This window comes from Eupeodes corollae, chromosome 1 (assembly GCF_945859685.1).
Source record: "Eupeodes corollae chromosome 1, idEupCoro1.1, whole genome shotgun sequence".
NCBI lineage: Eukaryota > Metazoa > Arthropoda > Insecta > Diptera > Syrphidae > Eupeodes > Eupeodes corollae.
Window position 1 is genome coordinate 56,295,577 of NC_079147.1, and position 72,089 is coordinate 56,367,665.

The 72,089-nt window shown below is 33.0% G+C and overlaps 2 protein-coding genes across 2 annotated transcripts; one reads left to right on the forward strand and one right to left on the reverse strand.

Moving 5' to 3' along the window:
* Nucleotides 1–7,202: 7,202 nt before the first annotated feature.
* LOC129942817 (uncharacterized) lies at nt 7,203–12,601 on the forward strand. Its single transcript, XM_056051898.1, has 3 exons — nt 7,203–7,616; nt 12,023–12,168; nt 12,242–12,601. The coding sequence occupies exons 1-3, from the start codon at nt 7,439–7,441 to the stop codon at nt 12,464–12,466; spliced, it is 549 nt and encodes a 182-aa protein (XP_055907873.1). The 5' UTR covers nt 7,203–7,438; the 3' UTR covers nt 12,467–12,601.
* LOC129942816 (uncharacterized) lies at nt 12,486–30,814 on the reverse strand. Its single transcript, XM_056051897.1, has 6 exons — nt 30,518–30,814; nt 23,711–24,442; nt 23,329–23,458; nt 13,063–13,248; nt 12,865–13,003; nt 12,486–12,802 (listed from the first exon to the last, which is right to left on the reverse strand). Exons 1-6 carry the CDS (start codon nt 30,760–30,762, stop codon nt 12,672–12,674), a joined length of 1,563 nt encoding a protein of 520 aa, XP_055907872.1. The 5' UTR covers nt 30,763–30,814; the 3' UTR covers nt 12,486–12,671.
* Nucleotides 30,815–72,089: the final 41,275 nt, after the last annotated feature.

Sequence of the window (72,089 nt, forward strand, 5' to 3'; positions counted from 1 at the left end):
CAGACATATCTTGAAGATTCTTTGATTTAGATTCTAGGGAACTTCAAAAACTGTCAAACATTTCAATTCATGAAATCGGACCGTTTACAAATTTTTCCTATGGGAATTTGAAAACATTGTCTACAATGTCTTAGTTATTAGTAAGAGTTCTTAACTTTTATATTTTACTTGAATTAATTTTGAATTATTTGTTTACTCGGTTTTATTTTTTCCTCCAATTCTCTATGAAGTCTTAAACTTTGTTTGAAATAATCTATGATACCAATAATTAAGGAAACTTACATTAGCCTTCGATTTTTTTTAAATAATTGTATCGTTAAATATACGCCTTTAAGTTTAAACTTATTAATTTGTAACTTCAAAAATTCAAAATAAATTATTTCTTAGTGTTTCTTCTAATTTTAAAGGTTTTTAATTCAACAATTTTTTTTTAATATACTACTATTTTAAGGTTAACTAAACTACAATATGATAAACAATTTACATGTGGATTTTTTAAGAATCTACATATATAATAATAACTCTATAACTCACAATAACAATTGTGTGGGGATTTGCTTGATCTTGCTTTTGTAATGTAATTAATCTAGTTGCACAAATAACATTTTCCAGTGTCTGCGCAAACATAATAAATGTCAATAATTTGTTATGCAATCCTATACACAATAGCTGTAGCTGAATGTGTATATGATTATATGCGAATAGAGACAATGAGTATAAATATCCAATATCATTTCGAGTACTAATCTTGGTATCTCTATAAAAATGTGTTTAAAGAAAAACTAGAACATGAAAAGATATTAGATACTCGTAGAAAAAATGTATAAATAATACAGTGTATGTGTAAATTTTTTAAATAAAGATTTAATACAAAAAACTATAATGGAAGAACTTTAAATATATTCAACTGTCAGTTTCTAAAACATCGACTTTTGGCAAAGGAACTTACATCTTCCATTGTTAGTCGCTTAATAAATATATCTCAGATAAAATATGAAGATACTGTAACAGTATTAGTATAATATTTTTTAGTAGATAAACTTTTTCATACATTCATTATAACGATTTGTAAATTATGGAAAGCTTTCGTCAGTTAAAACGCATGACAGCGCAATGTCTTATAGGATTGGAGTCCGATTACGTCGTAGTAGCCCTTTAAGGTGTTCACTAAGTAGTTCAAGCTAACTGGAACGCCACCGTTGTTTTCATTTTGGGAATTCTTCCGCTGGCGTCCGGATGAAAGGAGAGGTGACCTATTGGAAACACCTCCAGCCGGGGTACTAAGAACCCGATGTTCACCGCGGGAAGGTAAGAGTAGGAGTTAGTAGACAGCGGTGGGTTTTTGATAAAAAAAGCTATGTGCCCGTCCTCTTGAACGCAAAAGTCTACCATTTTTAATAAGTTCGAATGTACTTAATAGCAAAAGTCGTCCATTAGTGTCACATAACCTTCGGAATCGGATTTTAACCACTCGTGTCCGTTTATTCGAAGGAAATATATTTTGGATATGGATATCTTATTATAAGTGTACCCGACGGATCCGCTCGAATGAGCTGGAAATAACTGCCTTCATACAAAAAGTCAGTCCATAATATTGTTCTGTTTCCAAGTTAAGTATGGACAAACAAATAAACAAACTACATTTTTCATTTATAATATTCATTATAAAATAAGCATCAACAATTTTTAGAAATTCAAATTCGAGTATGCAACTCACACTCATAGTCTCCAGCAGCAGCATTTTCTAACGTTCACCAAAATATCAGTGCATTAACTATTAACTCTAATATCACCAACAGCGGTGAATTGCTCTTCATGGTAGAACTTAATTCTTTCGTAATGGAAATGATTACGAAATTAAGGACATGAGCATATGAAAGTTAGCTACTAAAATTTTTACAAAATGTCGTATAAAGACAAATTACTAAATACAATTAAATGGAATTCTAGGAATGTCGGAAGTAAATATACAGAACTTTCAAATTTCAATTACAGAGACGTGGTAAGACATAAATGGAAAAAATATCAACTCGGATCTAACAAATATATTCCATATTGTTCTTACTTATATTCCCGCTGTTTAAAGAGGGAGTCCTTCAGTGTTAGATCTTTTTGTCACCAACACTGCTGTAGTTTTTGACAAACTTTCTTCTGATTTTAACCCTGTGCTAGTACAAGTTCTTCATCCTTCGCAAGTACTCGTAATAGAGGAATAATATTTTGATTTTTAAAATACTAATGAGGCCAAATTAATAACTGCGCTTAAAAAAAAAACAAATGAGGTCTTTTATACTGATAGTTAAAAAGCGAATTCTTTTGCTTAAGACTTCAGGAAATATTTATCAAGTATCCCAATAGCTAAGTCTTTAGATACTATAAGTTTGGTAGAATTTTATCTTCTATAACAGAAATATCTCAAGATGAATACGATTCTGTAACGTCGGTGTGGCAAATTTTGTGAAAAGATCTTGACCTTCATCCTAACGAGACGCAAGAACTGAAGCCGCTCGACCACCAGAAGCGTCGTATGTTCATGAATTGGTCTGAGGAACAACTTGAAAAAAATTCGGATTTTCATCATCTTCAGATATGAGTCTCATTTCTGGCTGAATGGCTTCGTCAATAAACAAAACATGAGGAAGCAATTCACACGTACTCCATGAGTCATCATTGTATCCCGAAAACATTACGGTTTGATGTGGCTTATGGGCCAGGCGGGGGCGGGGTCATTGGGACGTACTTCTTTCGTGATGATTAAGACGGGCACGTTACTGTGAGTGGGGATCGCTAATTAATATTTTTGGCCCCAATTGGATCATATGGACTTGGAGGACATGCTTTTCCAACAGGACGGTGCCGCGGCGCCACAAGCTACACCGAAAATGTCACAATTAATTTATTGGAAACCATGTTTTGAGAACATGTTATCTCACGAAATGGTCAAGGCGCTTGGCCGCCTCGGTCGTGCGATTTGATGACGTTAGACTATTTCTTATTTTTTGTAGATTGTATTTTATATGGAAAAACGGACTGTTGGATTTTTATATAAAAATTACTGAATATTGAAAACAATATTTTCTGTGAAATAAAATAAGTTTGAAGCCAATATTTGTAATTTTTGAAAAGCTATTTAAATCGAAAGTAAATTTTTACCAAGTTTTCGTATTGTTTTTTTTTTAGAGTTTTATTTTTTTGTAAAAAAACTGTCAATTAGATTTTTTTCAAAATTTGTTCGAATGTTGAAAACAATTTTTTGTTTAAGATAAAATTATTTTGAAGCCAATATTTCAAATTTTTTAAAAAGATATTTAAGTTGAAAATCAATTTTTAAAAACTTTTGTTAATTTTTTTTTAGGTTTTTAATTTTTGTACAAAAACTGTCAATTTGATTTTTTTCAAAATTTTACTAAATGTTGACAACAATATTTTTTGAAAGATAAAAGTAGTTTAAACACAATATATACAATTTTTGAAAAGATATTTGAGCCGAAAATCAATTTTTACCAACTTTTATACATTTTTTTTTAGGTTTTTATTTTTTGTAAAAAAAAACTGTCAATTCGTTTTTTCTCAACATTTTTCAGAATGTTGAAAACAATATTTCTTATAACATAAAATAAGTTTGAAGTCTAAATTTCAAGGTTTTGAAAACATATTTGAATCGATATTCAATTTTTACCAACTTTGAGTAATGTTTTTTTTAGATTTTTATTTTTTATAAAAAAAACTGTCAATTTGATTTTTCTCCAAATTTTATCAGATTTTAAAAACATTATTCTTCGTTGCTCAAAATTGTTTTGGAGATGAAATCATATTTTTGTATTTTTTCAGTTTTTTTGATTTATAAAAAAACCCGTTAGATGTTTTTTTTTTCAAAAAATATATAAAATTTAATTCAAGTCTCTAGCGTTTTTGGTTCGTAAGATATTTAGAGTTAGCCAAAATTTTCACCATTTTTTTAAACTGCTATGGTAAATAAAACCACCCACGCAATTTTCTTGAGAACCCTTTCTGCATCTTTCTGCCTTATTGTCTGTATAACCAAATATATTTGAAATCGATATCTCTTCTGGTTCTTGAGCTATGGACGACGGAAAAAACGTCGCGAACGTACGGACGTACGAACATACGTAGACACGCACGCACATACATCTTTCTAAAAATATTTTATTTCGGCTCTAGTGACTTTGAAACGTGGAGCAAAAACCGGACTCATTACAATAACTTCCTATGGGAAGTTAATAACTAAATGAAAGCTTAAACACTTTTTTCCGAAAAATCTGCACTGTTTTTCAAGTTCTTCATTTTGCTGATAACCCCAAAACTGAGTGGCATACAACTGATTTAGAAGTTGCCTCTGTTTTTTTCTAATTGTTTAAGTTTGAGGTTGTTTTCATTCCTAAACGCTCATACTCCTTAATGATTTCAATACCTTTTCCAGCGAATTTCCATTTATTATTTCTGGCATAACCAGCCTTTCAGCATATCATTATTTTGGACTTACTCAATTTCAATGTGAGATTCCAAATCTCACAATATTTTTCAGGGTTCAAAATCATGCGAATTAGATCTTGGGGGCTTTCCGATAACAAGCATAGGCATACATGAGTATCCACCAAGAAGCACTTCATTTAGGTCATCAACAAACATAATAAATAGCACAAACCCGTTTTACGACCAATGTTGTTGCAAGCCATTCACACAGATGCTTGCCGTTCTATATCGCTAATTTTGTGTCCAAGTACAAGAACATTAAGCATTTTCGTTAAAATTCCCATCAATGAAGGTTTGTAGAATAGTGACCTTCTATCGACGGAATCAAAAGCGGCTTTGAAGCCTACATACAAAAAACATACAGTTTCCTATGTTGACACTGAAATAACTGTGCAATATTTATAAGGGTGAAAATTTGGCCATTTTTTGTATGATTTTGTTTAAAACCAGCCTAAAAATCACTTCGAAGGTTTTCAATATGAACCCATCATGGGAGTCTTGCGTACAGTACTAGTGCGAAAATCTTCAATGAACAATTCAAGAAGGAAATACCTCTATAATTCTCTACTGAATCCAAGTCACCTTTTTTGTGTAGTGGAAAAAGAATCGCATTTCGGAAACCTTGTGGTAAAATGTTTTCATTAAATATTTGATTGAACGAATCCAATATCAACATTATTTTTTTTATAGAACTAAAAATGTATTCGGTTTTTTCCTGATTCTATGTTATATTTAGTTCTAGCAATAGCATCTTTAACTTCCTTCGAATATATGTGATGGTCTAGGTAGGTAATGATTTACAATTAAAGGAGTGGCCTATTAGATTATTAAAAATAAAAATAAATTAAGTGGCGCAACAGTCCTTAAAGAACCAGAGCCTAGTGACTTACAACTCTCAAACTTTCCTGTGTGCGAGTACTGTTGTTAGGGATGGAGGGGACCTACTGTTTAAATGCCGAATCCGAACGGCTACTTTGAGAAAGCACATTTTCATGGCAAGAATTACTGAGAATTTGTCAATTCCTCGCAAGAGGCAATACCCGTGAGTAAAACTTTAGGTCGCACAGGCAGGGATCGAATCCAAGACCTCTCGCATGACATCCAACGAACTAAGCATCATACCACGGGTACTACTTATTGAATTATTAAACCATTGTTAAAAGTTTGCAGAAGTGGTTTTTAAGGATATTAGGATCCCTCATAGTTATCCCTCTTAAAGGTTTTCAAAAACATTTTACATTGCTTGCATTCGAAGCCTTGTGCACTTACTGTCCAAAGTGATTTTTCTTTGAACTCAAACAAATTAGTTTGAAATTTTTGTTTGCTTTCAAGTACATCTTCTTGGGGATATCCGCTTTGAATTTTCGAAACAAAATAAGCAAACCAAATACTATTGTAAGAAAGAAATAAAATACCTATCTATAAGATTTTTCATTGAATGGTTTGATAAAATATTTAAGGTTTCCATGCTACAGTGAAAATTTACCCAATTCCGAAATTATTTTTGGTCCATAGCTGTAAAAACATTTATTATTAAAAAAAATGAAATACAAAACATTTAATTTCAAAACATTCTACTGTATATTTCAAGTTTTATTATTATTATTAAACTCTTCGTAATATTTGTATCTTGCTAATGAACCAATCATTAATATTATTCGACAACTAATGTGACACAAAACAAATTGTCTTTAAATAAGTTTCATTCAAAAGGTACCAACATTTCTCAATGGCTAGTTAATCTCAAAAACTAAAAATGTATACCTATTAATTTATATGTAATTTAACTTGGTTGATAATGAAAACAAAATTAATTAATTGATAATGAAAACAGAATTAATTAAAACGATCTCCATAATTTGAACAATTTACAACAATATTAAAAACATACATACATCTAAAAGTATCAGCTTTATTTGGAGTGCAAAAATTTGCCTCATGGTGTTTGAGTTCTGGATAATGGATGAATGATATTCTTTCTCATCAGTGTAAAACATCTGTTGAACAAGAATCACATTACCATAATTCTTTTAATCAAAAAAATTAAAATTAAAATGAAATAACAGGGTGTTTCTGTTTCATTTAGAACAAAGATTATAATTTCTTGTTATTTGTGAATTGGTATTGCTGTGATAAAAATAAAAACACAACAAAATGAGCAATTTCATTTAAAAATTTCAATTTCTAATTTTCATTTTTAAGAAGGGAATTTAAAATTTCTATAGAACGTGTGTTCCGTTTTGACAGTTGCTAAAACGTCAATTTCATAGTCTTTATATTCTTATCATAGATAGGCTCAAAAATGTCACAATTTTGTAATATTGAAGTTAATAAACGGACATAATGGGGTTACTTAAAAATGCGGACCGTCTTATTTAAGGTCTTAACAAATATTTTAAATAAATTGTGATTACAAATTTAAAAGGCAAAATAGATTTTTCTTTATACCTTGCAATTTAATTTCATTTAGAACACCCAGTGATCTACCCCCAGGCAGGCGAAGCACCCGACCCTCGCTCGTCCGGCATTTTGGATTGGGATGGGATACTGCTCCTCTATTGTTTCTGGTATATTACTTCAGAGATGGATTACGTCGTCTCGTGGTCCATGATCCGATTCAGTGGAGTGGCAGTCGTGTAGCTATTTTTTATTTTTTTATTTTAAAGTTTTATTTTCAAAGTCACACTCTGGGTGAAAACAATTTTCGCCTTCTCGTCGATGGTGTAGTTTAGCCGGAGATGTTTCACGGCAATGTCGCTTCTCAGCTGTTTTCGCGTTCTGATCGCAGCGGTGTTCATATTAATCGTAGTCAATATTTTGATAGCCCCATGATTCAACTTCGGTAGTTAATTAACATCGTTCGTATTGTTATTTTTGGAGAATCCATCAACCAATCCCCCCTTCGCCTTTTCGGTCTGAAACCCTCTCGGCAATTCTCGAAACCATGTGCTGGTGTCTGCGGGTCTATTGGACAGTTTTGCATAATTTATTTGTTCGTTTTCTGGAAAACCTCACAAACGCCTATTACAGTGGATTTTGTTGCGTTAAAAAACGAAAACCAATCGGTGAGACGAAAGACAATGATGATTTGTCACCGAATTTTGATGATTATATCATCGTTAGTGAGTATCTGAATGTTAATTAATTTACAAATTTTATTCATTTTAATATTCAGTGAACTTTGATTAGCAGTATTTAATTTCTAGTAAACAGAAAAGAAAAATAAACAAGTCAGACACACACATTTTTTTATGTTTATCGTTTACAATCGATTAAAATTTTAATGCGGAATGCTGAATGGATGTTGAGAATTGAGTTGTTTTTGATTCGAAATTTTTATTTGCAAATAAAATCGGTGTTGATGTAATGAAAACAATTTCATACAACAATTTCGTGCTTAATGTGGGATCTTTTTCGTTTTCTTTTTCGTGTTCTGATTTTTTTTTGTTTTTTGACAGTATGCCGGATTTCGATTTTTGGAATTTGCAATAATATATTTTCAATGTTTAAAATAGCAGAGATTGAGTTTCCTGTTTTTATTATGAGGGGATAACATTGAGCATTTATGTACATTTTGGCGCCGAGCCGTGAACATATGTATGTAAATTAAACAAACAATCAATGAAGGGATATACGAATTAAAGACGAGGTACTATTACATGCGTTGATTTTCAAATAACATTGGGTATTGAAATGTACTTATTTGATTTTAAGTTAAAGTGATTTTTTTTTATTTTTTACATATGTTCCTTGATTTTTGTCTATTTACGGGATAAACAACATTTTTAATACATTAACGAATTGTAGTCTTTGGTTTTTCAAATATTCAATGGTTTTATTAACTTCCAATAGGAAGTTGGAAGTTTTTGTAATCGGAAAACACAAAAACCTACAAAAAAAAACAGCAAAAACCGAGAAGGAATGGTTTTCGACTCAAGTATTATGCGAACAGAGAAGGATATAGACTTCAAGTTCTTTATCAATATTTTGTTAAAGTGTTTGGAAAATAGGTAGACGTGCAAGGATAGAAATATATACACCTTATCGTTGAAGAGGCCCCAGAAAAAAAAACTTCTATAGGTGTTATTTAAAGATCTCGTTGTCTATTTGTTATCATTTTTTCGAGAATCAACACGAACATGAAACTCTTCATGCTTAGAAGCCAGTTACTATAGAATTACTACTTAGCAAACAAATAGCTGTAAGCTCTGCTTTTTGCCTGAAAGGTTCATCGCATTGGGTTAACAACAACATTGGCTGGCCACTCCGTAATTCTTAAGTATTTAGAATCAAAGCACACAGACTACACAATCGCCCAACTGCAATTCGATATAGAAACTACATGCCAGACTTCTATCCCTTCCAAATCTTTCTGAGAGGATAGGGCATTCCTGGAAGACTAGTCAATCTATTTTTATACAGATGATTCGAAAACGAAAGAAGGGGTTGGTAGAGGTGTGTACTCTAAAGTGAAGTGATAAAGGTTGGTTCATTTCCAACATTACTTACTAAGAGGTTAGCACCAAGGATATATTCAAAAAGAGACTAACTTCTGTCGTTGATATTCGTACTCCCTTATATCGTGTGATGAGGGTTAACTTCGCTCCCAATTATTAGGATACTTTGCCATTCCGCTTCAGTGATGTTTCTCTCAAGTGTTTTACCAAGGTCATGGCCAAGATACGCCGACAATAGCTAGAAACTTCCTCTGGTCGTACAGAACGGCCCGAAAGGTTGAGGTTATTAGAATTCTCTTGTAGCGTGATTACGACAAGATTCAGCAATATTGCGACCACTGTAAACTGAAATAATTGTATAGAAGTCGGAGACAATTCTGTTCCGGACTCCGTTGGCTAGAGCCACGAGGGATACGTGAAGGAATTGGTGCAAGATGGTCATCGTGAATCTTCACGGGCAGCCATTAGCGAGAAAAAGTGTTGTGAAGTACCTCGGTATCTGGTTACATCAGTATTTATATTTCGACAGACATATAAATGCAGAGGAGGAGCCTTGGCTCTGACAAAACGGCTGTTTTAAAGCAGTCGGCTTGACCCCAGAGTGAAAAAAAGGAAAAAAAAAACTAAAAAAAAAAGGCAATAAATATAAAAACAAAAAAGTTATATTTGCTGCTGTGGTTGTTCTTGTTTAAAGTAGTTTATATGTAGAATAGGTAGTTTTAGTTAGCTTTAAGTTTTATGTTTACCTTATTTTAAGTAGTTTTTAGATAAAAATAAAAAAGGATATTGATATTAATTTGTTCTAAATTTTTTAATGAATACAAAAATAAATCAAATGGAATTGAAGTTCAATAGATCTTAGAGCCAAAGGGCATTAGAATAAAGTATTATTGTTAAACTTAGAGTGTCTATATGGGACCAGTAAGTTAGTTGTAAGTTATGGTTAACTTACCTAGTTTTATGAATTTTTGTCTAGCTTTAGATAGGTTTAAGATTGAAGTAATAAAAATGAACTTGAAAAAAAGGTGCTTAGGACATAGGATTATCATCCCAAAGGCCTTGGGTTCAATCCCTGGCGGTGCCATCTAATGATTTTTTCTACGGATACTGCCTCTTGCAAGGATTTGACAGATCAAAATAGTCAATTGGATTCGGCATAAAATTGTAGGTCCCCTCCATCCCTGACAACAAGTACTCGCACACAGGATTGTTTGAGAGTTGTTGGTTGAGGTTCTAAGCGAATTGTTACACCACCTTAATTATTTATTTATTTTTATAGAAACTGTATGGCAAGTATTGCATTCGTGAAAGTATCGAACTCTAAATTTTTGTCAAACATGATGGTAGAAAAGTCGAACAAAATTGGTCCCCCGATTCCGTCCGATTGTCTGTCTGTCGTAGCCCCTACAGCCCAAACCATTTGGTCAATTGAAATTTTCTCAAAAATGCGTTGACCTTTTTTAATTTTTGTTAACACATACAAATTTGTTCTTCAAAAATAAAAAATTTGAATTTTCTCAAAAACGAACCGATAATTTTTTTTTTTAAATTGTATCTTAAATTATTTTTCTTAATCTGACCAAATATAAAAATATTTTTGTACCGCTCCAGAAGGATACTTCCTATAAAAACTTTGCTATGTTTTTAGGTTTTCTCAAGAATTAATCAACCGATTTCAATATTTTTTTCTGCAAAAGCTCTTATACTGTCTTAACATTTTTTTTAACTTGTAAGCGGGTCATCATACTAATAAGCTCTAAATAACTGCATACTAAAAATATTTTAAACTCAAATTGAAAACATGTTTTATAAAAAATTAGTTAAAAATAAACCGCTTTAAGATTTTCAAATACAAATGGCGTTTAAATATTGAACATTTTTAAACCTCAAAATACAAGAAATATTTTTTAAAAGACTCTTTTTATGTAAATATAAGCAAATTCGTGCGACAAAGTCTTACCATTCTTCAATGGTACTTTTACAAGAATCTTAAGATTATGACTGTCGATCGAAGGGGTGCCAAGTAACAGATATTTAAAAATTTTTAACTTCCCACAGAAAGTTATTGTAATCGGTCCGATTTGTTGAAGTGAAAATTTTGACATTTCTCCACGTTTCAAGGTCCTAGGGTCGAGTACGTTCGCGACGTTTTTTCGTTGTCCATAGCTCAAGAACCAGAAGAGATATCGACTTCAAATAAATTTTGTTTTACAGTTAATATGGTTTTTAACATATGGTAAAATTTGGAGAAAAATCAAATTGAAAGTTTTTTTTACAAAAAATAAAATTTTCGACTCAAATATTTCTTCAAAACTTCGAGATATTAGCTTTAAGCTACTTTTATCTTTTTGAAAATATTGTTGTCAACATTCAGAAAAATTTTAAGAAAAATCAAATTGGCAGTTTTTTTTTTACTAAAAAATAAAAAATTGTTTTCGACTAAAAATCTACAAAACTAGATTTCAAGCTGAACTATTGTTGGTAATTTAATTCGCATCCCAGCCTCTTTTTTAAATTACTTTTGACATGAGGTGAACTATATAACCCTATAGCTTTAAATTTGGGTCAATATAAGGCAAAAACCGTATAAAATGGTGCTTATACCAGCTGTCCTAGACGCGAGGGTAGTTTTATTTGGAAATAAGTTTGCTTCTGTCAAAATTTTAGAACAAAAAAATAGAAAACAAATCAAAACGTTGGATTTCCTTTGGATGATTTTTACCAAAATTTTAGAATATTTTCTTTTTTTTCCAATGGCCTTATTAAGTATTATTTAAAAATATGTTTTATTTAAACAGAATTGAAAACAGCGAAATCCGCTGTATTATTTTATTGTTGAAATTGTTTTCAAACGTTAAGGAAGTTACTTATTTTATAATTAATCCTAGTTTTTGACCTCAAGGAATGGACATAGCACGGCAAAAAATGGACAAAATATTAATATTCGGTAGATTTTCCAGTTGTTGGCGCTTTAAACACTGATGGACTTAGTTCTTTATAACAGATTTTCTCTACGAATTGAATTTAACTTAATTAACTTCAATGCAATTTAACTCATTTTCATTTTTCAGGTGATCTAGACTTAGAGTACTATGTAATTCCCACCAAGAAAATAGAAACTGAAGCTTACTATCGTACTGTGGATCGAAAGGCTGCTGAAGAACTACTGACATGTCATGAAGATGGAGCCTGTCTAGTTCGTCCTTACAAAGAACAAGTAGGAAATATTTTATCAATTTTGATTTGTAATTAACTCAAACATGTTATTAAAACAATACATTTTATTTCAGGATATCTCAATCAAATACGTTGTCACAGTTTATGCCCAACAAAACTATTTCCATTTGTACATTCGGAAGATACTCGGTACCGAAATGTATGGCATTGGTCAAGCCAAACCCTGTGAAAAACTTTTTAACGCACCAAGTGATATTATCGACTATTATAGACTTAACCCACTTTTATGTACAAATAAGAAAATTAGTATAAGTCTTAAGCTCATACCAATATCGTAGATACAAATTACAATGAACTAAAAAAAAAGAACTTATTTAATTAATTGTTTATAAATGTAGAATTTCTTTACAACATAAAATTAGATTTAAAATTATTTTGTACAAATTTGTTATACATGTATTGCATTTTATAATTATGTTTTTTTTAAAAAAAGTTTTACTTAATTTAGAACAAAAATATAGAAAAAAATAAAACAAAAATGAATTAAGTTTCTACAATTGCTTTAAAAACACATTGATTGTTTTGCATTAGAGCGGGCCAAAGGAACGCCTTTATAAGATCAGAACGTCGATCGGAGTGTTGATGACGCTCGTGCTTCTCTGGACGAAGGAATCCTTTAAGAAAATGAAAGTTAATTATAAGTTTTTATTCTCCATTAATTCATTAAATATTTTACCCAGATTGAAATCACTATCCAGATAATACGGACATTTTTGATTTACCATCTTCCAAGCTTGTCGGACGCTATCGCTTATAAATTTGGTTAGTGGCAAGCATGTTTCCAAACATGGATATTCGTGCAGCGTCGATAGAACCTAGAAAATTATATCATAATCATAAGACTTCAGCCATATCAAGTCGAGTCAAGTCATACCTGATTAGACACCTGTCGTTCTATGTCTCCCATTGGAAACGTATCAGCGGTAATATGAAGATGTGCACGCACAGAACGATCCAAAGCCAACGAGATCTCATTCACGCTATCCAATGGACAATTCAGAGTTCGACGCACTTCGATTACTTTGCGTTCACGCATTCCATGACATGCTCGGAACGAAAGCTGTCGATTAAAAGAGATGAGAATTTAATGAGAATTTCTTTGATTTTATAGAAAAAGAAAGTTTTTATTTAAAAATTGAGTATCTACGAGATTTTTTATTTAGGAAGGTGGTTTAGATAAATTAATATGGGATGTTGTATAGGGATGGAGAACGAAATTGATGCAATTATTATGATGCTCTTCAATAAATTGGTTTTTATTAAATTGAAATGATATTTGCATTAATTTATTTTATTGGATATTTTCTTAATGTTCGTGTAATCATAATTATAGCAGAAAATGATGCCCAATTTTTTGTTATTTTTGTAAAAACTTTCGCTGCCGGAATTGTTTTGGTACATTAAAAATTATACTTCATTTGATAAGAGGAACCCGTCAGATCTAACAGAAGGCTGGAGGCGTTGAAATATACATATGTATAAAACATTATACGGAAGATAATTTATTTTAATTTAATTTATTGTATAACGAGAGGAAGGTAATAAATATAAAACAAAATTCTAACATTTTTGTTTAAAATGTTCAACATTTCGTAATAATTTATTAAAAAATTAAGTCACAGAAAAACGAAAAATTTATTTTGCACATTGATTATAATAATATTTTATCATTTCTAACGAAATCAAATGACATAAGCTGGAAAGTTAATCTTTTTATTTTATTATAAAGTTTGGAATTTGCCTTTAAGTGCGAAAAATTTCCGCCGGCGTGAGAAAATTTGCCGCATGCGATTCTTTTGACTAAATTTTAATTCACTTTTCGCCACATTTCGGCTGGTGTCTTATAACTATAACGTGAGTGTTGGTATTTTATAATGAGCCAAGAGTTCAAAGATTATTGATATGATGTTTTGAGTAGCCCTTAGGAAAAAAAAACCAACCGTTTCAAAACGTATGACCAATTGATGTCACCAAAAACTTGAAATTATGGGAGCAGAGAACTTTTCCGCAATTAGGTCATACTTAGTAATGTAGCTCACCGTCTTTTTGCACCGATAAATATTCAAATGCATGAACTTCAATCACTGACTTCGTATATGCATATGGAATGTTACGGTCATTATAAGACCACGTACAGCTAAAGAATTATTGGAGACCCTAAACTGATATAAAGAAAATATTATTACTTTCCAGGAAATGTTTTTCGTTGGAACCAGACTTAGGCTACAAGTCTTGAGCTAAAGGTGTGTCAACGAACACCTCATGACCATCCGCATCAAAAGCTACATTCGGCAACATTAGCCAAATATGAGCACATGCACCCGCGGAAGAGAAGGATGACAGCACAAATTATTAAAATTATTCTGGGCGTATTTAATATATCTTTTGGTGAATAATCGGTAAAAACAGCCTGCACGACAACATTTCCGATAACGGATTCAGGCTCATCTATTTTGCTGAGGGGTGAAATTTAATGACAGCTCAACCTTCACAAAGGAACTTAGAGTTCTTTAGATCAATCTACCGTCAACCAGATTGACCAATTGCGATCGACGACGCTAAACATGCTCCCAGCATCATGAATACTCTTAATTTCCGAGGAGCTTAAAAGTTAAAGACCCAAAGCAAAATATGGAAATGCTGGAAGAAGATAAACCGTCGAAGGGCTACAATCGCAATAGATCGCCAAATCCTCCACGTCACGAAATTGTCTGCCGCAAACACAATGGGTCATATGCTAAAAGATGAGAAAGTTCTCAGAGTCAGAGCTGACGAGCTTGAACTCGCATGTGAGATCGATCGATCGGAATCGGACTCAGTATGCAAAAAACAAGTTCACTCTCTTCAGTTCTGACTAAGTGTTATGAGAACGATCCCAAAGTTCTTTATATACACTTGCACTAGTTAAAACAGTAGTTCATGTATGGTCAATCGGGTCAAGAAGGAAAAATTTCTTCTGATAACGAAAGTGTAATTATAAAAAGTATTGCTGGCCATTTTAGTGAATTATAGTGAAAGAGCTGAAACTAAATAAAGTTTCGTTACTTGTTTGTTTAAATGGTGTCATTATATTTATCGCCCAGTAATATTGCTGAAGAATTTTTATCCATATGATTAAATAAGAAACTATTTTTAAAAATATGGTAGTCGTGGACTGATCCTGGCCAGCCAACTTTAATGCTTGTACATTTTTCATCCGCGTTGAAAGTACATTTTAAATTTAGTGAATAGTATCCTTTTCGGTTGACGTACTCCTCGTGGTGATAGGGTGGTTTCCTCATACGCACAACTCTACTTACTGCTCCATAACCTTTGAGCTTTTTCAATTCTTCAGAAGTGTGTGGGAATATGATCCAATGAATTGGACGGCTTGCAATTTTTGTTGAGACTTGCTGTACCAACTTAGATATCGTTGATTGATTGACATTAATGTCTCCACTAACACCGATTTGAAATATAGGATCTCCTACATAAAGTAGAAAAATCTTCATTTACCACCGAGTATTTACAGGGTTGGGCCCAAAAACTCATCTGTCAATAATTGCACACCTCTTTCACTAAATCTATACAATTTTCGAAAATCTTCACCAATTGCACATCTTCTATTTTTATTAACACGATTTATAACAAAATAGTTTCGAAACTCTGCCATTTTTATAGTTGTTTATCAACTGAGTAAGACAAAACCCATTCTCAACAAATTGTGAGATCGATCTCATGTAATCGAGCGTTTGCTCATATTTTTGCATATCTTCTTTCTCATACAGAGCTTTCGCTGAGAGATCGATCTCAACATTTTTAGTTCGAACTCACAGCTTGAGATCAATCTCGGTCACTGATTTTGCATACCACTCTAAGAAAGTTCTCAGAAAAGTGAGTCAAGAGCTTGGACTCATCGTTTTGCATATATGACCAAATGCATTGAGAATCAGTGAAAAGCTGCCTTTAATGTGCTGGGTTTGCAGCCAAACAACAGGCACGTAAGGTGTTGCTGTTTAGAAGGACGAGAGCTACTCGCGAGCTCTATGAAAAGCAGGGAAACACCAACACAGATTTATCAGGACGAAAACGAGAGAGCTTAAGAAGCGTGCGGTCGAAGATACTAAAAGGTTCAAAAGCAGAAGTGAAGCTCGAAAGTTTTATGAGCACGTGAAATGAGATTCACAAGTACATAAATCTTGAACCGAAGTATGCAAAGACGAAAGTAGAAACATCATAGTAGTCAATGCTGATCATGAAGGACGATTCATTCAATATAGACGACGAAAGCCAACAATCCTGTCCTCTCGACTTAGACGAAGTAAAGATTGTCATATCTAAGCTGAAGTCTAACAAAACTTCTGGAGCGGATGGCTTGAACGCCAAGCTCTTCAAAGCAGCTGGAGATAATTTGATTAGGAGCATGCACGAACTTATGTATAAGATATGGTCGGAAGAAAGCATGTCCGATGAAGGAAACCTCAGAATTGTTTGCCTGATACTGAAAAAGGAAACCCTTTAAACTGCACCAACTATAGAGAAATCAGTCTACTTAACATCGCTTTCAAAATCTTCTCTGCCGTAATATACGAACATGTAAAGCCCATCGTCAACAACCTGATAGGTCCTTAACAGTGTGGTTTTAGACAAGGAAAGTCCACAGTCGATCAAATATTCACATTATTGCAGATCCTGGAAAAAACCCAAGGACATCAAATCGACACCTACCATCTCTTCATCGATTTAAAGGCCGCATAAGACCTACAGTGACGGGCTGTATAGAGCCATGTCTAGTTTTTGCATCCCTGTCAAACTCGTTCGTTTGTTCAGGATAACCATCGAGGATTCTCGCTACTTCATAAAGGTTAAAAACAACTTAACAGAACCTTTCGATGCCAATAGAAAGCTAGACAAGGTGATAGGTTGTCAACAATAGAGCCGTTATGTTTCAAAAGTCTGTCAAATTACTAGAATATGCTAGTGACATTGACATATTTGGAAGAACTCGGCGTAATGGGTCTTTTGTGAGTATTGAAGCAGAGGCGGGTTTAACGGTCAATGAGGACAAAACAAAGTACATGTTGTCTTCAAAAAAGGGCCTACAACACCAACGTCTCGGTCAAAGCGTCACCATCGACAAACGTAACTTTGAGGTAGTTACCTAAGCTCCGCCATGAACATAGAAAATAACACCAGCGCTGAGATCAAATGAAGAATTACTCTTGCTAATCGCTATTTCCTTGGGTTAAGAAACCAATTGAGTAGTTAAGTTCTCCCTCGAGCTGTATACTGATATACTGTACAGAAGCAGACTATGATAAAAGCGAATGAAAGCACATGTGGGTTGTTTCGAGAAAGAAAAGTTCTTCGCATGATCTTTGGTCCTGCATACATAGAGTGTGAGTGGAGCAAACTATATAACGGTGATGTGCTCGGGCTGTACAGCGACATAGACTTAGGCAGAAGGGTAAAAGTCTAACAACTAAGATAGCTGGGTCACATAGAGCGCATGGAACCAATGTTCCGGCCCGGAAAGTCTTCGAATCCGCTCCAACAGGATAGCGCAGTAGACTAAGATCGCGAATCATGTGGCGCGCACTAGTTTAAAGTAACCTCTACAATCTTCGCGTGCGTAACTGGAGACATCTAGCTAGGGACTGAGCTAAATGGAAAAGTTTTTTCGGACTGGACAGGACTGTTACCCCACCCTAAGTAAATACGTAAGTATTTTCGTGGTAAAATATTGGAAAAGCTTAAATATTAGAAAGTCTTAAAATACAGTAATAATTTTGTTTCATTGAAATATTTTCAAGTAAACATATTTTCAAAACAGCTTGTTTTGTGTCAGCCAGTATTTTGTTTAATTTTGTTAATTGTTCCAGAAATATAATTTGAATTTGGAAGTAACACCATCATAACATCTTTATATTTCAATGAAATGGTTGTGGTAAGCATTTTTATTTTTATAGAGTCTAATAGTTTCCTTTAAGCTGTTGCATTAAAAAACACAATTTAATTATTCCTGACTGGAAGCAATATACATTTTAAAGCAAAAGAGAATGTATGTAATAAATCTGTTAGGTCTCTTCAAAACAAAAATGCCTTAAAGTTATAAAATAATCAATGGGGCGTTTTCACAGACGAACGACGTTATGATTGTTAACTCAGGTTTTATTTAATTTGTATAGTCTCTAAAATGTAATTAAGGTACATTTACATATGTAAATTTTGATTTATAGTTTAAATAATTGATGTAACAAATTATAAGCACAACTGTCAAAAAAAATCAACTGGAAATTGAGTTAATAAAGGTTTCGAAATTTGATTTGAAAATTCCAAATTGTTTTAGTTACATATATATTTTAATTTGCACACGTTTTTAAAATCAAAAATGTTATAAAATTTTATCTATACAAATAAAATATAATTTAATTATGGAACGAGGTGCTATTAGATGTCTTACTATATTTATATCGAAATTGAAAGTAAGCTAACTTGTTAAAAAGAATGAACATGATATCAAGCAGAAAAAGACCACTTTCTTTGGAGCTCCTGAAATCAAGTCTTATACAGAAGTTAACTGTATGATTATTCTATTTTGCAAATTGGCGTGGTTGATTTAATATCCACTTATTTTTAGTATTAAGAGCCTCCGGGTCGATTGGTGTCGATTGGAGAAGTGCTTCAATTTTGATTCGACTATCATCACGTAATGAAACTAGTTTGTCAATAAAAAAAAAATAAATAAATTATACCGGCTTATGATGATGACTATTTTGCATTTTTTTATTGCAGACGTTTTGATAACGAAGAGAAAATTGAGAGTGAATATTAAGTTGGCAAAATGTAGGCATTATTTCTTATTCATAAAAGAGAGTGAAAATTAAAATGTTGTATACTTCACAGAAAAAGAAAAGATAATGAAATTGAAACTTCTTATGGGCGTCCATGTTTTTTAAATTTTCGCTTAAGTGAAAGGATATTTTAAAATGTTTATTTTTCATCGAAACGGAAAAGTTGTATTTACTTTTAAGCAATTAAAGTATGCTGCAATTTAGATACAAGATTGAAAGTGTTTTCAGAAAAAAAATTTGACGACTTACTGTTGAGGGTTATTAAAAGGAGCAGCCTTAGTATATTTTTCCGGGTTCTAGTCTGGACCCCAACATAGAGCTATAGGTTTTTAATAATGTCAGATTTATGAAGTTTTAATTTTAACTAAAATTTTAATGAATACAAAAACTTAATTTAGAATAATATTTTACAATTGGGGCTGTAAAATAACTAGTTTTAGCTTGAGCTACGTAAGTTAATACAGTGAATCACCTATTATATCATGATTTGAAATCACGTATGGCGCTGCACAGAAGGACCAGAGCTGCTCCCGAGCACTACGAGCAGAAGAGAAGAGAGGAACTCTGGCTTCTGAGATGGAAAAAAGAGAGCGCGCGATCGCGGAGATAGGGAGATGTCACAACAGGAATGTGGTTCGTAAATTTCACAAAAAGGTAAAAAAATGCTCCCAAGGGTGTCAGTCACGAACGGAAGCCTTTAAGGACGATCAGGAAAACATCGTAGTAGAAACGCAGTCTTTGTTGAGAATATGGAAAAACGACTTTTCCAAATTATATAACGGCAATGACGAACCGAATTCCGCTTTAAAGGAAAATAGAATTACTCAACCTAGGTGACGTATAAATCAACAATTCAGCCTACCCGACTTCGACGAAGTGAAGATAGCTATATCTAAACTGAAGTCAAACAAAGCTGCAGGAGCTGACGGCATCGTTTCCGAACTATTTAAGGCAGCAGGCGATATGACTTGGTAGAGAGTATGTACCGCCTCATCTTCAAAATATGGTCGGAAGAAAGCATGCCCGATGAGGGGAATAATTTATAATATAATTTACCCGATACATAAGAAAGGAGACCATTTAAATTGCGCCAACTACAGAGGCATCAGTCTCCTTAACATTGCATATAAGATTATCTCTGCCGTATTATGTGAACGTCTGAATCCGTTTGTCAACAACATGATAGGTCCTTATCAGTGTGGCTACAGACCAGGAAAGTCTAATAACGACAAAATATTCACACTAAGGCATATCTTGGAAAAAACCCAGGAGCTTCAAATCGATACCCACAATCTCTTTATCGATTTTAAAGACGCGTATGACAGCATCCATAGGGAAGAGCTCTACAGAGCAATGTCTAGTTTTGGCATCCCTGTCAAACTTATCCGTTTGTGCAGAATGACGATGGAGAATGAACGCTGCTCTATGAAGGTCAGAGAAAATCTCACCGATGCATTTGATGTCAAAATAGGTTTTAGACAAGGCGATGCGCTGTCATGCGATTTCTTCAACATCGTTCTGGAAAGAATTGTGCAAAACTCAACCGTCAACACTAGAGGCACAATCTTCCAAAGGTCCATCCAATTACTCGGATTCGCAGATGATATTGACATAAGTGGAAGATCAAAGCGTGATGTCATTGGAGCGTTTTTGAGCATTGCGACGGCAGCGAAGAAGATGGGTTTAGTGGTCAATGAGGGCAAGACCAAAAAAGGACACTGAACGACGACGTCTTGGACAAAACGTCACCATGGACAGCTATAACTTTGAGGTACTTAAGGACTTTGTCTACCTAGGCACCCCTGTTAATGCAGACAACGACACCAGCGCTGAAATCAAACGAAGAATAACTCTTGCAAATCGCTGCTTCTTTGGACTTAGAAGGCAGTTGAGAAGTAAAGTCCTCTCTCAAATATGTAAAATCACCATCTACAAGACACTCATTATTCCGGTTCTCATTTATGGTGCTGAGGCCTGGACCCTGTGAAAGAAAGATGAATGCGTCTAAGGATGATTTTTGGTCCCGTTCGCATAGATGGCTGTACAGCGACACTGACCGAGTTAACAGAATTAAAGTACAACGATTTAAATAGCGGATGGTCTTCGAATTTAATCTCGAGGGACGGCCGGCGTAGTAGAGGATTACCAGGATTCAGGGATCGCACGCAGGTTGGTGAAAACCTCAACTAACTTGGCGTGTGAAACTGGAGACAGATAGCTAAGGACCGAGCTGGCTAGAGCCGCATGTTGGTGAAGGCCCAGATTCGCCCCAAACTGTAGCGCCACCTAAAGTAAGTTAGTAAGCATGGTTTATGGTCAGAATCTCGAATCTAGCAAATCTAAATCTATAAACTATATTTTATAAAACCCAAAATCATGAAAATTCAAAAGCCCAAAAAATGGCTTCTTAAAACACAGATTATCTACAATCAATCTTACGGACTTTTAAAATGGACGTTATCACCACAGCCTATAGTAAAACATTTGATAAGATCAGTCAAGCCAAATTATTGATATTTAACTTAAAGCTTTTTTTCCATCGTTTCTTACTTTATGGCTTAGATCATAACCACAGAACTTCCAATATACCGTCGTTTTCAGGTTCTCAATATCATATCCTTTCTTTGCAAACTCAAGATTTCCACAAGGAATCCAGCTTGGTACGTTGTTATTTGTGTTAACTGTCAACAACGTTATTAGCGTCATTATAATCTAGTTGTCTCTATTTGCGCTGTTTATCAATTATTCCCTTGGTTTCATCAAACGTTCGCCTAGCGACTTTTGAAACCCACTATTTAATTAGATCACTGTACACTATCATTTTCAGACTTCTCCTTAAATACGCTAGCCAAGTCAGAAGTCCTACTCTCAAAAAAATAAATCTATACAATTAAAATTTCTTCAATTTGCACTCCCGGGCTTCCTTGAGGTGATTATCTGTTCTTAAAACTTATAAACCGGTAAAACGACGCGAAGTCATTGATATTCCATGTTTACACCAGCTTTTGGCATAGACTATAAGCTCACCATTTCTTATAGAAAAGATTACAAATTAAACTAGTCCGTGGAACGATAGACATGACCCTCTTTTTCGCCTTCCTCATTACCTTTTTAATGACTGGCAATAAGTCCACTGGTGATCTAATGGTTTATCTCACCGAAAAGTGTAACAAATCTTTACATCGTTTCAGAGAAAGTAAGATTATTACACTTGATATTTCGAAGGCTTTTTAAAGAGTTTGGCATCAATCACTCTTATCAGAAATGCGTTTTTGGGTTAAAAATTAAGTTTCGGACCGTTCTTTTCAGATAGTATAGAATAAGGTCAAAGCTGATATCCACAAAATAAATTTTGGTGTGACCCAGGGCTCCGTTTTGTCTCCGACACTCTTCCTTATTTTAAGAAACTTCTTACCCACTTAATTGTTTCACTGTCATAAAGAATAAATTCGGAATGCACTGTTAAGTATAGATATTCTTTCTTTAGCAGCAATACACGAATGTAGAATGCTCAATCAAGTTCAATATTTCCCACGCATTTGAAACCAATATGCATCAGTATTTTCTTTTTATTCCTTTAAGGGTATACATAAATTTAGAACGCGCATAATACCTTTGTTTTACATATCAGTCCGTCCTTCCTTAGACACAATCTTTTAAGATATCTGTTCATCAAAAAACGACTGTTTGGGCTTTCGGGTTCAAAGCTGTATACATTTATAAATGTAAGACTTTTTAATAGCTTGCATTAAGGGTGTGTAATAAAAAAGTAAAGAGGTCCAACTATTGCCTATATAGCTTCGACTTGGATGTAGACGTTGGAATCCAACTTATAAGAAGTGATAACAACGTTTATTAATCTGTATTTTCATGATTTACCGCAAAATTTATGAAGCTTTATATCAAATTATAATCTAAAACAGCCTATTAATATTTATAAGTGTTGTTTCTGAGGAATTTGTAATAATTCAAAGGCAGTTATGTATGATTCGATATACATATTCGTATTTGTTTGGAAAATGCAGTTAGCAGTTCTTTAATCTAAGGCAAAAAAATAATCAATCTAGTAAAAAGTCAATGTACTGCATTGAGAAAGTGCGTTAATAATCCATAAAGCCTATGCATAAAGGTATAGGAAATTTTTTCCCAACCTGTATCTCTACCTTGATAAACAATTATAAATTTCTCCTACAGTGAATTTGAATTCCGCCGCATTGTTTTCCTAAGCACAAAAGTTTAATGCAAAAAAAAAACAACATAATTACAATACGGTACAAAACGATTCACCACCTTGTGTAGGTACTTACCACAATTATCGAAAAAAGTAGTTTCGCTTTCAAGCTATGCACGTGCTTCAGTTGTGGCAAACTATCTAACACCTCGAGCGTTTCTGTCCTATTTTCTTCGTACAGGTATCGATATTGTGATACAATTTCACTGAAAAGGCAAACAAACAAAAACAAAAAGCAATCATGAATCTTTCTCAAATTCCATCATCATTCAAATTCCAAATTGGCGTCTCAAGACTCAATCAAGAGTTGAACAGTTAAATGCTTATTCTTAATACGAAACATTTGTCTGAACTTCGAAAGGTGCCAATTTGAATAATTGATGTCAATTGTTTTCTTTGGCTTCAATGGAAAGTATAATAATAATCTTCTAACACTAAATAAGTTGGTTACAACTAACCTCATCTCATCGACGGCAGCAGAATCATCTGAATGATAACCGTCACTAAAGTTGCTGCCCGCGCTTGGGCTAGGCGGAGCGGATTCTGGTCCCATTAGGCTTAGCACAGCCTCACAACCACGGGTGAAATTCATAAGTAGACCTGCGGCAGGTCTCTTTTCTATGCAGGATTGAGCGTCAAGACGTTTTATCAAGCTGACACATTGTAGCACCTCTTTGTCATTTTGTACCCTTTGGCCGAGATTCTCCACCAAGACGGCCAACTGCTTGAGGGCGGGCTTATCGAGAGTCGTGAGGAGAGTTTTGTTGTCTATGAGACGCTGTTGGATGTCACCATAGTTTATGGCCAGTAATCGTTGATGGGAGGAATGTGCGGGATGTTGATTGACGGTTGTTGTACTCAATTCTTCTAGTTTATGAATGGCCGCCTTATAGATGTCGATGTGACGTTGAAGTTCAGTCTTGAGGGCATTGTGCAGGGATATCAATTGGCCGGTATGATCAGTTGTCAGACCATGAATTCCGAGACCTTGGACTGCCAGGTCGAAGGATTTTCGTCGTTCACGGATATTTTGGCGTATTGATGGCTCAAATTGGCCAATAGCTTGAAGGAGCTTCGAACAGCGCTGTCGGAGACCTGATTCGTGGGGATTTGCAAAGAGGCGTACTAGTTGCCATGTTACTGCTTCAACTGGCACATCTGGCTTTGGTGAAGGGTTTAATGTGAGTAATCTAGAAAAAAACATCAGAAAATCAAATAATAATACAATCAAATAAAGTAATTTACAACGATTGATAAGTTTGGAGAGTTTAAAGTGTTATAAGAAATGGTTTGCATTAAATATAATTTACATTTTATTTATTTTAATTTAAAATAAAGTTTTCAATTATTTTTTTCTAAAAAAATACTAAAAGTAAGCAACAATATTTTGCATATGATAAAATAAGTTTGATTTAAATTTTAATTTCTGTTTTTGTTCAAGAGATTTTTAATCGAAAATCGATTTTTACCAATTATTATAGTAACAATTTTTCAAAGTCGTTAATTTATATAGACAAAAATACAAATTGAATTTTTCTATTTTTCTACGGTAACAACAAAATTTAGTATACAATTAAATTATTTTGAAGTCAATACCTTGAAAAACTAGCAGCTAGTGGATCGGAAAACTCCTTTGAGTTCGCAATTTGAAACCTAACATTGAACTTCCTTTAGCAACTAAAAAATCTTTATGCTTTACAAAGTCAAGTTTTTTGTCAAAAATCACTCCAAGATCTTTTTTAACGGACAATGGCATATGTTTGATTTTATAGATAACATTAATTGGACAACGGTTTCAAGAAAACGTAAGGCTTTGGCATTTGGAAATTATCAAATGTAAACAGTTAGCTAAACACCAGCCCGATAAAAGATCAAGATCTTGTTGCAGAAGAAAACAATCATATTCAGATTTTATACAACGAAATACCTTAAGATCATCTGCGTACATCAAGCACTTTGAATTTAAAAACATACAACGAATGTCGTTTATAAACAACAAAAAAAGAAGAGGACCAAGATGGCTTTCTTGCGGGACATCCGCCGTAGCATATACCGTTGCAGAAATAATGTTATTTATACGAACGTATACTGATTACGATCCCTTAAGTATGAATTTAGCCATTTTAAAAAGTTTGAGTGAAACCTACTTTACAGCTACTACTACTGCTACTAAAGTCAGTATAGACAACATCATACTGATAACCTTTCTCAAGTGTATTGAAGACTAAATTACTAAAAATAGTGAGGCTACAGCTACAAAACCATGTTGGCATGGTAAAATCATTGCTTTAAGAGAAGGAGTTAATTTGTCATAGACTAACTCTTCAAAAAATTTGGGCATCGTATCAATTTTACAAATTGGACGATAGTTTGAAACAGCTTGCCTACCACCTGATTTGTAAATAGATGTGATTGTTTGAACGTTTCCAAGTATTTAGAAACTAGCCATTTGCAAGTGAACGATTAAAAATAATTGTTAAAGGAACAGCCAATTCATTCGCACATATTCGTAAAATGGTTGGTGAAATTCCATCAATATCAAGTCGCTTATCACCCATAAGCTTAGACACGCTAACTCAATCTCAGAAGTGGAAAAACTTAAACTGCCTTTTTTAGTAGGAGTATTTGAAGAGTTTATGTTTGTAGCATTAGGTATATTAGGACAACTGTTTAAATAAACCGACTGAAAATGTTAAGCAAACAAGTAGCATACAACAGAGATGTCAGATGATGTAATGCCGTCAGAGTTAGATATAATCCCACGGTAGCGCCTTTCAATGATGCCACCAACCCATAAACCGAACCAAACTGTGATTTTGTGTGGAAACATTGGTAGCTTTTGCAATGATTGTGGCTGATATTCACTCCAAAATCGACAATTCTGCTTATTTACATACCCATTGAGTCAAAAATGAGCTTCGTCGCTGAACACAATTTTTCGGTAGAAAGTGCGCAATGAACTTTCTTAACAGAGCAAGCATTTTGATAATAAAATTCAATAATTTCCAAGCGTTGTTCGCTTTTAAGACGATTCATGGTTAAATTATAGACCAAACTGAAGATGTTTGACGGTGAAACAAAACACGAAAGGTGCGTTTAAACCAATTTTGCCAAAAGGATAATAGCTTAAAAATCTCCCTTTAGAAGAATTCTCCTAGGTAATTTTAGCGGTTTTGAGCTAGAGCAGACTGTACAGAGGAGATGAAGAAATATTTCCTACTCTTCCTCATCCAAACAGCTTCTGCAAAAATCATTTGAGAATACGCCTGGCCCAGTAGCATGCTTTACTATTAGACAATGCCTTATTATGACACCGATTATCGATCTTATATGCGTTATGCTTAGAGATAGCAAGCGCCTTGAGCGCTTCTAATATAGCTTTTAATATAGTGTAGGTTAGATGTTCTTCGTGACCTTACACGTGATGACGTTATTCCACATGATGTTTGCCCTATGCATAGTGTCTTGAATTATCAATTGTTTACATGCAGCGATTGGTATGTCAGCTTTAGCCAAACGTTGTAGAATGGGTTGTAATGTACCGTTCCTGTTGAGTTCATCTGAATTACAATTTCCTGGAATGTCTCTATGGCCTAGCACCCAGAAAAGGTGAAAATTAAACTGTTGTGCCATCTCCATTAGAGATGACCGAAAGTAATGGACTGTAATAGGGTTTCTTGAGACAGAGTAAATAGATTTGATAGCGGTCTAACTATCTATGAAAATACGGTTATCAGATGTCTTTTTTTATCGCCAAAAGTTCCGCTATATAATAAAATAACATAAATAATTAATGAGGCCAAAATTAAGTTTAGTCGTTTAGAGTACACACTTCCGCCAACCCCTTCATTTCTTTTTGAACCATCTGTATAAAAGTGGATTGACTCGTTTTACAGAAATGCCCTATCCTCCCAGAAATATTTATAGCACGTATAGAAAATTGCAGTTAGAGGTTGGTGTAGTCTGTGTGCTTTGGAATTGATTCTAGGTACTTAAGAATTACAGCGTGGCCAATGTTGTAGTCGACCCACTGCTATGATGCTTCAAGGCGAATAGAAGTTTTGAGTAAAGTTTTCTGCTAGTCAGCATTAAATTAATTTACTTCCCAAGTGAATCCTGTACGTTCAGACTTCAGAGATGTTAGCGAAGATATGTGATTGCAGATGTGTCCACATTGTTAAAAGCACCTTCAATGTCAATTAAAGCAACTCCAATGAATTCTTTATAATGGAGGACGTATTCGATGATGTAAACTAAAGTGTGCAACTCCGTTTCCACCGATTTATCTTCACAGTAGGCATGTTGAGAAAAAGACAGAAGTCTTTCTCGTAGAGAGAATGACTTCTTATATAATTTTGAAAAAAAGAGGCTGGGATGGGACCCACACTGATAACTTCCCATCCCGTCTGTCGATTTGTCTTGCTTAAAAGTTTGTAGGTTTTCGTGTTAGGTTAACAAAGTTGTCAGTTCAATTATTCTTAAAAATTGTTAATTTATAAATAAATTATTAGTTGAAAACAAATTTTTACTAATTTAGTAGCATTTCTTAAATTTTTACAAATTGGATGAATGCAATTAATTTGAGAGATATCAAGATCCAAACATTAATGTTTACCAAATTTGCGTCCTATTTTTTGTAGATTTTATTTTTGTATGAAAAAAATTACTATTGGATTAAAAAAAAAACTACTGAATACCGAAAACAATATTTTGAGTGAAATAAAAAAAAGTTTAAAGACAATGTTTTTTACTTTTGAAAAGCTATTTGAGTTGAAAGTAAATTTTGAGTAATTAACGATCAAAAGACTTGACCGTCAACCCGGAGATCTCTACTATACCCTTTATCGAAAGGATAGGTAGATCCTGGTTGATGCGTTGATCGAATTATCAACGGTAGGTAGCGAAAAAAACAACGAGGACTTTGAATAGCTTTCGAACAAAAACCATCAAAGCGAGCGAGATTTGTTAAAGTAAAAACCAGCGATTTCCCCTAAGGGTTGTACAATTGCAGTCCAAAAGATTTTATTTCGTTAGAAAGTATTTATACAAAAATTTATGTAATTTCGAAAGAGAGATTATACGTTACATTTTCAGTAAAACTTTTAAGGCGAATTTATAAATATCAAAAAAGATGGCGATTGGTATAATATAAGTTACAGATTTGAATTCAAAAATTAAATTTTGTCAGTTACAGAATTGGAATTTAAATCCAATATTTAAGAATTATTTACAAGTTTTAAAAATAAAAGTTTATGATGATCAGTAATGTTATTTTCTGCTTCAACATTTAAGTTTTATTATTGTTTTTTTGTTAGGTTTTTATGTTTTGTAAAAAAAACTGTCAATTGGATTTTTTTTTTCAAAATTGTGCTGAATGCTGACAACAATATTTTTTTAAAGATGAAAGTAATTTAAAGCCAATATCTCAATGTTTTGAAAAGATATTTGAGTCGTTAATAAATTTTTACCAACTTTTATTCATTTTTTTGTTTAGGTTTTTATTTTTTTGTAAAAAAACTATCAATTCGATTTTTCTCAAAATTTGTCAGAATGTTGAAAACTATATTTCCTATAAGTCAAAACTAGTTGGAAGCCATAATACCAAATTTTTGAAAAGATATTTGTGGCGAAAATCAAATCTTACGAACTTTTGTTAAATTTTCTTTTAAGTTTTTATTTTTGTTAAAAACGGTCAATATGATTTTTCTCAAAATTTGTCCGAAGGTTGAAAACAATATTTCTTATAAGATAAAATTAACTGGAAGCCATAATCTCAAGGTTTTGAAAACATATTTGATTTGAAATTCAATTTTTACCATCTTTGAGTAATGTCCTTTCTAGGTTTTTATTTTTTATAAAAAAAACTGTCAATTTGATTTTTCTCAAAGTTTACCAAATGTGAAAAAGGTTATTTTTTGTTGACCAAAATTTTTTTGGAGATGAAATCATTTTTATTCGTAAAATTTTCGAGGTGACAATTCGTAAATGCATTTATTACAATTAATTATTGATGAAATTCTTTTTTACGACACGAAATAACAAAGTTTCCTCAGTTACTATTGAAAAAGTCAGATCACTTTTAAGATGGCCGCCGTATAATCAAAGGGCGCTCTTATTTGATATCATCATTTCGTGAACGGTCATTTCGGGAACTTTCCCGGACATGATTTGACATATTTTATTTGTAGAAGATTTTGTATGTATTGTTTTCATTATTGCTTATTTAATATAGATACCTTAATAATATACCCATGTTATTAAAGAAAGCTTAAATTATGTGCTTTGTTTAGTTTTTGTTCATTTTATCAAACTTAGAAAAACGTTTCCGAATTGATAGTTTCTGGTAGGATATTTACTACTAAGCAATATTACTAACAATGTATAGAATTCTGTGCGCTACTCTGTCAAACTTTATTAATATACAAGTTTTGCAACAGTTTAAACTAAAAGTCCTGATAATAGCTTGCAATTTTTTTTGTCATAAAACCAATTTCGAAATTTACAACTCTTAACAAACAGAACAAAAAGCTTAAGAATTTAAAAAAGTTCCATTGAAAGTTTATATATAAAATATAAAAAGCTAATTCAACAAAATTAAGAGTTCCTAGTTTGTCCACTTGGTCTCTTTAATAAAAAAATAACAAAAACTTGTATCTATAATTTCCAAAATTCTATTTGGATAAAAACCAAATAATGTACATAATTATTTTAATTAATAATACTTTACCTATAAATATTAGCATTTATAATTTTTAATGTTGCTAAAAAATATTGAGAAATAAAATTAAACATTTATGGACAAAAAGCTAAAATACAAAAGTCTACAAACTCGTACCATGTTGTTAGAAATTATGTGTGTAAAAAAATTAAATAATTTTGTAAGAAATTTTGACATAAAAACCTTAAAAGTCCTTATAAACTCCAAAAGTATCATGAACCAATTTTCCAATTTTGGGATCATCATCATTTATTTTACTGTGGTAATTCAAACTAACACAAATGCTTGTTAAGATTTTACCTAAAATTTTCTGTTAATATCTTAAATGGTTGCAGCTAATTTCGTCATTTAAACCCAATTATACATTAAATCATAAAACATTTAATTCTAAAATTGATTTCATTATCGTTGTAAAGTGACAATTGCGGTCAAAACAAGTTAATAGACCACCCTTTGATTTAAAAGCCGACACCGATATGGCTTCAAGCTACGTTTAATTGAATTATTCAACATCCATAGAAAAGCAAAAATATCATAATGTACTCACCTTGAGAAGAATGATTCCAAAAGATACGCACTGTGCGGCAAAGCCTCTAACAACAAGTCAATAGGTAGCTCTGATATAACCGATCGAAGAACTGATGGACCCAATCGACCAACAACGCCAGCTGCTTCTCGATATTGTCTTCCTTCCGACAGAAGCATCAAACGTCGCAATACTTGTCTTGGACTGGTTAGAAATTCTCTGCCATCTTTGGAAGGACCTCGTATTCGTTCTCTACTGTCTGCCATTTTTTGTGTACCTTATTTCGAAAAGAATAATCCTTATAATTGCCTTTTCCTAATCTTTCAAAAACGTTGATTTGATAATCAAGCCATCTTCATCTGAAGACTTTCTGTTCTGACTGCAAATAAATCAAAAATAATGTTGACTTGATTAAATTTAATACTTCTTTTATTCTCTTGGAAACAACAATAAATTTTATTGTTATTTCACAAGGTCGTGGATATTTTGTTATGTTTTGATTGAAGAAGAAGATGAAGAAAAATAACTGGCGTTTAGCCTTCCTTCAAAACATTCACTTAATTTCAACACAGGCAGCTCAGCGTGTGCTTTCTCTAAAGTTATTCAGTGTAAAAATAATTATCAATCTTTCGTATGGTTAAAAGTTAAAAGTGTGGGATTTTGCGACTTTACAGACGGAAGACTTGATAGTTTGGTTGATATTGGTGAATGGGAATGAGTAGATATGCTTTCGTGGGAAGTATTATCGGATTAAGGAAGTATTTTCGAATGCGCTTTTCATCTAATTAAAGACATACAAAAATTTAGAAACACATAGTTAACACCATAAGTAAGCGACAGATATGAAATGTTAATTGTGAGATTCAAGACGTCATTGTCTTGGAAGCAGCGCCGATTAAGTATATCGTGGATGTAGAGCTTCCAGTAGCAGCGAAGTTTTTTAATTTGATGTCATAATTATTATTTAGAGCTATGAAAGTCATCTGAGAAATTAATTTAATGAAAGTTTTAATGAAATGCTTTTGGTCTTTTGATGGGGGTTCAAGCTTTTTGCACAAAAAGGTACACAATTTATTCACTTAACGGCGGCAGTGTAGTTTTAACGCATTCAATGACGTTGCTTCCGTATCTGCTTAAAAGGCTATTAAGATGCGAATTCAAATGTAATTTGGTTTTGTAATAGATTTAAGACATTGTTACAGGAGTTAACTTTGCTGCTATCAGTAGGAATTTGGTGTTGCAATGAGGGCCTACAAATATTACATACCTTCATAATATTAAATCAGACATTGATGGCTGTGAAAGAATACTACTTATTGGTAATTTTAAGACTTCCAATTGTTAAAACTCACTGCGGTAAACTTTTTGCATGGAATTTTTAACTAATTGTATTTTATTTTTCTGTGAGCATTTTGTTGGTTTCTTAATTTCAACATCTACATGAAAGGTAAGAACTTGCTGGGTCAGTAAATCTTTATTAAAAGAGTAATTTTAAACTTATTCATTTTCTTTTACAGTGTGTGACACATTTGGAATAAATACTAAATTTCAAAATGAAACTCTTTATTCTTCTAACTCTTGAACTGTGAACTTTGCCATTATTTGATTAAATTGCACAGTAATTTCTGCAAAATTGGCGTATTACTTTTTTACTAGATAAAAAGCTGTATTCTTTTTCTTTATTGGTATTATCAATTTTCAGTTAATGAAATAAACTAGTTTGAATGATTGGACTCATTACTTAATAAAATCGGTGGTAATAGTACCAACTATAATGAAACCTGCAATTGGTCAATTAATTTTTTAGCAGTTTATTTTGGAGATAGGTAAAGCTTGTATTTTGTTTTCTTTTAAGTGGCAGTAGTGGGAATTTGTATGAGTTTCAGTTTTTGTGATATTATTAAACAGTTTATAATAATGGGATATAAAAAACAGACTTTGAACTGATCCATAAAGTCTGTTTTTTGTTAAGATAACATTCAACTTTACTCTTAATGCCGAAAAAAACCTCACCTGGTTTTGATATAAAAAAAAGATTTAAACGAGGTGATTCATTGTCATGCGACTTCTTTAATATCGTTCTGGAAAGAATTATGCAAAACATAACCGTAAACACTAGAGACACAATCCTCCAAAAGTTCATTGAATTATTTGGATACGCAGATGATATTGGCATAATTGGAAGATCAAAACGTGATGTCAGTTGATCGTTTTTGAGCATTGGCACGGAAACGGAGAAGATGGATTTAGTGATCAATGAGGGCAAGACCAAGTATATACTGTCATCAGAAAAGGACTTATGGAAAGCTATTACTTGGAGGTGGCTAAGGACTGTATTTAACTAGGCACAGCTATAACTCAAGACAACTACAACAGCGCTGAAATCAAACGAAGACTAACTCTTGCAATTCGCTACTTCTTTAGACTTAGAAGGTAATTGAGTAGTAAGGTCCTCTCTCGAGCATCTAAAATCACCATCTAGAAGACGCTTATCATCCGTGTTTTCATTTATGGTTCTTAGGCCTGAACACTGTCAAAGAAAGATGAAAGCGTCTTAGAATGCTTCGAGAGAAAAATTCTTCGGGTCTGTTTTGGTAACGTCTGTATAGAAAGGGAGTGTAGGAGAAGATACAACGATGAACTATACGGGCTGTAGAGCGATACTGCCATCAGGCAAAGTTGGGAAGAAATTTTAAGAGAATGTTGGTGATCATTTTATTCTTCAAACTCTAAGACAAAACATATGAGCAGTGTCCTAGCAACGATATTAAAATTGTCCTGGGCGATTTTAATGACAAGTTAGGAACGCAATACATCTTTGGTGGAATAATCGGGAAAAAGAACCTGCACGATAACGCTTCCGACAACGGATTCAGGCTCATAGATTTTGCTGCGGGGCGAACCGAAGACTGCAAAGACGAATTTGGAAACATCACAGTGGAAGCGCAGTCAATGCATAGAAGGACAACTTCTGTAGACTGTACAACGGCGATAGCGAACCGAATTCCGCTCAACATAGACGACGAAAGCCAACAATCCCATCCTCCCGACTTAGACGAAGTATAATTGCCACAGCTAAGCTATGAAGTTTAATAAAGCCGCTGGAGTGGATGGCTTGAATACCGAGATCTTTTGAGCAGGTGGAGATAAGATGGTAAGGAGCATGCACAAACTTATTTGTAAGATATGGTCGGAAAAAAATATGCCCGATGAGTGAAATTATTTGCCCGCTTCTGAAAAAAGTAGACCTTCTAAACTGCACCAACTATAGAGGAATCAGTCTACTTAACATCGCCTACAAAATCTTCTCTGCCGTAGTATGTGAACGTCTAAAGCTAGGGACGAGTTGTATAGAGCCATGTCTACTTTTGGCAGGATGAGCATGGAGAATTCGCGCTGCTCCATACGGATAAACAAAATGTTCTACTGTTTTCTGTTTGTGCTCGAATTTTATCTTTAAGGCCTTAAATTCCATTTCGAATAGTTTAAATATCTCTTATTTTTCACGTGGGTCCAGAAATAAAGTCGAATGTTGTTATATCACAAGATCTCGGTGGTCAATTCTGATCAGCTAAATTGCGTATATTTCGCTTGTGGGGTACGTCAATTATAACAATATGCTTGATGACAACTTCAAATGTGTGAGCTGCTTAATAGCTATTTTTGTAATTTAGATTCACGAGAATTTCTCCTCTTCACGCTTCACAGTTTTAAGACCAATTTTCGGGATTTTGACAATAGGACTGAGTTTTTGTTAACAACTGTAGCGAAAAAAGAATATAAATTGTAAAGGTAACCAGTTTTAGAGCTGGGCAAGGGCATGTTCAAATGAGGTGAAGAACTGTTTCTTCCTCTTCCTCATTCAAACAACTCCTCCAAAAGTCATTTAAGAAAACGCCACATGGCGGGCTTTTCTATTAAACAGTTCCTGGTTATGACACAGATTATCGTATAGTATTAGCAATAGTTTCCATGGAGCGATTGGTATGAAATCATTAGCCAAACGTGGTAGGCTGTGTTGTACTGTAACATTTTTGGTGCACCAAGCAAAGGTGAATGTTAAATTGTTGTACTATATTCATTAGAGATGATCGACAAGTATGGACAGTAATAGAGTTTCTAAAGACAGAGTCCAGAGATTTGATACCGGCCTGATTATTTGATGAAATACGGATATAAGATGTTGATATCACGATTTCTTTTAGCCAGAAAAGAAATGCTTTTATCCTCCTGAAAAACGCTACAATATGATTGGCAAGTCGGAATGAGACTTGAGAATTAGACAAACACCTCCACAAACCCCTTGATATGTTTTTGATCCATCTGTGTAAAAGTGGATTAATTCGCCTTCCAGAAATGCCCTATCCTCTCAGAAAGATCTGAAAGTTAAAGAAATCTGGAAGCTTCTGTCGAATTGCAGTTGGGGATGGTGTAGTTTGTCTGATTTGGAATTGATTCTAAATACTTAAGAATTAAGGATTGACCAATGTTGTTGGTAACCCACTGCGATGAAGGATGTTAAAATTCTTTCGGTAGATCGCTCTGAAACCCTCCATATATCGATCCATGAACAGTTATTATAACTTTGTCACACTCATGTTTAATTTATCTATTTTATTAAAGTTTTTCGTTACTTTTTAATGATTGTAATCTTATTTCATGTTTCCTATAGGTCAGTTCAGAAACTTCCATCAAATTGTTGTAACGATAACTTACAAGTTGCTTGCATTTTCAATGTTGATCAATATTTACTTACTTTATTCCTTAAAGGAAAAAAGTAAACAAACGTGGTCTATATTCTAGAAGCTACACTTATTAATATTAAAATGCTTCAAAAAGTAAGTATTTGTGTTCCTGTTGGAATGGGAACCTTAAATATAGAACAAATAACATTCTAACATTCTAACATTCATCTTCCAATTACATTCTACAAGAATCATTTCCGTTCCATTATTTCAAAAACCAAAACAAACAACTAACAAAAAAACAAAAATACCAGTGTACCTTTGCCAGACAAACCGTTTCATTCTTACAAAAAAAAATACACTTTTGACTTAATGATTATAAGAAAAGGTTCTTGCACCTATTAAAATGAATGTCTTTGGTAAGTCGTCAGTAAATAGCAACCTTTTGAAGTTTTATTACACCCGAAAACTATGCGCGCATACTTAACGTCGGCGAAGGTTAACGATGAAAATAAACTGAAAAAAGGTGAAAAAGGGGACAACAATAAACACTCTGATAGTTTGTTGAACCCTAGTTAAATGCGACATTAAATTGTTCAGGTGAACTTCTTGTGTACTTGAGAGGGATAAGTCTGTAGGGTTTTTGGTTGATACAGGTGCACTTTGGAATTCCTTGAAAGCAAATTGCTGCATTTCCAAAGAACCATTTGTAACAACATACATTTTTGTTTTAACGCAAACAAACTGTCAAGTCAATGATTTCGAAATTGAATGCTAGAATAAATAGTAGAGTTGATGAAGAAGAAGAAGACTAAGAACTTTTGTAAGACTGTTTCGGGTAATTAGTGATTCATAAATTCCCCTCATTTGAAGTCAGTATACAGGAGGAGGAAACCTTCTTATGTCTACAATTTCACAGAAGTGAACTCATAAAATGTCATTATAGGGTGTTGCACATGCGCAGCACACAAAACACAAAGACCTGTTATTCAGTATAGTCTTTATCTTGTCTATCTATCTATCTGTCTCCCTAGAAGAAGTCTAAGTCTAAGTAAGCACGGAATATTCTAATCAGTGGTTCGTTTTTGGTCGTTTGTTGTGATGATCCAACAGAATGGATCATTAGAACTCTTTTGACTTGTCTTTTATAAGCTCGAGAACTCGAGAATTCCTTATTAGCAATTTAGTTGCCTACATATAGGATGTATCTAGTGGGATATTTTAATAGCAGGGAACATGGTACTTTGCGTGATGAAAAAATGTACAAACTTCTGTTTTAGTTTGTTTTTTAATGATGGGAATTATGTATCTTTTTTGATTTTTAAATTTTAACGATTTTATCAAATTTATATCATTTCTAGTGAGAAAGAATTAATTTTTGATGGATATTTGAGTTTCTTGAGAGATGAATAAATTGTGTCTTGTTAAGCAGATGAAGATGACCTAGAATCGTCAAAATAAGATAATTATCAGAAATTAGATTATATTACACAAGATGAAACATCTGTTTTAATTTCAATAACAACGGGGTGCAAGAAGCTCTGGAGTCTTAACGAAGAGAATTCCTACGCACCTTACTCTGGAATCAAATCAAAAATTATGACTCAAGAAAAAGAAGATGGTAAAAACTTAAGATTTGTTTACTATTACACTTGTAAAATCAGGTCAACTTTTTCTTAATGTGGAAAAGGTAACTCATTCAACTTAGTAATTAAGGCGTGCAAACAATAATGCCAAATTTTAAGGTAAACTTATTTGCAAGAATTAAACTTTCCGTAATTTTGAATTAAATTAGTTTCATTCAAAATGTAAAAAATTAAGTAATTTGTTTTCAATTTGAATATTTCATTGCGAGTTTTGATCGTTCTCCTCATAAGCTCTAAAATTCTGTTTTCAAGAAAGCAAAATAAGCCACGAGAACTTAAAAATCTAAGAAAACATAAAGTCGTTGATCAGGTGATTTGTTTTGGGAGTCATCTAAAGGGAAAATTTTATTAAATAAAGGACATGTGGTAGAATCATTGTGGAGCTTAAGTTACGTGAATATGATTGAGCATAGTCATGAATGGTATCAAAATCATTATGATTTGTTTTATTTTAAAAGTTGAAAAGTTTAAAAAAAAAACTGTTTGTAAGGATTGACAGACATTTGAATTTAAGGTTAAGAGAATTTTACAACTTTAGCTTATGTATCGACTATTTTAAGTCTAAAAAATTAAAACCAGGTTAGGTTAAGGCGTCCCAATTTGGAGTATAATACGAGGTGTGTTGAAAAAGTACCCGGAATTTTCGTTTTTTTTCAAAAAAATATGTGGTCCCCTTCGAAGTAGTCCCCCAAATATATAATACACTTATGCCAGCGTTTTCTCCAATCTTCGAAGCAGTCTTGATATTCACTTTTTGATGAGCATTCTCAGCAATTAGGCCTTTATTTCTTCAATCGAGGAAAAACGCCGTCCTTTCATGGTTCGCTTCAACTTTGGAGACAGAAAAAAATCACACTGAGCCATATCTAGTGAATATGGAGGTTAGGGCATGACTACAGTATTGTTTTTGGTCAACAAAATACGAACAAGCAACGACGAGTGAGCAGGTGCGTTATTGTGGTGCAAAAGTCATGAATTTTTTCCAAAAATCTGAGCTTTTTTATAGGATTGCTTCTCGCAAACGTCGCATAACTTCAAGGTAATACTCCTTATTAACCGTACGACCTTGTGGTAAGAATTTTTGATGCACTATGCCATTATTATCGAAGAAAACAGAAAGTAAAACCTTTACATTTGATCGAACTTGACGTGCTTTTTTCGTTAGTGATTTTATATGCTTCCAGGTGGACGATTGTGCTTTGCTTTCGATATCATAGCCGTACACCCATGTTTCACCACCAGTTATGACCCTTTCAACACAAAAACTCCTGAGCGATGTTCATGAGATTGTTTTTTTGGTCATACATTGTTTAAACAAGCAAAAATCGGCGAGCTCATAAAAACACGTCGAACCTTAGCAACTACCACAGACAAAGTAAACTGTAAATATAGCTGCAAATTGCATTATACTTTAGGGACATGTACACCAACACAATACAAAACAAATTTTGAGCTCCTGACTCTCCACACCAGCGAAATTTAAAAATTCCGGGTACTTTCTGAACACACCTCGTACTTAACAATGATAGAAAGAATCGGTCTTTTATGATCAAGGGGTTATAAATGTTCGTACGTTTTACGTAGACAATTCTTGTACAACACATTTATTTTAGGGTACAGTCGACTTTGATTTATATGAATGAAACCTTGGGGTTTATGGAATAAGATAATTCTTTTTTCAAGACAACTTTACCCAAATTCTAAAAACTGTTTTGAGTCACAAGAGAGTGTAAGTTGAACTTATTTCAATTTATTATTTATTTATCTATTTATGATTAAAAGAAGTAAGGTTTATATTTTTGGCAATCTGTCATTTATTTGAATGTAGAGTTCCAAAAAATATTGTCTTACAAGCTGCTAAAAATCTTTAGTCTAGAAAAAAAACACATACCAAAAAGCTATGGAAGTTATGAGAATTTAATCCTAGTTTTATGACATATATTTTAAAATTGACAACGATGATTTTGACTAAGAACAATTACAAACGATTATAATACCAGAATGACGTTTTTGTATCAATATGAATGAAGTAACCACATTTTTCATACTAACACATATTCGAGATATCTGGAAAGCTAGCTAGTTTAAAAAAAAAAGAATTAAAATGTGGTCGTCTATTTCGATATCAAATTTATACCACTTGAAATATTAACCATTGTCTTTCAATGTACCATAGGCTTAGTGATTTTCATATTTCTTTTTGCAGAAATTTGATTTATGAACTGATTGCACTCGTGCTCAATATTAAATTTAAGTTGAAAAGCGAACCTTCATGAAATACGAAATTATTTTATAGATTTCAATTTTATGAACTGCTGGTCTAATTAATAATAATTATTATTATTTTTGGAAAAAGGAATATAAGAAAGAAGAGCAGGGAACAAAGATTAATTTGTATATGGACTTTATTTGAAAAATTTAGTAACAAAAATTCTGTGGTTACCATTTTTGTATAGTCTTCTTCATTTGACTTAATATAAACATACATACTTTAAAAAATAAATGGTGGATTCAGAAGAGGGGGGTCGTATGGGTCATGACCTCCCTGGGAGATTTTTTTTTAATTTTCGCAGGAATTCCCTTTAATTTAAAACTTATCTTATTGCGTTAGTGGATATGATCCCCTTATATTCATTTGCACTTATTTATTTTTTATAAATTCAAATAAAATTTGTATTTTACTGCTTTAAATTTTTTTGCTGAAGTTACTACTTTTAACTGAGGACACATAATATAAATCGAATACCCAGCCCTATTTTAATCGCCCAACACAAAATCGTCAACTTTTGAGTAATGGGTGATCCAGGAGGAGGGCCATATGAGCCATAAGGCTTGAAAAGTTAAGTTTTATAAGTAAAGAGCTTACCTAAAGATTTGTTTGCTTTAAATTATTTTTATAAGATGTTTTCTGAGAGAAAGAGCAAACATTTAGGTTCTTAAGAAGTAACATTGAATAAGAGATCGCCAATTTGATATTAGGTTGATTTTAAATTCCTGAAACTCTTTCAAAATTGATTTTCGATATTAAATACAAAAACTTGAGTGAGTGCGACACAAAAGTTTCTTCCCAACTTATTTGTTTGCCTAAGTTTGTTCTTATTTAATTTTAAGAGAAATTATGTACTTAAGAGCATCTGTTTCCTTAAATTCAAGAACTAAACATTTTGTTTCCCCCCTTTTTTTGTTTTGTTCACTTAAAATATTTTAAAAAGGTTCTCGCAAAGCAGTATTTTTTTTAGAATTCATCTTTAAGCACCAGCTTCAATCTGGATTATCGATGGAATACTCGAAAAAAAGCCAGACAATCCTTTATATCAGATTCTGTTTCATTTTCCACATTTTTCTTAAAATCTTTCTCAATTTCTGGGTTTTTTATTCTATATTTTTGAAACGTTTTTCGCATTTATAAAAATGCTTACATGAACAGAATGTATTATTTTTGGAAAAAATCTACGTTTTAAAACAATTTCCAAAAAATTCTAAGGTATTGTATTTTAGCTCTTAAATATTGTATATTTAGTAGCTGTTGAAATCTTGGAATGCTTTCATTGTCGTGAGTCGTATAAACTTAACAGTTAGAGTTAGACCATATCTTGCTGGACAAGAGTGTCCTAAAATAATGTAATAATTAAAGTTGCCACTTTAGCCCTTGAAATATGTTAATGTTAGGCTTAAGAAACACATCGTGTTATTTAAATTTTTTCAGCCTTAAATATTAAATAATATTTTCAAGCGTTCCTCAAAAACATGTAAAGTGTGTGGCCATCCTCCCCTGATTGATCCGCCCTTGTAAACAAAACTTTTTAGAGTAAATTTTGAGTGTTCATAAATTTTAAAATAGAACCATGATTTTTTAAATAATTTTGAAGCATTGTTTAATTCGAAACCAAATTTAAAAACAGGCTGGGTTGCGACCCACACTGTTAACTTCCCATCCCGTTTGTCGATTTGTCTTGCTTAAACGTTTGTAGGTTTTTGTTCTTTTGTTAAAAAAGTTATCAGTAAAATTATTCTAAAAAAATTTAAAATTACCAACAATATTTTGAATATGATGAAATTGTTTGATTTCAAAATTTATTTCTGTAAAGGATTATTTTGGTAGAAAAACAATTTTTAACAATTTTAGTAGCATTTCTTAAAAGTTTTTATTTCTAAAGTTTTTTATAAATAAATACAAATTAGATCAATTTTTACCAATTTTGCGTACTATTTTTCTAAGATATTAATTTTGTGTATTTTGTGTGAAAAACGGGCTGTTGGGTTTTTATAAAAAATTACTAAATGTCGAAAATAATATTTTCTGTGAGATTAAATTAGTTTGAAGCCAATATCTTTAGTTTTTGAAATGATATTTGAATACAAAGTAAATTTTTACCAACATTTAGTATTGTTTTGTTTAGGTTTATATTTAAAAAAAAAAAAAACGGTCAATTCGATTTTTCTCTTTTGAAGCCAATTTCTAGAATTTTTGAAAAGATATTTGAGTCGAAAATCAATTTTGTGGAACTTTTAGTAATTCTTGTTTTAGGTTTTTATTTTTTGTTAACCTGTCAATTCGATTTTTCTGAAAATGTTACCGAATATTGACAACAATATTTTTTAGAATATTAATTTAATTTAAAGCGAATGTGTCAAAATATTTGAAAAGTTATTTGCGTCGAAAATCAATTATTACTAACTAATGTAGGACTAAAAAATGAGATAAAAGTAAGAAATCATGCAACACAAGTTTTGTGTTGTCCTTTAAAATAGTGTTATTTTGGTAATTTAAATTTTAAGGCCTTTGCTCATTGCGGATTCACTTAAATTTTGTGGATTAAAGTAAAGTTGCTGAAAGGTTGTTTTTTTAAACTGTGACATCAGAAGACAAACAGACGTGAATTGAAATCGATTTCGTGCTTTTGCCATGTTTTTAATTTTAATTTAAAAACAAAAATTCGAGTTCCTTTCTCATAAACTTTAAAAAAAATGTTTCTCGTATTTGTGAACCTGATCTTGATTTTTTATATATATTTATTATATATTCATACCGAGTACTGAAAGTTGATTAGTTTCCTCGATGCAAGTGCCGCACATGGAAAGCGGCATCGGGGGTTGGTTACGCTTTAACGACAGGAGACAGGATTGAATTTTTGAAGCATTAAATTCTACACAGTTTTTGATTCCCCATTGTACAATGTATAATGCTGTCGAGATCAGAATTAAATGAGCTTATCATACGCTGCCGTTGAAGTTCCACATCCGAAGGACAAGGATGAGATTCTAAAAACGAATATGAAAAGCTGAGGGTACTGTCATCCGCGAAATAATTTAGTGGGTTAGAAATTTCAGACAAAAGATCATTTATAAAAATAAAGAAGAGCGTCGGAGACAAAACGGAGCCCTGGAGCACACCAGCGTTTATTTTGTGAATATCAGATTTGAACCCGTCCAACACTACTTGAATTGAACAGTCTGAAAGGTAATTTCTAATCCAACGAAGAAGGGATGCATCAGTACCAAAAACACGAATTTGCAACAAGAGATATTGGTGCCAAACTCTATCAATCATCAATATCAAGCGCAATAATCTTACTTTCTCCAAAACGATGTAAAGATTTGTTGAACTGTTCGGTTAGATTAACAAAAAGATCACTAGTGTACATATTGATATGAAAACATTACTGTCTGTCATTAAGAAGCTTTTGTTCTTTAAGATATTTCTCAAGCTGAAAATTAATAATTTCCATGACCTTAGAAAGAAGGGACGTGAGCGCTATTGGATGATAGTTAAAAGGGGAGGATGATTCGACTTTTTTAGGGACAGGCTGTACAAATGCTGTACAAATGCTGTTTTCCATCCGCTCGGAAAGAAACTTGTAGAGTAGGAAAGATGGAAAAACTAACGCAGTAGTTTTTCCAGCGTTGAAGAACACCTCTTCAAATCAAAAGGGGGAATACTATTCGGGCCAGCGGATTTGTGTATGTCAAGGTCTTTCAGTAATCTTGCAACTGCACGAGTGCGAAAGAAGATTCGTCCTATAGAACAGGAGGACTCATGACACTCTCCGGTAGTCTCGAAACAGCAAACTTTGCTGCAAATTGGCTTAATCGATCGACCTCACATAGGGAGTGACATTGTGGACAAGCGTTGGAACCGAGGATGACGTGGTGTTTCGTACATTTTTTATAAATGACCAGAAATTTGTATTTTTTGCCACAATTTCTGGTCATTCAAAAATTTTGTTCGTCGAATGTGGCCGTTACAAGTCTTTCTAGCTTGTTTGACCTTATTCCGGTTTATCTCAGTGGGGTTGGCTTTATAAATCCGGAAACTCACATCTCTGATCCCAATTACCTCTTTACAGCTCGAATCAAACCATGAGTTCTCTTTAGGTTTGATAAATTTTACCCTATTCGGGATAAAATTTCCCATTCCACAAAGAATTAAATTAGTAACCATATCTGCGCTGGAATCTACGTCACTATCGAGGAAGCAAGAAGGGATGACAGGAGTAATATTTTGAATTCTATACCATTGTAGTATTCATCTTTTAAACGAAACCAATGAATGCCTCTTTTTAGTAAGTAATAATTCTTTATTGTTCTTTCAGCTTCCAAAACTCTCAATATTGCTAAAATTTTATAAATTTGACAAAATTTTGAACTAGAACATTAAAAGAATACTGAACATTTTTGGAAGTTAACTAAGAGCCATTCTTCTTCTTTATTTTTATTTTGCTACATTAAAACCAGATTTTCTTCAAGAAAAAACAGATTTGGTTACAAATGAGATAAATATTAAGAATAATTTCTTTCATTTTAAAACCTGCAGAGCATCATCATAAAACTTTTTTTATTTTTTTAATTCTCAAAAAACAACAAATACTCAATTAAGTAATTCCCAACCAATCGTGTCGCCGCCGCCTACATTATTAATTCTCTTTCTAAGCTTTCTATATCATTTATACATTCCATCAGTTTTGAGCCTAAAACAAATAGCGACACGATACGTTCTTAAAATCAATAAATTAATAATTTGAAAGCGGTAAAAATCTCATAGATAAACATGTATCACGCCTAATAATTCATTATAAATTGGATATAAATTAAAATTTTCCTTTTGACAATAAATAAGAAAATGTCTTTAACCTATGGGATAAATCTAGGTTACCGTAAGCATTAAATCAAATTTTTTGTAAAATAATAAAAATTAACTGCGCCCAAGAGAAAAATTCTACTTCTTGAAACAAGAAGTTAAGAAAGAATAAAAGACACCAATCACGCCTTAAATGGAAAATATACACAGAACCACATACAAGACTTCAAGACTTTTTCTCTCTCTTCTAAACTGTGCCTATCTGCTGAACATACCTTTCCCCCATTAAAGATAAATCCAAAACTTGTATTCTTTCCATTGATGCCCATTCACCTGTTGCTGTAGCTATAGCTGTGGCTGCTGCTGCAGCACACTGACCCAATGACTGGTTAAACTCTTTTTTAACAAAAATATATGGCTAACTATAGTTAGGCAGGCAGGTATCTTCTTTAGGCTAACAAGAAAATAGTACTCTAAGTTTTATTATACAATTTGCATAAATTCTTTATAGTAACCCAAATTCCATGCATTTGAACATCAAAACCGTTATTATTGCGTTTAAATAATAAATCCAATCCGATATAAATTCTGCTATAGTTGTATACTTCAAACTTGCTTTATCGATTCTGAAATTAATAAGCTACTAACTTACTCTGTTAATATCTTCGATGTTTTTAAAGAGCTCCTAAGTTTATAACTTCTTGTAATTAGTGTGTTTGAAGAACTTTAATCCAAACTTTAGGTCATCACTAGGTGAAGATCAACTGAAGAAATAAACACAGGCAGTACGGGTATTAGTACACACGAACTTTTAAAATTCCCAATGGACGAGTATCCGGCAAGAGATTTAATCAAAACTCACAATAAATGGGTTAATCACTTTCAGCACATTATTTCTCTATAAAGCTGTTCCGGAAATTTCTGTGATCAATTCGGAATATCAAAGTATCTAGACACGCAAGCTTCAACTGACAAGTTAAGATGATAATTTTGAAGCACCAAAAATTTTTTATCTTTTGCACTTTGCGTTGCTCAGACGAAGAGTCACACTTATGTTGGAGAAACGTCTCGACACACAACACAATAATTTTCTTTGAGATAATTAAAGAACTTCCCGACGAACGACCGATGCTGATAAAAACCTAACTCAGACTGAATGTCATGACCAAAGCCAATGTTGAAACGAACCTAACATCAGAGACTCAGCTCGGTTACATAGCAGGCATTTGGAGTCTTTTGGGTCTTGGGGATACATAAGTCGAAGTTGAAGACGGAGACGACGCGACGCGACGCGACGCACGGCTAAGACTACTACGACGATGACGGGAACGAAGCCGATGCAATTCAGAGACATCGTGTTCATAAGCAGGGAAATAAAAAAGTTGTTAGTTGTCGAATCAATTGTAAGCGTGCGCCGCTGCCGTCATTGCATAGCGGAGTGCACCTCTCGAGAGGCTTTAGAAGTCGTCTGCTTTTTATCCTACCTTAGATTAGAGGTTTTTGTCGTGTTTTTTAAACTTCCTTGCTTCACCGTGCTGTGCATGATGGCTGCAAGTTTTCCCTTTTCTGATTATTTATAATGGTTCTCCTCTTTGGTGCATCAAATTTAACTTAGCATTCGTTTGTAATTTATAATTTTGGAGAGTGATGATAAATTCACATAATTTTTGTTCAATTTATTTCCTTGAACTTATTCTGTTAAGCTGATATTTCATATTCTGTCTGTTATTTCTTTAGATTTCTTTTTATTTTAATAAATCAATGAACAATTATGACGTGTTATACATTAAAACAATAGATGTTATTTTTAAAGTTGTATCATTTAATTTCTCGTTAAACTTTTCAGTATTCTTAAGTTCTGAACTTACTACAAATTAAAGTGGTTAATGTCCAGATAGTGTGTTTTCGAATACTATAAAAAGGTTAAAAATGAAAAATATTTTAAATGAATCTGTATACAGATTTTTTTTGTGAGAATAAAAAGTAATAGCAGCTAAACGAAAGCGATGTTCGAAAAATGTTGGTCTGATATTTTACTTCCCTATACGTCATTTAAACACTGTACAAACTTACTTAATTAAGGTGGCGATACAGTCCGGAGCGGACCTGGGCCTCAACCAACATGCGTCTTAAGCCAGCTCTGTACCCTGTCTCCAGTTTCGCATGCCAAGTTCGTTAAGGTTCACCCACCAGCATGTGCCAACTGAGTTGCTGTCTTCCTCTTCTACACCGGCCGTCCCTTAGAATTGGATTCGAAGACCTTCCGCGCTGCAGCGTTGCTGTCGATTCGCTCTACATGACCTAGCCATCCAAGCCCTTGGTCTTTAATTCTGCTAACTAGGTAAATTTCGCTGTACAGCCCGTACAGTTCGTCGTTATATCTTCTCCTCCATTCTCCATCTATGCAGAAGGGGACCAGAAATCAGGCGAAGAATTTTTCCAAGACATCCTTGTTCAATGTACTTTTTTGATGACAACATATACTTGGTCTTGGCCTCATTGACCACTAAACCCATCCTCTTCGCTTCTGTCGCAATGCTCAAAAACGCTCCACTGACATCACGCTTTGATCTTCCAATTATGTCAATATCATCTTAATATCCGAGTAATTGGATGGACTTCTGGAAGATTGTGTCTCTAGTGTTGACGGTTGAGTTTTGCACAATTCTTTCTAGAACGATACTGAAGAAGTCGCACGACAGTGCAACGCCTTGTCTAAAACCTTCTTTAACATCAAATGTATTGGTGAGATCTTTTCCGACTTTGATAGAGCAGCGTGCATTCTCCACAGTCATTCTGCACAAACTAATAAGTTTGACAGGGATGCCAAAACTAGACATTGCTCGGTAGAGCTCTTCCCTATAGATGCTGTCATACGCGGATTTAAAATCGATAAAAAGATTTTGGGTATCGATTTGAAGCTCCTGGGTTTTTTCCAAGATCTGCCGTAGTGTGAATATTTGGTCGATAGTGGACTCTCCTGGTCTGATACCACACTGATAAGGACCTATCAGGTTGTTGACGAATGGCTTCAGACGTTCATACAATACTGCAGAGGGGATCTTATATGCAATGTTAAGGAGACTGATGCCTCTGTAGTTGGCGCAGTTTAGAGGGTCTACTTTCTTATGTATCGGGCACACTAATCTAAGATTCCACTCATCGGGCATGCTTTCTTCCGACCATATTTTGCAGATAAGTTGGTGCATGCTCCCTACCAAGTCATCGCCTGCTGCTTTAAATAGTTCGGCATCGATGCCGTCAGCCCCAGCAGCTTTGTTTGACTTCTGTTTAGATATAGCTATCTTCACTTCGTTGAGGTCGGGTAGGCGGAATTATTATTGATCTGCGTCGCCGAGTTTGAGTGATTACAGTTCCTTTACAGCCGACCGTTATATGATTTGGAGATGTGGTCTTTCCATATTCTCATATTTCTCTGTTGTGGCCGTGTGAAACCTAGCACTTCAGAAGCGGCATCTCTGATGGCCGCAAGGCAATGTTGCCACTGGTTTTCAATGCTTAATGCAGGCAGGACATGGCAGTCTCTTGCGATTGTAGCCGGCTAACGTCGAATCTTCTCACAGTACTTCCTTGTTTTGGCTTGGATCGGGATATCCGTAGACGTACCTTGGCTACAACGAGGTAATGGTCCAAGTCAATGTTGGCCTCTCGAAATGTTCGGAGAAGTGTCGTGCGTCGATCGCAATGTGGTCAATCTGGTTGACGGTTGATTGATCAGGAGATTTCCATGTCCACGTGTGAACTACGTACTATAGCTACCAAAACGTCTCACCCCGCAGCGAAATGAATCAGCCGAATCAGTTGTCGGAGGTGGTGTGCCATCAAAGATATCTTCTCTTCCTAGCTTGGCGTTAAAATCTCCTAATTTTAATGTCAGCCAGAGCACTGCTCATAAGTATAAAAGTTGATTATATTATCAATAAAAGCTGTATTTGGCTCGTGATAGTAGTCTAAAACCAACCGAAGTGATTTCGTGGAAAAAATCAGTTCAGAACATAAAGCCAATATTTTTTGTGTGTCACGTTTCAATTTGACAATACGAGCAATTTCTAACAAACTGAGTATTGCTCAACAAACTGTGGCATGGAATTTAAAAAAATATCGTGGGACTTGAAAAAAGACAAGAAAAAAGGCTCGGTTCAGGACTTCGGTGGACCTAAGAAACCATCTGTGTCAAGCTACAGGCAAAGTAATTTCGTCAAGCTCAGTGAGATAAAAGGCTCGTGAAAGCTGGATTCAGAGCACACAAGCCGGATTGCTTTGGGCTTAGGAGCACCTAAATGGGACTCAATACATGTGGAACAATATCATCTTTTCGGACGATTCAAAATTCAAGCTCCAAGTTGGAGATGGAAGGATCCTTGCGTGAAGAGAACCGAAATAACTACTCAGCTCTGATTAGATTTTGCGGATGCCCCCCAAAACTGAAGGTGTGATGGTGTGAGGATGTTTCTTTGGAGATGAAAAAGGTCGAATGAGCTTTCTAGAATGTATTGGAGCCCACAGTGCTAGAGCTTTTTTTCGACACTTGCAGTTTTATTTCAACAGGACAGCCAAACAACCAAAATTGTAAGAACTTGTTTTTATTTTTCCCAGGACTGACTAATATTAAACAATCATTTTATGACAAAAAATAATATTTGGATTTATTTTTATTTTTAAGGTTAAAAAGTCCAGATCTCAATCCAATTGAGAATATTTGGTCTATAATGGAACTTCATGTTGCGAAGAAGGGCCCAGAGTCAGTTAATGAATTAAAAAAAAATACTTACCCCGACCTGAAACATGATCCACACGGAGAAAACTATCTCATTTAATGTCTCGCCGATGTAGACCGTAATAAAAGCTAGAGGAGATCCAATAAAGTACTAATTAGATACAACATGTTTCTGAAAAGCAATAAAAGAACAAAACACTGCAACCATTAGCTATACATAGTTTACAGGGTTTATTAATACCCTTAACATGTTTACGTTTAAACACGGTTCGAGTTTTAGGAAAATATGGAAGGATTTAAGAGGAAATACCGGTGCACATTGGTTTTAAAATTGTGAATATTGAAATGGGAGAGTTGCATTGTACATTCTTGATGAGTGGTTAGAAAAAGAATCTTTATACTTAACAGTACGCCGAAAATCGAGCTCAAGGCTTACTTGATGAGCCTTGAAATTGCGAGTATTACGTTTGAATTGTTTAAGGAGGGAATGCAAGTGGCTTATTCGACAAAACATTGTTTACAAAATTATCTAAAATATTTTTACTTTTTTTATCACTTAACGAAAAATTTGAGCATGGAAATTAATCTAAGAGAGAAACTAGTTAAGGCTAAAGGTGCAATATTGCAACTTGGAAAAATTGTTTTTCTAAAAAAAGTATAGCACATAGTAGCAAGTCTAAGAAATTTGACGCAGTATCTGAGTCTGTCATGTTTTACGCGGCACAAACTTGAGGAACAAAACAATACGAAACAGTTGAGAAACTTCTCCGATATTTTATTAAGCGAATTTTTAGACTGCCATCAAATACACCCAACTATGTTATTATGTTGGAATCCGGATTATCACCTATGTTCACACGAACCCTAAAAATGCTAGTCGATTACATCTTGAGAGTTATGAAGATGAGCAATAATAGGCTTCCGAAGATAGCAACGCTTCAAGTAATACAAACCAAAACAAGTTGGTATGATGATTGGACAAATTTGACAAGCAAATGTGGAATGGAACTTAACCTTTTGTGTTATAATCAGGATGATTTAAAAGCTTCTTTATATCAGCTCTTTTCCGCAGTGGACATAAAACAACGAGAAAAATAGTTGAATGACGTCTCTACTGTCAACTATATCACAACTTGGAAGAGAGGAATTATTTTTGGGACGATAAGCATTGTCGAAATTTCAATGATAATTAAATTGAGAGGAGAAGTTATACAGCTGAATTTTATACCTCATAGAGATGACTTACAAATTATATCCTCATTGTGCAATTTAAAGGGAGGAAGAATGTTTTACACTTTGTTGGAAGATTTTCAGTTCTTAAAGAAATAAGAAGGAATGCTTTTGGTAGCGATACTGACGCAAAATCAAGTTATACTCTTGCTTAAATTATGGAAGTTAAAAAATTATTTCAATTGTGCAGACCAGTTCTTCTCTATAGAAGTAGAATTATAAATGAAAGTTTTTAAATATATTATTGATGATTTGTCAACTAGGCAGACGGCAGTAAGGCCATGCTTTTTGCTTTTGTTTGTAAGCTTTATAAAAAAATTGTAAACAATGTTATCAAAATAAAAACTAATCCAATCTAATCTAAAATGTAAATCAAGGAATCATTGTGATTAGTTTAAGTTCCTAAAAAATTCAATGCGACTGTTTGAAATGAAAAATAGAGCAGATACGATGCAATAATTTGATTTATGTGGCCAGAAAAGCGAAGCCAAGAAGATTTGTGTACATTAAAATTGGCCTCAACAACGATTGATGGACTCGGACAGAGTATCAAATTCGTTAAAAGAATTTCTAACCATTTTAAGTATATTTTTGACTTAATTTATTTTTTCTTAGACGCAGTTTTTCAAAAATTTCGAAAAACAGAGAAATAAATAACAGGGTTAGGAGAAACAATTATTAACATGCATGCGACCCACACTGATAACTTCCCATCCCGTCTGTCGATTTGTCTTGCTTAAGAGTTTGTCTTTATGTACTCGTATCAGTTTTTGCCAAATTTGCCTACTCTTTTTTGTAGATCTAATTTTTTATGAAAAAACGGACTGTTGGATTTTTATATAAAAATTACTGAATATCGAAACAATATTTTCTGTGAAATAAAATAAGTTTAAAGCCAATATTTCAAATTATGAAAAGATATTTGAGTCGAAAATCAATTTTTACTAACTTTTGTTTAATGTTTTTTAGGTTTTTAATTTTTTGTACAAAAAACTGTCAATTAGATTTTTTCAAAATTTTACTGAATGTTAACAACAATATTTTTTGAAAGATAAAAGTAGTTTAAAGCCAATATCTACAATTTTTGAAAAGATATTTGAGTCGAAAATCAATTTTTACCAACTTTTATACATTTTTTTTAGGTTTTTATATTTTGTAAAAAAACTGTCAATTCGATTTTTCTCAAAATTTGTCCTAATATTGAAAACAATATTTCTTATAAGTAAAAATTAGTCAAAAACTATTATATAAATTTTTTGAAAAGATATTTGAGTCGAAAAACATTTTTTACCAACTTTTGTTAATTTTGTTTTGGTTTTCAATTTTTTGTAAAAAAACTTTCAATTCGACTTTTTTTCGAAATGTTACTGAATGTTGACAACAATATTTTTTGAAATATAAAAGTAAATAAAAGCTAATATCTCAAAGTTTTGAAAAGATATTTTAGTCGAAAATCATTTCTTACCAACTTTTATTAATTTTTTTAGGTTTTTATTTTTTGTAAAAAAACTGTCAATTCGATTTTTCTCAAAATTATATGAGATTTTAAAAACATTATTCTTCGTTGCACTTAATTGTTTTGGAGATGAAATAATATTTTAGTCGTAAAATTTTGGAGGTGAAATTTTTTTTAATTTATAAAAAAAACCGTTAAATGGATTTTTTTCAAAAAATATACTTCTTTGATATCACGTTACAATATATTATATAAAAAAATTAATTCAAGTCTCTAGCGTTTTTGGTTCATAAGATATTTAGGGTTAACCAAAATGTTCACCTTTTTTTCAAACTGCTATGGTAAAAAAACCACCCACGCAATTTTCTTGAGAGCCCTTTCTGCATCTTTCTGCCTTATTATCTGAATTAGAAAATTTATTTGAAGTCGATATCTCTTCTGGTTCTTGAGCTATGGACGACGAAAAAAACGTCGCGAACGTACGGACGTACGGACGTATAAACGTACGTACACACGCACGCACAGACATCTTTCTAAACATCTTTTATTTCGACTCTAGGGACCTTGAAACGTCGAGAAATGTCAAAATTTTCAATTTGACAAATCGGACCCATTACAATAACTTCCCATGGGAAGTTAAAAAATATTTTTCGTAAGGCAAACTTTGTGAACCTATTTTGAACATTTTCTATACGACGAATGCTAGGCAAGGTAAAGGATCTTCATACAACTGTACAATATTCTAAATCAAGAGCTTTTAATGTATAGGGTCTTCGAAATCTTTTGCATTTCGAAAAACAAACCCTAGCATAGAGTTTGCTTTTGAGATCATTGGTCTATGTGATTTAAGAAATTCATTTTAGAATCGAAGATTACCCCTAGATCATTATGGCTATCAAGTCTTCGTAAAATTTCGTTTTCTAGTTTATAATCGACCCTGATTTCTAGAAAATGTCACAATGCTTTATTTCTTATTGTTAAATTGTAGCCCATTGATATTACACCATTTATTTAAATTATTTAAATCAATTTTAACTTTTTTTGCATCGTTAAATGAATTTAAGGAACTGAATATTTTCAAATCGTCAGCAAATAAAAGACATTTTAAAAAAGCATTATTTAATGGTAAGTCCTTAACAAAAATGATAAAAAGAAGTAGTCCAAGGTGACTACCTTGAGGAACACCCGAAAAATGTATAATTTCTTTAGACAAGGCATTATCAATTTTTACCACCTGTTTTCTACTTACCTAATATTTCTTTATCCACATTACGAGCTGATAGTGAAATCGATATATCTCTAGTTTTTTTTTAAGAGAGCACTATGTTGAACGCGGTCGAAAACCTATGAAAAATTAGTTTCAATAGTGTCAACTTCAGAACGCATTTCCATCTGTGATAGACAAAAATTTGAAAATATTGATAAATTTGTAGTGGATCTACCTTTTAAGAAACCATGTTGGTAAACTGAAATGTTATTGTGAATACGATTCTACAATTTGTTTTTTACTTCAGCTTTGAAAACCTGCAGTTTCGCAATTGGTCTGTAATTTCAATCGAACTTTTTGTACCTGATTTATGAAGGGGGGTTATTATAGACATTACTTAAGGAAAGGTTAAATATTATACAAAGTGGTGTAGCAAGCATATTAATACAAGTTTTTAAAAGAATTGATGGAATATTGTCTGGTAAAATAAAAAAAACTGTTTTCAACAGATAAAAGTACTTGTAAGACATTGTCTACAGATAACTGCAAATTACCACGATCATCTATAGGATCTGAATTGTTAGCATAGTCTAATTTGACATTAATTAAATTAGAAGTCATGCTTGATGGAATCCCAGTTGAGTTTCTTTTCGTGTTAGTAAATGACCAAAAACTTTTAGGGTTATTCTTAATATTCGATTCAAGAGGCGTGATGTATTGCTTGTATAAAATTTGTTTTAAAAACTCATGCTCCCTTTTAATTTGTTTAAACTGTTCATTGAAAGAAATTGAAGAAAAAAATACAACACAACGCAAAATTGGTAAAAATTCATGTTCGATTAGAATTGACTTTAAAAATTCTTAGAAAAATGCAATCGGTATTATTTCGTATAAGAAAGAAATAACTTCAAAAAATGCTTTAAAAATTGTTAAAAATTGTCGTTAATTCTGGATAAAGTTAAGTATTTTTTTTTAATCTTAAATTAGAGAAAATTCAATTGACAACTTTTTCTTACAATCTTTTCATTAAATTAAAATCAATACAAAATAGTTAATGTTTTAAAAAATTTCCCTCAGCACAAACAAGTGCCATTTTTTGTAATCGAATTAAAATAAGATCCGTAGAAAGAATAAAAAACCGCAAATGGTAAAGATAAAAAAGAAATAAAAAAACATTCAAATGTCTAACGCATGAAAATTAATATACGCACCCGTTTAAACCTCAAGTGAAGAAGCGAGTTTATTGACACTTTCCCACATGAATATTTCCATGCAAAACCACATTAAATTTCTAAGTGCAGTCTGCTATTTATTACATATTCTTGTGATTAGACTTTTACGGTATCTTTTAGCTGGAATTATAAGGATAAAAGCTTTGCTCAATAGAGTGAGTACACACTTTGTGACGCCGAAATTATTGTGATAAATGTATTTAATGAGTTTTGGTGTTACTAACACTTCTCAGAAAATGTAAATAATAGTCCGATCTCCAATTTCCCAAATTTGATAATATCTAATAGCCACAAAGGTGGTCCGATAATTACTAAGCCTCACTGCCTAAGGGCACCACTATTGCAAGAGAAATGTACTATCGTATAGAACATTCTCATAGACTGGTACGGTAGAAATTTTAGACGAAACGGGTTCGTGATTTTGTTTTGATCGTGCGTAGAAACGGATGTGTCTCCGCATGGAAAAAGAACAATATTAATTGGTTATTCGATTACTGTTTTAACAGATAAATCACACAACGAAATCAAGGAACGCTTGGACGGTGATTCTTCTCTTTCGATAGAGACCGTCAAAAAGTGATATAACGAGTTTTAGCGTGTTTGCATATCGGTCTTTGATGAGCCACACCGAAAACGGCTATTACGGAGGATAACGTAACCAAAATCGACGATTGGCAGACTGCTGATTGAAGGTCTGGGAGATTGCTGAGACAGTAGGTGAGACTACGTGGTTCATATCAATGAAATTTTGGGTTCGAAAAAGCTAATGGGTGCCACTTTTGCTCATTTCGGACAACAAGTGCAACCGTGAGACCACATCACAGCAGTATTTGATACTATTTAAGCACAATACGAAAAGGGTTTTTCGGCGTTGTTTCGTGACCGAATCAACTGGTACACTCCAGAGACCAACAGTCGAAACAATTGAATTCAAGGCAAAGAATGTTATATCGGCCGGAAAGTTGACGACCACTGTTTTGGGATTCACATGGTGTGATAGGCATCGACTACCTGGAGAAGGGCAGGGTTACACTATGCCGAATTATTGGCCAAGTTCAACGCCGAATTGAAGAAAAACGGCCATATTTACACCATGAAAAAGCACCGGCTCAAACCTCCACCATCGCCACGGCCAAGTTGGTCGGATTTGCCAGCGTGCTACTTCATTTTATTTTCAGATTTGGAAAAGTCATTCACCGGGTAGAAATTTGCGCCTTATGAGGAGGTCATTGCTTCCACGGAGTGCTACTTCGTACACCTTGAGAAAGCCTATTTTTTAGACTAAATAAATACTTAATTAATCGGACTGCCCTTCTAAATAATGAATTTAAAAAATCTCTGACACTTCTCAAATATTTGATTAATAGTATGATTTAATAGCTAAATGGTGAATTTAAAAAATCTCGCGGAAATATCTTGAAGTTATTATATAAAAGACCGTTTGAACTTTTCCGCCATGTATACAAATTATTTGCATTCAATTTCACTACAATGCAATGCACAGAGTGTGTCCAATTAGACCGTTGCAGCTTATTACCTGAACCAAACTTCAGCCTCCACTTCAGGTACTTCTAATTGACTTGAAACAATGTTAAGGCTTCAATAACACTTTAACCAAAATGATTATAGTCTGCACTTTCCTTGAAAATTTTTCCCATTTTAGGTACCTACTCATCATCATGGGTACCTATAGGTATAAGTTATCTTCAAAGAGTTCATCATATTACCTAACCACAGGAATATATAATAGTGATGGCTAATTCTATGTTTCAAGAAATCAGTTATAAGCCAATGTGTTGTGCATACCCAGAGTTAGGCATTATTTGAATGACGAAGATGAACTACTACCATACGCGATACATCCTTCGTCATGCAAATGAGAAGAAGATTTCTACAAAATTACAAACCTACCAAACCTAGCAAACCTACAATGTAGTTAGTGTAGGTATTATTTTTGACACGAACATCGCTAAAGTGGCATCAACATTCTATGAAGAAGGCATAAGGGGACTTACTTTATATACCAACTTATTCCGAATGGGAAGATGGGTTACCTCCCAGAATACAGCAGGAAATAGAAAATAACTGGGATATGGTTATAATGAAGTAGCTGCAAATTGTTTAAGTAATACGAACCGAGCTCAGACTGTGGAATTTTCATCTTCAGACAAATTGGCAATTTTGTGAGTGAATGGTTTATTGGAAAAAAGTGCCATTTATATTGACAGGGATGTCATTAAAATATTGTTTTATGAGCTTTTTTTGAAAACACGAAAGAGGTTGTTCTTATTGACTGTGAATTTAAAATTGATGTATGTAGATACCTTTGGGAATGAACTTTCTTATGGAAAGATAATAATATTCTCATCTTTCGTTTAAAAAAGTTTTATTTTTACCAGGAACTTGAGAACTAACATCATTTTATTTCATTTTGATAAAAACGTTCATTAGGTCATGTGAATTTATAAAAGTTTTGAATTGAGTTGTCATAATTTTATTGTATGGATTTTAATAGAGCTTTTTCGAAAAAAGGAGCAATACTTACTTAAGGTGGCGCCACAGTCCGGGACGGACATGGGTCTCAACCAACATGCGTTTCCAGCATGTTTTCATAGTTCCTATCCAGCTGATTCCACCAAGTTGGTTTTACCTGCATGCACCACCTGGTTTCAGTCTTCCTTAACTGCGCGTTAGTCCGGGATTGGTTTTGAAGACCTCTCGGGCCGGAGCGTTGATGTTTATTCGCCAGCCATCAAAGTCATTGGACTTTTATCTTTTAACTAGGTCAGTCACCCGAACAATTTTTCTCTCTAAACATTCTAAGAAGCTCTCATATTTCTTTAACAGGGTTCAGACCCAGCTCCATAAATAAGAACCGGGATGATCAGCGTCTTATTGATGGTGACCTTAGATCGAGATAGGACTTTACTGCTCAATTGCCTTGCCACGATTAGCAAGAGTTATTCTTCGCTGGTGCCGTTGTTTGAACTTATAGCGGTGCCTAGGTAGACAAAGTCCTTAACTACCTGAAAGTTATAGCTGTAGATGTTGACGTTTTGATCACAACATATACAGCCTTCATTGACCAATAAACCCATCTTCTCTGCATTCGTTGCAATGCTGAAAAATACATCACTGACATTGCGCTTTGATCTTCCAATTATATCAATATTACCGGCGTATCGGAGTAATGGAGAGCCCTTCGGAAGATTGTGCCTCTAAGTGGAGTTTTTCTTTCCAGAACTATGTTAAAGAAGCCACAATCAATACATAAATTAGGTCGCGCAACAATCCGTAGAGAACCAGGGCCAAGTGACTTGCAACTCTCAACCATTCCCGTGTGCGATGTTGTCAGAGATGGGGACCTACAGTTGAAAGTCTGATTTGGGGAAGCACTTTTCATGACAAGAAGTACTCTTGAATAGTTTGTCAATTCCTCGCAAAAGGCAGTACCCGTGGAAAAAAAACTTAAGATGGTATAGGCAGTTCCGTCCCGTTCGGACACAGCCCTACTGAACCGAAGGAGCTCTGCTTCGCCTTATGCCATGAAGTCCCGATTGTACAGGATTCGCCTATCCGCGGTTCGTCGTCTGACGTGTTAGATTAGCGGCACTGCCAGTCTATCCTGTATCAGACCGCATCTATCTAAAAAGAGGAATGCCTTCGGTGAAATGAAGCTGCCGAAAATTAAATTGTTGGTCGAAAACATAGCTCTTGCAATGTGACCTCGAACGAGTTTTATCACGAAATTGTCAATTCTGTTGATTCGAGCCCCGTTGTATAGGACCTCGTTGGATTAGTAATGCACGTAAGAAGATTCGGCTGTTCGATAACCCCCGAAACTTCTCCATCTGGGAAGGGGCAACGTTGAACCACACAGGACAACCATAAACGATCATTGGCCGTATGAGGGCCATGTTGCAAGTTACCTTCACTCTGGGGTCAAGCCAACTGCTGTAAAACAGTCGTTTCGTCAGAGTGAAGGCTCCTCTGGTCCTGGTCAGAGCAGCATTTATATGTCTGTCGAAATATAAATACTGATCTAACCAGATACCGAGGTACTTCACTACACTTTTGCTCGCTAATGGCTGCCCGTGAAGATCAACAACGACCATCTTCCGCCAATTCTTGCACGTATCACTCGTGGCCCTAGTCAACGGAGTCCGGAACAGAATTGTCTCCGACTTCTGGACATTTATTTTCAGTTTAAAGTCGACGCAATTAAGCTGAATTATGTCGGAATTACGCTACAAGAGAATTCTACTAACCTCAACCTTTCGGGGCGTAACGCATTTGAATTTGTAAGAATACCTAACCTATCAGATAGCTGGTGTAAATGCTGAAGAGAATCGGCGAATTCACCGCTCCCTGTTGAAGACCATTTTTAATTAAGAATGTTGTGGTAGAAGTTACATTGCCACTTTTGACAACAAACTTTCTACCGTTAAGCATATCATAAAGTATATACAACAATGGCTTGCTTATGTCAAGCCTGCTAAGTTTTAGTTAAAGACCCTCTAACCATGCGGTGTCAAAGGCCTTTTCCAAATTAACCAGAACAGCACCTGTGCATTATTGTTTTGATTTATGTATTCCATTGGATATCAGAGACGAGTTTAGAAGCAGCATGAATTGTGTCATGACCCGCCTGAACCCGAACTGTTCATCCGGAATTATTTTGTTGTCCGCAGGCCCCTTAGTAAGAGTCCTATTGATGATTTTTTTGAAAACTTTTCTGATGCTCCTAAGAAGACTTATCGACCGAAGATTTGACGGGTTGGAGTTGTTCTTTCCCTTTTTCGGGAGTGGATGAACCACAGCGGTCTTCCAATGCACTGAATTATTCAGAGCATTATTGAAGAGTGTGGTGTAAATGTCAATTGCCTCCATCGGTAAATGTATTGGTACAACGTTGAATATACCATCGACACCTGCTGACTTTTTGTTTTTTATTGAGTTGAAGATGAGCTGAAGCTCAACCTTCATCATTACAAGTGACTTGGGGTTTTGCTGTTGTGGTCCTGTGGTGGCCCTGTGAATCCTAACACTTCAGAGGCGGTATTTCTGATGACTGCAAGCCATTGTTGTCACTAAATTTCAATGCTTTGATACAGGCAGCAAAAACGCTCTTAATTAATTATATGTTGTTAGAGATTCTTTCGGTAAAGAACTCGGCAATATCTTGGTCAATCTAGTTGACAGTCAATTGATCAGTAGATTTCTATGTCCCCTAGTCGATATCGATATTTACGGACTGCGTACTAGCGATCAGAATTTTAGAGTTTAATTAATCTATAATTGATATACAATTACCAGTATTACAAAATATGTAAGTCTTAAGAGCTACATAACCTTGTTATAGTTTACGTGTCAGTACAAATGTATACACATTTTGAAGATACTTCGATTAAATAACCTAGAGATGTGTCAATCCGCATCATATTGTTTGCATACAAAATTAATTTATGTTTTTTTCATAAAACTCTTGATGATTAACCTTTAAATGAGAAATAAGGAAAAAATTACAAGAACGTTATAATCAAATTCAAATTCCAAAAAATACTACTTTTCCAGAGTATTGAAATAAAATAATTATAGTGCACGCATATCAAACACCGGAGTATATAGAATTGTTCAATTTTTAAGTGTTAATAAAAAACTATGGCGACCTTGAATAAAAGATGAAGTTGGTTATATGATTTTTTGTTTACTAATTGTAGCACTGTAAAGATGTACCTATATTACAAAATTTATAATTATATTAAAAAGTGATTTTGTGGTAATTTTCATGGTACATAATTTACACTCCGTAATTGATGAACATAAGAAAATTATATAGTACCTTTTAAAAATTTGATATGGATTCATATTTAAGGGGGCTGGTAGCAGAATAAAAAGTTTCGGGAATGCATTTAAAGTTTAAAATATTGCAACAATTTTGGCTTTAAATTCATTTTGGAATTAATTTAATGATTTTTATTTCTTTTGATTGATTTCATTTGGCAAAAAAAAGAAATTAAATGTTTGACATTTGACTGTTAACAGTCAAATTGTTGTTACCTGAACACCATTTTATTTAATAAATATGATTTAAAATTATTAAATATGAATTTAAAATAAACCAGCATGGTGTTCAAAATATGCGTTTTGCAATTAAATTAAATAAAACGGTGTTCAGGTAATAACAATAACACTTCATCTTCAAATGTCCCATAGCAAGGAATTAAAAATAGCTACAATTTATCTTCTCTGAAGACTTGTAGCAACCATATAATTCACAGTAGCTCATATAATATGGATTCTCAATTTATTCGAGAAAATATGCGTCAAGACAAGGTGCAATGGTCATCTTCTGATGAGCCCAACCATTGCATCGGGGCGAAACGCATATTTTGAACACCATGCTGGTTTATTTTAAATTCATTTTTCATGATTTTAAATCATATTTATTAAAGGAAATTAAAGACTAAAAATAAATGAAGTCTTAAAATTAAACTTCAAAGAGGGCAAAATGTCAATAAAATGAAGACTAAAAACTTACCTTATTTAAAGACAAAACTTTCTTGTGGAAGAAATTTGTATGAACAAAAAAAAAATAATTTTGCATTAAATTGATAAGAAATCGAAAAAGTGGTAAAAATTTAAAATGAAAAATACGTTATATTATTGTCAGTTAATTGATATAAACATTTTGATGGAAAAAAGTGATTTTGATAAAAATAGCTTCGATAAGCAAGCGTTATGTTTTAATAAATTATTTTACTAATTGTTCTACAGAGATTTTTTACAACGCTGCGAAAACTACTCCTTATGGCTTTTCATTTTTCCTAATCCCAAGTTTTTTTCTGAGTGGATTAAAAACAGCACCTAATCATCCAAATTCCCTTGTATCCAAAGCAATAAAAAGGTTTATTTATTATCAGCAATGGACCGCCGATGGTTCCAGTATCCGTCTCTATTGAACTCTATATTTTTCTTACCGAAAACGAGTGCTTTTGGTATTGGTGAATTTTTTCTTCTCATAATACTTGAGTCGAAAACCACTTCTTATCAATTTTCGTGTTTAGTTAAAATAGTTCTAAATTTTTAACTTAACTTAATTAAAGATTACCAACAATACTCAGCTTTACTCAACGTATCTGATGACATAAGACATGCTTTAGACAAGAAACTAACAACTGTGATAACTTTACTTGACTTTTCAAAGGTATTTGACCGTGTAAACCATGTTCTTCTTTGTGATAAATTGACGACCCTGTTAAGCTTCTCTGCCACAACTAAAAAACTTATTTACTCATATTTGACCAATCGTATGGAGGCGTGTTCAGTAATGCTAGAATGTCCTCGTTCCTCATTGGTAATAATGGTGTCCCTCAAGGATCAATCCTTGGACATTTACTGTTTTCATTGTTTATTATTGATCTGTCCTCTGTTTTGTCCTACTGTCAGTTTCATATGTATGCAGATGATGTCCAATTATATATTAAGTTTCCAATGATGATGCTTAAGGATGAAATATCTAAAATGAATATTGATTTACAGGCTATGAATGATTGGTCGCCACGGAACGGACTTAAACTCAATCCTAAAAAAACGAAAGCTCTTCCAATTGTAATAATTGTATTATTGAATATGTTTCATATGTTAGAAATTTAGGTTTGGTCTTTAACAAAAGATAAACTTGGAATAACCATGTCGATACAGTTATGTCAAAGATTTATGCTTCACTTAGAGGACTATCTGTTACTAAATCCGTACTACCTACCCATATTAAATTAATGCTGGTAAAAGCACTTGTCCTACCTATAGTAACGTAAGGGTGTGAGCTGTTTGCTGATCTTGATTCTGAATCACAAACTAAAGGTGGCATTTAATGTAATAGCTCGGTTTGTTTTTAACCTACGTCAGCTTTTCAATTGCGATCTGGTAGCTTTCTTCACAAATCGTTGTTTTATTTTACTCTTTAAATTGATTGTTAAAAAGACTCCAAGTTATCTATGTAACAGACTTAATTTCTAACCGTTCCATTTTATTGCGCTCGTCCACCTTTACGTGTTTGACATCGCGCAGGCAATTTTTCGTTCATGCTGTTAGACTGTGGAATAAACTTTCCAGTCATATGAGGTCTAGAATCGAAAACAGAAAGTTTTAAGCAATTTGTTTTGAATATTTCTCGAACTAGAACTGAACATAATTTTAAATTAATCATTTTCAATTTTATTTTCCTCGCGTCTTGATTTAGATAAATTTTAATTAACATGTCTTTTGTTTTTTTTTGTTGCATTCTGAAATGTTTAATTCTTAATTTTAGTCCATTTTTAATGCATAATAAATTTTAATTAATTTTTTGTTAATTTTGTTCTCACACGTTTGTAAATACATCTATTGTTAATTGTGTCTTAAATCAATGTTTTATATCCTGTATTATTTAAACTCGTAAGTTTAACTTATAATAACAAGTTTTATTTCAAAATATGTTTTTGTCAACGAGATTTTTAGTCGAAAACCGATTTTTACCAATTTCAGTAACATTTTTTCAAAGTTTTTATTTTTTTTGTATAAAAAACTACAATTTACAATTTAACAATACGTTAATAACGAAATTAAGCATAGAATTAAAATCATTTAGAAGTCAAGACCTTCATTTACTCAGAAATAACGAGAGCCTAACATCAATTTTTACCAATTTTATGATATAATAGTAGATTTTAATTTTTATAAAGAAAAACTAACTTATGAATTTTTACAAAAATTCAACTGAAAATATTGCAAACAACAATGCTACATTGTAGTTTATTGATCAGAATGTATACATTTTCGAAGAACCAGTACTTTTTGACTTTTTGAATTAAGGTCGTCAAGTACTGTTTTCTTGTTCTGATTCAAACACTTCGAACTTTGCACAATTTAATCAAGCTTACTGTATTTTTTTGTGTGCAAAAAGGTTAAGGGTGTTTTTGTACAAATTAAAAAACAATCATGATTTGAAAATTTTGTAAAAGAGATTTTAATTATCATTTTACACTTATTTAAAAATATGTGCGACCTTGTCCTCATCGAAATTTTGTAACTTTTATGTTTGAAATTATTTTTTCTTAAACCACATTAGTTTTTGAATAATTTTCCTACAAAATTTTACTAAATTTGGTTTTAGACATTAAAGTTTTTGATTTCAAAGATTGAGCACAAATGAGAGCGTTGAAAAAATGTCTGTTATTCAAAACTTCAATTTTATTTCCGAACATTAACATTAGCAAATATTGTTTTAAATTTTGTATATTTTAGACAATCGAAAACTTGGATAATTGTCTCATTTGTCAAATTTTAAAGAAAGATAACAATCATTTCAAAAATAGTTCAATGAATGCTTCGTTTTTAATTTATGTTCACACATTATACAAAATTAACATTAATTAAGAAAACTATTTTGAAAATTTTATTTATTTACTCGTATTTAAAAAAAAATAAACAATTATTTTTCGGCTTGAAAATTTGAGAACAAAGCAAAGCAAAGTTTTTTTCTTATTTTTTTTTTTGTTGAAATTTTTCCATTAGGACATTTTGTAAATAATCACCTTCAAGATTCATTAAGTTTGCGTTGATGAATTATTTATTTAAAAAGCAACTTGTAATGATGTATTGTCCCTTCCCATTTGTTGGAAGTGTGACAAGTAATGCCAACTCATAAATCTGGGTCGAAAGAATTAGTCTTTTACACTAACCAATATTTTTAAAGCCATTGTCAAAAGCAAAGCTATATGATTTATTTAAAAATGGTTTATGCAATGCAGAAAACTGGTGGATACTATATACGAGTATACGTATTTCTGCAAAGCTGTGGACAGAGTTTATCATTATGTTCATTCGGATTGCTAAGGTGCATCAATAGTATGAAGCTATTGGTACGAAACATTCTAAAACTATTTTCAATTATTCTGGCGTTTCCCAAGGTAGTAATTTTTGTCCACTTCTTTTTCTTATATTAAGGGTTTGCCTAATGTTTTGTTTATCTAATTATTATTATTTCGTTTAAATCAAATCTGTGTTTCATTGTAAACTATTACAGTCTGTTCTAGAACGGCTTAATGGTTGGTGTACAAATAATAACCTTCACCTCAACATATTTTGATTATGATAGCCTTTTTATATCATATACGAAATCTCACAGTCCTTTTTTATTAACTTCGAATATAAAGTTATTATAATTGGTTAGATTTGTCGAATTGATAATTAATTTTGACATAATAAAATATATTAAGAGAGATGGAGATTATATCTTACATAATAGCCCAACTACTCAAGCAATTGGCAAAATTGTGAAAAAACTTGAAGAGACTGCATTGGATACAGATATTGTAAGGCCTGTGCATTATCGTTTCGCTCGTACCACGAAGGCAGAAGGTCCGAATGTGTTGACTCCCCATCGTTCTCAGGAATAAGGACTGTCTTTCGGCACATTATGGTATATTTTGCATTTGGACCTGTAGCTATGTAATTCATATAAAATCCAGCTCACGCACCAACTGAAGCTAACTGACCTTTAACTACGTCGTAGAAACATCGAATGGTTGCTTGAACAACAGGCGGTGGGCAGCGATTTTTGAAACAAAATTTTCTGCAGGTTGGTCATAACATATGGTTAGAAGCAGGTATTTTCGAGGATTAAAATTGATATTTCTCCCGTAACATCATGAATTAGAAAAAAACAACCATCTTAAATGAGGCACTTTTTTGTTTACAAAAAATTATAAAATTTGGGTATTCATTTAGCTTGCGGAACTTTTATGACAAATTGTTAATCGAGTCAAGAATATTCGAAACAAAAATCGGGTCATTAGATTAGAAGCAGTGAATAAATCAACGTTGTTTGGTGGAGTGCATACATTTTTTTTCGCAAAAACGGTACAATTTATAAATTAATTGTTCTTGATTGAGTGTTAAAAGAAATGGAAAACAAAAAATGTTTGACAGTGGAGGAAAGGGCAATAATAGATGTTTATTGCTCTAAAGGTCTTTAATGCTTTGCGTTTGCCATTATTTAAAAAACCATCGTCTTACTGACAAAATATTTAAAAAAAAAAAACACCTCCTCTACCTTAATACTTCGCGAAACACGAAGTATCCTTAGAATAACGTCAAATTCAGCTTTATCGGCAGCTAAACTAGGGAGAAAGCTAATGTTAATGCTTATCCACTGTTAAATGCACGATTCGTCATGCTAAACACTTAAATCGCCTGAAGCTTAAGAAAAAAACACCACTTAATGACGCCAGGAAGGAGCACCGTTTTGCAATTAAATTAAATAAAACGGTGTTCAGGTAATAACAATAACACTTCATCTTCAAATGTCCCATAGCAAGGAATTAAAAATAGCTACAATTTATCTTCTCTGAAGACTTGTAGCAACCATATAATTCACAGTAGCTCATATAATATGGATTCTCAATTTATTCGAGAAAATATGCGTCAAGACAAGGTGCAATGGTCATCTTCTGATGAGCCCAACCATTGCATCGGGGCGAAACGCATATTTTGAACACCATGCTGGTTTATTTTAAATTCATTTTTCATGATTTTAAATCATATTTATTAAAGGAAATTAAAGACTAAAAATAAATGAAGTCTTAAAATTAAACTTCAAAGAGGGCAAAATGTCAATAAAATGAAGACTAAAAACTTACCTTATTTAAAGACAAAACTTTCTTGTGGAAGAAATTTGTATGAACAAAAAAAAAATAATTTTGCATTAAATTGATAAGAAATCGAAAAAGTGGTAAAAATTTAAAATGAAAAATACGTTATATTATTGTCAGTTAATTGATATAAACATTTTGATGGAAAAAAGTGATTTTGATAAAAATAGCTTCGATAAGCAAGCGTTATGTTTTAATAAATTATTTTACTAATTGTTCTACAGAGATTTTTTACAACGCTGCGAAAACTACTCCTTATGGCTTTTCATTTTTCCTAATCCCAAGTTTTTTTCTGAGTGGATTAAAAACAGCACCTAATCATCCAAATTCCCTTGTATCCAAAGCAATAAAAAGGTTTATTTATTATCAGCAATGGACCGCCGATGGTTCCAGTATCCGTCTCTATTGAACTCTATATTTTTCTTACCGAAAACGAGTGCTTTTGGTATTGGTGAATTTTTTCTTCTCATAATACTTGAGTCGAAAACCACTTCTTATCAATTTTCGTGTTTAGTTAAAATAGTTCTAAATTTTTAACTTAACTTAATTAAAGATTACCAACAATACTCAGCTTTACTCAACGTATCTGATGACATAAGACATGCTTTAGACAAGAAACTAACAACTGTGATAACTTTACTTGACTTTTCAAAGGTATTTGACCGTGTAAACCATGTTCTTCTTTGTGATAAATTGACGACCCTGTTAAGCTTCTCTGCCACAACTAAAAAACTTATTTACTCATATTTGACCAATCGTATGGAGGCGTGTTCAGTAATGCTAGAATGTCCTCGTTCCTCATTGGTAATAATGGTGTCCCTCAAGGATCAATCCTTGGACATTTACTGTTTTCATTGTTTATTATTGATCTGTCCTCTGTTTTGTCCTACTGTCAGTTTCATATGTATGCAGATGATGTCCAATTATATATTAAGTTTCCAATGATGATGCTTAAGGATGAAATATCTAAAATGAATATTGATTTACAGGCTATGAATGATTGGTCGCCACGGAACGGACTTAAACTCAATCCTAAAAAAACGAAAGCTCTTCCAATTGTAATAATTGTATTATTGAATATGTTTCATATGTTAGAAATTTAGGTTTGGTCTTTAACAAAAGATAAACTTGGAATAACCATGTCGATACAGTTATGTCAAAGATTTATGCTTCACTTAGAGGACTATCTGTTACTAAATCCGTACTACCTACCCATATTAAATTAATGCTGGTAAAAGCACTTGTCCTACCTATAGTAACGTAAGGGTGTGAGCTGTTTGCTGATCTTGATTCTGAATCACAAACTAAAGGTGGCATTTAATGTAATAGCTCGGTTTGTTTTTAACCTACGTCAGCTTTTCAATTGCGATCTGGTAGCTTTCTTCACAAATCGTTGTTTTATTTTACTCTTTAAATTGATTGTTAAAAAGACTCCAAGTTATCTATGTAACAGACTTAATTTCTAACCGTTCCATTTTATTGCGCTCGTCCACCTTTACGTGTTTGACATCGCGCAGGCAATTTTTCGTTCATGCTGTTAGACTGTGGAATAAACTTTCCAGTCATATGAGGTCTAGAATCGAAAACAGAAAGTTTTAAGCAATTTGTTTTGAATATTTCTCGAACTAGAACTGAACATAATTTTAAATTAATCATTTTCAATTTTATTTTCCTCGCGTCTTGATTTAGATAAATTTTAATTAACATGTCTTTTGTTTTTTTTTGTTGCATTCTGAAATGTTTAATTCTTAATTTTAGTCCATTTTTAATGCATAATAAATTTTAATTAATTTTTTGTTAATTTTGTTCTCACACGTTTGTAAATACATCTATTGTTAATTGTGTCTTAAATCAATGTTTTATATCCTGTATTATTTAAACTCGTAAGTTTAACTTATAATAACAAGTTTTATTTCAAAATATGTTTTTGTCAACGAGATTTTTAGTCGAAAACCGATTTTTACCAATTTCAGTAACATTTTTTCAAAGTTTTTATTTTTTTTGTATAAAAAACTACAATTTACAATTTAACAATACGTTAATAACGAAATTAAGCATAGAATTAAAATCATTTAGAAGTCAAGACCTTCATTTACTCAGAAATAACGAGAGCCTAACATCAATTTTTACCAATTTTATGATATAATAGTAGATTTTAATTTTTATAAAGAAAAACTAACTTATGAATTTTTACAAAAATTCAACTGAAAATATTGCAAACAACAATGCTACATTGTAGTTTATTGATCAGAATGTATACATTTTCGAAGAACCAGTACTTTTTGACTTTTTGAATTAAGGTCGTCAAGTACTGTTTTCTTGTTCTGATTCAAACACTTCGAACTTTGCACAATTTAATCAAGCTTACTGTATTTTTTTGTGTGCAAAAAGGTTAAGGGTGTTTTTGTACAAATTAAAAAACAATCATGATTTGAAAATTTTGTAAAAGAGATTTTAATTATCATTTTACACTTATTTAAAAATATGTGCGACCTTGTCCTCATCGAAATTTTGTAACTTTTATGTTTGAAATTATTTTTTCTTAAACCACATTAGTTTTTGAATAATTTTCCTACAAAATTTTACTAAATTTGGTTTTAGACATTAAAGTTTTTGATTTCAAAGATTGAGCACAAATGAGAGCGTTGAAAAAATGTCTGTTATTCAAAACTTCAATTTTATTTCCGAACATTAACATTAGCAAATATTGTTTTAAATTTTGTATATTTTAGACAATCGAAAACTTGGATAATTGTCTCATTTGTCAAATTTTAAAGAAAGATAACAATCATTTCAAAAATAGTTCAATGAATGCTTCGTTTTTAATTTATGTTCACACATTATACAAAATTAACATTAATTAAGAAAACTATTTTGAAAATTTTATTTATTTACTCGTATTTAAAAAAAAATAAACAATTATTTTTCGGCTTGAAAATTTGAGAACAAAGCAAAGCAAAGTTTTTTTCTTATTTTTTTTTTTGTTGAAATTTTTCCATTAGGACATTTTGTAAATAATCACCTTCAAGATTCATTAAGTTTGCGTTGATGAATTATTTATTTAAAAAGCAACTTGTAATGATGTATTGTCCCTTCCCATTTGTTGGAAGTGTGACAAGTAATGCCAACTCATAAATCTGGGTCGAAAGAATTAGTCTTTTACACTAACCAATATTTTTAAAGCCATTGTCAAAAGCAAAGCTATATGATTTATTTAAAAATGGTTTATGCAATGCAGAAAACTGGTGGATACTATATACGAGTATACGTATTTCTGCAAAGCTGTGGACAGAGTTTATCATTATGTTCATTCGGATTGCTAAGGTGCATCAATAGTATGAAGCTATTGGTACGAAACATTCTAAAACTATTTTCAATTATTCTGGCGTTTCCCAAGGTAGTAATTTTTGTCCACTTCTTTTTCTTATATTAAGGGTTTGCCTAATGTTTTGTTTATCTAATTATTATTATTTCGTTTAAATCAAATCTGTGTTTCATTGTAAACTATTACAGTCTGTTCTAGAACGGCTTAATGGTTGGTGTACAAATAATAACCTTCACCTCAACATATTTTGATTATGATAGCCTTTTTATATCATATACGAAATCTCACAGTCCTTTTTTATTAACTTCGAATATAAAGTTATTATAATTGGTTAGATTTGTCGAATTGATAATTAATTTTGACATAATAAAATATATTAAGAGAGATGGAGATTATATCTTACATAATAGCCCAACTACTCAAGCAATTGGCAAAATTGTGAAAAAACTTGAAGAGACTGCATTGGATACAGATATTGTAAGGCCTGTGCATTATCGTTTCGCTCGTACCACGAAGGCAGAAGGTCCGAATGTGTTGACTCCCCATCGTTCTCAGGAATAAGGACTGTCTTTCGGCACATTATGGTATATTTTGCATTTGGACCTGTAGCTATGTAATTCATATAAAATCCAGCTCACGCACCAACTGAAGCTAACTGACCTTTAACTACGTCGTAGAAACATCGAATGGTTGCTTGAACAACAGGCGGTGGGCAGCGATTTTTGAAACAAAATTTTCTGCAGGTTGGTCATAACATATGGTTAGAAGCAGGTATTTTCGAGGATTAAAATTGATATTTCTCCCGTAACATCATGAATTAGAAAAAAACAACCATCTTAAATGAGGCACTTTTTTGTTTACAAAAAATTATAAAATTTGGGTATTCATTTAGCTTGCGGAACTTTTATGACAAATTGTTAATCGAGTCAAGAATATTCGAAACAAAAATCGGGTCATTAGATTAGAAGCAGTGAATAAATCAACGTTGTTTGGTGGAGTGCATACATTTTTTTTCGCAAAAACGGTACAATTTATAAATTAATTGTTCTTGATTGAGTGTTAAAAGAAATGGAAAACAAAAAATGTTTGACAGTGGAGGAAAGGGCAATAATAGATGTTTATTGCTCTAAAGGTCTTTAATGCTTTGCGTTTGCCATTATTTAAAAAACCATCGTCTTACTGACAAAATATTTAAAAAAAAAAAACACCTCCTCTACCTTAATACTTCGCGAAACACGAAGTATCCTTAGAATAACGTCAAATTCAGCTTTATCGGCAGCTAAACTAGGGAGAAAGCTAATGTTAATGCTTATCCACTGTTAAATGCACGATTCGTCATGCTAAACACTTAAATCGCCTGAAGCTTAAGAAAAAAACACCACTTAATGACGCCAGGAAGGAGCACCGCTTGTGTTTCGCAAAAGATCACATGAGCTGGGATGTGCAAAATGGAATGATCGCAAATAATTGGCGGAAGGTTATTTTTTTCCGACGAAAAAATAAATTATAATTATTATTTCGATGACCTGAGGAGAGAATAATGATTTTTGAACCGTCACCATAGCAAAGATTGTATTGACTTTGTAGTCCAAGATACCAAATGACTAGGAAAAGATACGAGCTTTTTGGACCAATTCCATATATTTTTCAGCAGAAAAACGCTCCCATACACTCAGCCCGATAATTGAAATCTCTTATTACAAACCAAAACTGCCACTTGCTGCCTTGGCCACCATATTCCTAGGCCCTTAACATAATTTAAAATGTGTGGGGCTAGCTTACACGTAAGGTAAATGAGAGAGGAAAGCTCATTAAAAGATAGAATTTTGGAAGTTGTTATGATGGCTGGTGGTTAACAATTTACCTTGAAAATTTCGTAAGCTAAATCTCTCCTTTACCTAAATCTAATATTTTGTTGTTAACAAAATAGTCCCTCATTTACCATAGTTCTTTTTTTCTAATCCATCATGTAAAGGGAGAAATATCAATTTGGCTGCTTCTAACCTAATGACCGGCAGTGTATGTGTTATTGTGTTTTGATTTTGATTCTATGGACCTTAAAACGTCGAGAAATGTAAACATTTTCAATTCAACAAATCAGACCGATTAAAATAAAATTCTACGGATAGTTAAAAATATACTTACAGTAATCGGTATTAGCGTCAGAAGCTTCTACTTGGTCACTTGATGTGCTTAGAATTTTTCCAACTGTTCAAAAAATTCTTCATCAATCTGACTGTTACCTACAAAGACTTCATTTGTCGAAGACTAGATGACAACTCTTATAAAGGGGCTGTTGTCCGTATATCAAGTTGAAGACATTTAGACAAAATCCTAGAAAGAGTATTTAAAATGTTCTCCAATATATCTATCGAAAAGGTTTTTTGAAAATGGACTTATATTTCTCTTCCGTAAGCTTGCTTCATTTAATATCAGTTGACTTGGTTTTAAAAATTGAACCGTTTAGATTCAAAAAATAATGCGTTTAAATACCAAAGTGTATAATTTAAATTTAATTTCTTCACCACTAATACAAACTTTCTTTGGCGTATTTATTTTTCCTTATTTAACTTTCCAATTCACTTCTTTAAAGGATCTCTTAAAATATCTAATCCGCAATGCATAAATATACAGATAGAAGGCAAAGCCAGCTAATCGAACCTAACCTATCAATTTGCTTTACTTTCACGCAAACTTTATTTGCGCCGGCCGCCGCGATTCGGTTAGGTACGATTCATCTAGCTTAATAAAAGTCTAATTTCTATCATGGCCAACCAAGGTATTAATCGTGCTGTCGAATAATGAAACGCTCTGTCTCATTATTTGTCTGCTTCTGATGCTCATCAAGTTGATTTCCCCTTCATTTGAATCCGGAAAATACCTGAGACACACAATTGGCATATGATCGGCATGAGGCAACATTCATCGTCTTCTGTTGTCGTAATTTACTTAATTCAACAAACTTCCAGCTATGATGATTCTGCGTGCAAAATAATGTTGATGATGATTCTTATAATATTATAGCTCCAATTTTTTCACCTCTCAATTGACAATGGAATGAATATCCATAGGAAAAAGTATGACTATAGCTTTGAGTTTTAATGGCTTTGGGAAGTCGTAATTGAAATGCGAAGAAGTTTTATTAGATCGGGCTCGTAATAAAATGTGAATCAACAGCAACGAAATTTATTTCATTGTCTTATGGAATCTGCTCAAGATTTGACAGATCTATATTTTGACAGAAGGTAGTTGAATGACATTAATAAGTGGGTCACTAAATTGTCAACCTGTCATGTAAGGAAG

Coding starts and splice junctions, on each gene's coding strand:
- LOC129942817 (XM_056051898.1), top strand. CDS start 7,439: ATGTGCTGGTGTCTGCGGGTCTATTGGACAGTTTTGCATAATTTATTT. Junction 7,617..12,022: donor TGATGATTATATCATCGTTA/GTGAGTATCTGA, acceptor TTCATTTTTCAG/GTGATCTAGACTTAGAGTAC. Junction 12,169..12,241: donor TTCGTCCTTACAAAGAACAA/GTAGGAAATATT, acceptor ATTTTATTTCAG/GATATCTCAATCAAATACGT.
- LOC129942816 (XM_056051897.1), bottom strand. CDS start 30,762: ATGGCAGACAGTAGAGAACGAATACGAGGTCCTTCCAAAGATGGCAGA. Junction 23,459..23,710: donor GCTGCCGTCGATGAGATGAG/GTTAGTTGTAAC, acceptor TTGCCTTTTCAG/TGAAATTGTATCACAATATC. Junction 13,249..23,328: donor TACTTTTTTCGATAATTGTG/GTAAGTACCTAC, acceptor TTTAATCGACAG/CTTTCGTTCCGAGCATGTCA.